The sequence below is a fragment of the Equus asinus genome, chromosome 26 (assembly GCF_041296235.1).
Source record: "Equus asinus isolate D_3611 breed Donkey chromosome 26, EquAss-T2T_v2, whole genome shotgun sequence".
Taxonomy (NCBI): Eukaryota; Metazoa; Chordata; class Mammalia; order Perissodactyla; family Equidae; genus Equus; species Equus asinus.
Genome location: NC_091815.1, coordinates 32,297,349 through 32,358,779, shown reverse-complemented (window position 1 = coordinate 32,358,779; position 61,431 = coordinate 32,297,349). Strand labels below are relative to the sequence as shown.

General features: G+C 41.6%; 3 protein-coding genes across 7 annotated transcripts in view; 2 read left to right on the top strand and 1 right to left on the bottom strand.

Moving 5' to 3' along the window:
* Window positions 1-1,875: 1,875 nt before the first annotated feature.
* LOC106829389 (sulfotransferase 2A1-like) lies at window positions 1,876-20,423 on the bottom strand. 5 transcript variants are annotated; one of them, XR_011498546.1, is made up of 5 exons: window positions 20,247-20,423; window positions 18,763-18,971; window positions 16,830-16,956; window positions 9,156-15,249; window positions 1,876-7,720 (listed from the first exon to the last, which is right to left on the bottom strand). XR_011498546.1 is itself a non-coding variant. In XM_044760102.2 (5 exons), the coding sequence occupies exons 1-5, from the start codon at window positions 20,380-20,382 to the stop codon at window positions 7,635-7,637; spliced, it is 648 nt and encodes a 215-aa protein (XP_044616037.1). In that variant the 5' UTR covers window positions 20,383-20,423; the 3' UTR covers window positions 1,876-7,634. The 5 variants fall into 5 exon arrangements, 3 of the variants coding, with proteins under 3 accessions (XP_044616037.1, XP_044616038.1, XP_070355028.1); XM_044760102.2 differs by having other exon boundaries at window positions 15,160-15,249; XR_011498548.1 differs by having other exon boundaries at window positions 7,695-7,720; window positions 15,160-15,359.
* A 5,900-nt stretch (window positions 20,424-26,323) lies between these two features.
* LOC123281273 (sulfotransferase 2A1-like) lies at window positions 26,324-44,887 on the top strand. The gene is made up of 6 exons (XM_044760101.2): window positions 26,324-26,489; window positions 27,734-27,942; window positions 30,076-30,202; window positions 37,361-37,455; window positions 38,889-39,066; window positions 44,268-44,887. The coding sequence occupies exons 1-6, from the start codon at window positions 26,354-26,356 to the stop codon at window positions 44,378-44,380; spliced, it is 858 nt and encodes a 285-aa protein (XP_044616036.2). The 5' UTR covers window positions 26,324-26,353; the 3' UTR covers window positions 44,381-44,887.
* Window positions 44,888-57,822: 12,935 nt separating this feature from the next.
* The window catches only part of LOC106828268 (sulfotransferase 2A1-like), a 16,457-nt gene continuing 12,848 nt past the window's right edge, over window positions 57,823-61,431 (top strand). Inside the window, exons 1-3 of the mRNA XM_044760042.2 lie at window positions 57,823-58,069; window positions 59,263-59,471; window positions 61,399-61,431. The exon at window positions 61,399-61,431 is cut by the window's right edge and continues 94 nt beyond it. Coding sequence (XP_044615977.1) covers window positions 57,934-58,069; window positions 59,263-59,471; window positions 61,399-61,431 — 378 coding nt within the window. The 5' untranslated portion in view covers window positions 57,823-57,933. The remainder of the gene's footprint in view (window positions 58,070-59,262; window positions 59,472-61,398) is intronic.

Below are 61,431 nucleotides of genomic sequence, written 5' to 3'. Positions count from 1 at the left end.
CTATCCCAGGAGAGGGAGCTGAGGTGGAGGAGTCTCTGTGGGGTTCCAGGGGACATTCTGGAGGTATGATTCAGACTCAGACCCTGAGCAGGGCTCAAGAGGATGGTACCCCTGGGCCCCTCCAGCCACCAAATGGCCACCAGTGAGTGGAAAATGGGTTAACTTTCTAACTGAATGGAGACAGGGTTTGCGTTTGCCTGACTGTCTGAATAGAAAGTGATGGATTAAGGAGCACAGGATTCCTCCCTCCTCATCTTCTCAATTCCATCTCACCTCTTACCCAGGCAGTGCCAGAACCCCCACCTCCTATTGAATCAGAAATCTTTGCCATCGCCTAGGAAGCTCTGCCCCACCTCTCCCCACAATCCTGGGCTGTGTCCTGATCATCCCCAGTGGAGGCATCTGGACTTCTGCTCAGCTCAGGAAGGAGGGAGATGGCAACTTCCTGAGGGCAGGTCTTGGAACTTCCCCATGTCTGTGTCCCCCAGGATAGCACCAGAGCAAGACTCTCTCCTTATTTGTTTAGCTATGGCAAAGAAACGAACAAAACTGTTGCACCATCAATTGTATGACTATGGTTAACACCGGTGATCTGTTGGGACCCATGGCGATCCCTGTGATCCAGTGTGAGCCATCCTTGGTGGTTTCCATGGTGACCCTTGTGGGTCCATTGGTACCCATGGCATTGCGGTAAAGATAAGAATCTACTGTGTGTTTTACTCTGGAGATGGTGAAGCTTTTAGACTCAGTCACAGCACATGCAGGAAAAGGACTCAGGGTGTATGTGAAGGGAGTTCACTGTTTGTACCTTCAACAAACAGGTAAAGCTCAAGCTTAATTCTGTCCTGGGTGCTCTGGGACGCAGATGGAGGTGGTGAGGGTGGAAGTGTCTTTGCCTTGTGAGGATTGGAGAGAGGGGAGAAGGAAGACCAACAGAAGTCTGGAGAGATCTGGACTGAGGGGCCATTTGCCAGAACAAACAGATGGGGTCCCTGAATCAATAGGTCAAGAAGAAACTCTTTTTGAGATTTCCAGAAAATAGCTTGGGATATATTCGGGCCCACAGATACAGCATCTTCCATTGTCCAGGATGAACAAGGCGTGGAAGAAAAGATACAAAGAATAGAACCATTGTCCAGGGGTCTGGAGAGAAGGGCAGAGAGTGGTCACAGTTTTTGGTTTTAGTTTCTATGGAGTTCTGTTTCTAGGATGAAAACATGGCATTGGAGAAAATAGAAGAGGTGACCCATGTTTCCAGCAGTGACAAACTGAGTCTCTGAGCAGGGAAATGGAGGGAGCACTATTTGAATCAGGCAGAATCATCACCTGAGACCCAGGTGTGCTGGCTCCTCAGCCTGGCTAGAGGGAAGGTGGGGCGTGTGACACCTCACCTGTCTTAACGGGGAGTCTGCTCACAGGACACCTCCATCCAACCAGATGAGTTCCCTGGCTCCCCAAACTCCCAGGCCACTAGGGCCTAATCAGTTCCCTGCAGGATGCTCACCTCAGGGAGGCCTCTGGGTGTCCACACCCTGCGTCATCCCAGGTTCCTGGGTTCTGATTCAGCACATCTGATTGGGGCCTGAGACTTCACATTTCTCAGTTCCAAAAGCATGCTGATGCTGCTGGTCTGCGAACCACACTTTGAAAACCATGGCTCTAGATCACGGTTCTCAAACTTTGCCACCCATTACAGCCCCTGGGAGTTTTCACATTCCTAATCACCAGTCCATTTAAGCCGTGTCTGTGGGGGTGACACCCTGGCACCCGTATGTCTTAAAGCTCCCAGGAGATTCCAAAGGGCAAAGCTGGAGAACCGCTCTCAGTTGCATCTCCGCTGAGGAGTAGAAGCATTCAGAGAGGTAATAGATGCTGTCATTATTAAGACCACAGCAGGCTTTTATTTCACTAAAAGAAAATTCAAAATTACTGTATCTGACTGTCCTTTTCACAGAAATCCATCTAAACAAGTTAAGTACCATAAAAACAAAGATTTTTAATGGTGATTGTTTTTAGACTAAATGAATACAGTATCTGCCCATAATTTTGCTAGTGAAAAAATGATTTTTGTGTGACTTTTTACCTGAAAGTCCTCTAAATAAAATGCATACAAGGAAATAACCTTAAACTAGTGCAGTTTTCAATTGTTGTTACAGCAAACAGCGTGCCTAGAGAGACAGTTGGGTCTGATGGAAGATGTGGTTCATTCAAGGGCACCCGTGAGACTGGGAGAGATGGGGTGTCCACATACCGGTTGTGATGCATCCCAGCCACCAGGGGGCACCAACACAGCTCTGCTCCAGAGCTGGGGGCTCTGGGTGGGTGGGAGAGATGCTCCACCTTCAGAGGCAGAAAAGCAGGGACAAGACATGGAGGTAACAATGCAATTACTCGAGTCATACACGTGTACAAGGACAGGAAACAAAGATCAAATTCATATAAGATTTAGAAGTTTCTGAACATTATTGCCATGGGAACAACTCTCGAGGAAGATCTGCCATTTTGTCCTGAAATATTTTATCAAAAGCTTCAGCTTGGGCCACCGTGAAGTGATTTTTCCAGTCCCCGGAAGTGCCTACAAACATGAAATAGAGACTCAGATCAGATCTGGGACTAGGTCTCAGGTCCCCAACACATCTCCTCCTGGATCTATTCCCTCTGTCCATTTGACATGGAAATTGTAGCTAGTCGAGCATTATGACCAATGGCTCATCAGCAGCTTTTATCCTCCCTGCCAATCATACCCATTTACACTTCCACCTGCCTCGGAAAGGTTTTCTCTGTCCTCCTCTCTCCCAACACACCCTGTATACAATCACCAGCAATCCTGTGCCTCTGATACATTCAGAATCTGGCCAGTCCTCACCACCTCTCTTTCTACCACCTTGGCCCAAGCCAAAACCTCATCTCATCTGGGTTATTGTATTAGCTTTATGACTAGTCTCTCTGTTTTTGATCTTTCTCCTCTATAAATTAATCTCAGCATGGCAGCCATCTTTGTTCCTTGAGAACCTAATCCAGGTCATGTCCCTTCCAGCTGAGATTCTCTGAGGACTTCTGGATTCACTCAGTGAAAGGGCTCATGGCTTCAGGTGGTTTGGTCCCGTCATTTCTCTGACTCCATCTCCTATGACCACCCACTTGCTCACTCTACCCCCTCACATTGAGTTTTCGGATTCTGTCTCAGACATTCCTCTTCCTGAGACTATTTGCATTTCCTGCTCCTTCTTCCTGGAAGGCTGTTCTCTCAGACACATCCACGGTCGTCTTGTTTCCTTCTTTGACATCTTTACTCCAATGCATCTTGTCAGTGAGGTTCTCTCCCACCACCCAGTTTAAATCTGTAAGCCCCATCCTTGCTGTATTTTACTTATAACACTTATCGTGTATGATTTCCTCTATGTATTTCCCTTGTGTGTGTGGCATGTATTTCCAATATATGCAAGCTTTAGAAAGTCACAGGCTTTTCTTTTTAAATTGCCAAAGACTTAGTGTTTCAAAGAGTCATAGACACATAGTATGTACTCAAATATTTGTTGAAAGGATGACTAAAAGAATGAGGCATGTGCTATTATTATCTCCATTTTACAGATGAGGAAAAAAAGACTCAGAGAGTTACCCAGTCAGAAAGTGCAGGATGTGGATTTGAAGCCAAAGATTTTATCAGTAGAAGCCATCCTGTTAATGGTACAATCATATTATTATTTCTATGTCATAGAAATTAACACTTTTGTTATATTACGATATTAAACAAATAATACATTCATTAAATTATGATCTAAGAGAATAATATATAATTATGTATAAATTAATCCCTAAAAATGAATTATATACTGGTAACATATATGCATAGAAATGATATAGTAGAATGTCTAATGAATAGTTAGTACCCTACAGACATCCACTGTTACTGTCATGCTCATCATTATCTTCATATTTAGACCAATTTTTATGGTTATTGATTTCTTAGGCTCCTGAATCATCCGTAACACATCTGACTTTGAGAAGCCAGAAAGAGCTCTGGAGGCAGCAGAGTCCCTATAAATTCAATATGGCGGCCCCCTATTCAACATCAGTCCAGATGAGAGAACTGAATGATTCTATGAAGGGTCCTCAAGTTCTACATTCCACTCATTTTCAAAATACTAGAAAACTTTTTGATGTCAATTTCTGTTTATGTCTTTCCTTAGTCCTCGTCTCTTAAGAATCCACCCAAACTCTTGTGTGTCAGTTTTGGGGGGCTACTGTAACCAGGTAACATAGACTGGGAGGCTGTGACACCAGAAATGTATTTTCTCACCATTCTGGGGACCAGAAGTAAGAGCAAGGTTATGACAGAGTTGGTTTCTTCTGAGGCTGTGAGGAAAGAACTGTTCCACGCCTCTCTCCTCGGCTTATAAATGGGCATCTTCTTTTACGTGTTCACATCGTCATTCCTCTGCATGTGTCCATGTCCAAATTTCCTCTTCTTTTAAAGATCCCGGTCCTGTTGGGTTCTGGTCCACTCTAATGACGTCATTTTAACTTAACTATTTCGGTAAAGACCCTCGGTCCAAATATACTCGCCTTCTGAGTTACTAGAGGTTAGTGCTTCACATATGGATTTTGGGGGGACACAATTTGGCCCATAACATCTTGGGTATGAAGACATCTTTAAATAAATTCTGTGAGGCTCCAAGGTATTAATAATGGCTGAACGAGGTCAAGTTTTGAGTAAAGTCCATTAGAGCTCCAGGTTATCCTTAGGATGCTCACTGTTCTAGTGTTAACAGCTCTACTTCAATGATTCTCGTATTCTGACATGTAATATGTTTAGATACGTCATAACAGGGAGGCCAAAGTGTCAGCAGCTTGTTGCTTATTACACTTTATACCACACTTCTTTAATTAATTATTATATTGTTTTTAAAATTAATTCTTCATTCTGTTTATTCATCAAAAGTTATAGAACGTCTAATCCACGCCAGTCATCATCCTTTAGAAAAAAAATCATCAAGGATAATAATAACCACAGTCGATTAGGGAAAACTATTGCTTTTACCTGAAAATCAGATCGATCTCCAGTAATGGCGACTTCAACATCCAGGACTCTCCTAAGTGTAGCCCTTGAGGGACAATAAAAGTCTTTCTTGTTTCCTGAGCACGAAAGTACCCCAAACATCGTGAAAGTAGGTGGAACAGAATAGCCCTTGACCAAAGACAGCCAATATTTTATATGGTTTTTCATTATGTCATAATTTATATAACAAATTATTGAATTACAATTGATATAAGTAATTTAAAAATTAATCTTTGGCCTGTATGTGCCTTTCAGATGAAAGAAAGGACACAGATCAGATGTGGGACACAGAAGCAGGATATTATTCCTTTCCATCCCTTTCTTTCTTGCTTTCTTTTTCTTTCTTTCACCCACTCAACCATTCTTAGTCTCCTTGGTCCTAGAATATTGAAGTCCTACCCATGGCAGTTATGTTTAGTCTCCAGCATCAGAGATCGTCTATCAAAGGGATTTGTCTTACTAGCTACATCAGTTATTATACTTTTCTGAGGAAAATAGTAGCCCATGAGATTGTCATGATGACTCAATTACAAGCCACGTGTGGAGTCAGACCACCAGCTTAGCAATAATAATCACACTGTAGCTTTAACTGTTCTTATCATTACTGTATCTATTCCTCCCAACTCTCTATGGTATATAATAAATCCATGAGTAATTTGGAAAGGTTAAAATCCAGTATGGTTGCCTTCAGAGGAGTCATCCTAGACAAAAAGAAATGGAAGGTGTAGTCATTGAATTATGCACCAAATTTGATTGCATCCGCTCTATTTTATCCCTACCAAAAATCTATGTTGTTAATTCCCATTGCCTTTCTCTCTTAAACAACCATCTTTTGTCCTTTTAGCAATTTCTCACAAGCATTGTACATAAATATAAAATTTAAAATCTGCCAAACCCTGATGCATAAAAGGAAATCTAAGAATAGACAATCTCTCTATGCTAGGTATTCAGTTTACTTCAAGTTTAGTAAAGCGTCAAAGGCCAGGATTGCTAGAGATATTATTTTATAAATGACACAAATTTATCTTCTCACAATCTGGAGCTTAGAAGTCCAGGATCCAGGTGTCAGCAGCGTTGGTTTCTTCTGCAGGCTTCTCTCCTTGGCATGTAGATGGCTGTCTTCACAGGATCTTCTCTTTGTGTGAGCATGTTCCTGTATCCCAATTTTCTCTTCTTATAAAGACACCATTTTATGGAATAGGGGGAACCTATAGACCTCACCTTGACTTAATCACATTGTTAAAGACCTTATTGCCAAATACAGTTACATTCTGAGGAACAAGGCATTAGGAAATCAACATGTGAATTTTGAGGAAACATAATTCAGGCTATAATACTTCTTCTTTTGGCCCCCACACACCAATTCATGTCCTTTTCACACGTAAAATACGTCCACGGATCCCAACTGCCTGGAAGTCCAAACCCATTCTAATGTCGACTTTAAGCCCAAAAGTCAGCTAAATATCATGTAAATCAGGCATGGGTCAGAATCGAGGTAGGATTCATCCTGAGGCAAGATTCTTCTCCAGCTGTGAACCTGGGAAACAAACAAATTACCTACTTCCAAAATACAATGGTAGGAGGAGCATAGGATATATATTCCAGTTCCAATAGGGAGAACTCAGAAAGCAGAAAGAGATCACAGGTGCCAAGCAATTCCAAACCCTAGCAAGACAACTTCCATGAGATTTTAAGTGTCAAAAATGAGCCTCTTGGTGTTGATGGTCTGATCTCCTGGCCGACTGGGGTGGAGGGGCCAACCAACCCCCCTGCCCTCGGTGGCAACTGCCTCCTGATTGAGGTCTTTTGAGTAATTTAATTTCTTCCTTCCATGAATCACCATCCTGGATGTATTTGAACTATGGCGTTCTGGGAAATTAAGCTCCTATTCCATTCAGTAGACACTCTTCATTCATCTTGTGCCCAAGGATACGGACACCATTAATCTTTCCTCACAGAGGGTCTGATATCGTCTGATAGCAAGACAGGCTCTCAGCTAAGTGAAAAGTCTATCCTCTCTTTTCCTCAGTTGACTCATTCTTTATATAGTTCTTTGTTCAGGATAGTTCTCTGTGCTAAATCACCAGTGCGGTAGCACCAACATGACCATCTCCAATCCTGCCCTCACTTCCCAGGTCAATCCCAGCTGGCAAGTTGCAGGAGTAGTGAATTAGCCTGGTCAGTGTTTGTGGAATGAATATGCCCCATGTCAAATTCTGAGGAGAGAGAATCTGAATGACCTCTCAAAAGTCAGATGACCACTGCAGCCTAGTCAACGTCCTCCAAGTGCCTGAAGCCCACATCAATGCTGTGAAAAGAGACTTTGTGATAAGGGCACATGAGGAGCTCTCTGAATGGTGAACAACTAGACTTGATGAATTCAAACACTGCCTAGTCCCACCTGTTAGTGCCCTGCTGTTATCACCAGTATGTCTGCCACATATTCTGATATATTGGGAAGGCACAGCATTTTCTTACTACCTTTTCTCATAATTGATCCTTTCTTCTCATCTAAAGTCTGACCACGCAGGAGGGAATAATTGGACATCTGTTTTCTTTCATGACCTGAAAGGAGCTATTCTTGAGGACGGAGTTCAGTTCTTCTGGTTCTAATTTCTTGCCCAGGAATTGGCAGATCTTCTCTACGATGCTTCTGGTGTCCTAGAAAAAAAAAAAAAACAAGAAAGAGGACATGAAAGGGAGAGAACATAGAAAAGGAGGTGAGAAGGAAGAAACAACAATGTGAGGAGAAGGGGCAGGGGTGAAAGACAGGAACAATCTAAGAAGCAAGAAGCTATTGGTTGGTTGTGACTAGGAGGAAGTAAGGGAAAACTTAAAGAGGAAGGAACACCAAGGGTAGAACGATGCAGGATCCACATGGTTTCCCAGGATAGTTGGCTTCAGGACGCCTTAACACTAAATACAGGGCCTGAGTTTTCTGAAGAGACTTGCAGAAAGGCTTCTAGACAATTATGATCAGGATTAACTGAGGAGAGGTTCGGGGAGAATTTGACAAAGATCAATGGGATTGACTTCAAATCCTGGCCGTGCCATCAATTCTTACCGTTTTACATAACTAACATTTGAATAACACAGAGTTTCACAATATCATCTCAGTAATTAGTACTTGACTCATGAGCCTTGGAGATTATTAAAAGCAATGATTTATAACCAGAAAAGCTTTGCTTTGAGTCATAGACCTTCTTCTTAGAGATATAATGCTTGAAAATGTTTCTTTATCCCATTAGCCCTCATAATGATCTAAGCAGAAGACACATAACTGTAGAAATTACTCCAATACAGGTTTATTTTGTGGCTTGAAAGCATAATTACTGAAGTGTAATGTACCTGAGGGAGTTAAACTTGTTACAGAACGCTTCTTGATGAAAATGAAATTCACGTGGAGGTCACAGAGGATTGGACAAAAGTAGCCAGAGGAAGAGGATGGGAAATAATTTTTTCTCAGAAGCAAAACCCTGTGTTTACATTATTTTTCATTTTCTCTGGGACACCATTAATGGGTAAAGTTCTTCTTCCAATGGTTTAATATGCCTTCCTGGTTTCGAGCATCATCTGACTGCTTCTCCTGCCCATCACTGTTCAATCTAGTACTTGACCTGTCAGAATAATTACACAGACTGATCTCATGACTTAGTTCCTTCTATCAGTAAATCTTGGGTGTCAGGCAGTTGGACATATCTCTGGAATGACACTTTTCTCACCTGAACCTATCTTCTTCTTCAATCCCCTCCCAGCACTAGGTTATCAGCAGCATCTTGCGTCCTACACCTCGAAACTTTAGAACCATTGCCAGTGTGAGCACAAACCATTGTGCATCTGGAAAAACACCTTTAAATGCTGTAAGATGAAACAAAGCAGAACATATGGAGAAAGAGAGTATGGAGGTTCTGCAGTGTCAACCAGACGCAGGGCAATGAAGACAGGGAGCTGTTCTAACTCCTAATGACCTTTTGCAAGGCTAAACTTTGACTGAGAAGGTATAATAGAGACGCAGAGTAATGGAGGGAAGTTAGAGGAGTGAAGATGATGGTGAGAGGTTGTGAGGTTGCATGCTAGCCATAAGGACCACAGTTACCTGTTTCAGCTCTTCATAACTCAGTATCAGGAAGTTCTCCTTCCCTTTCATGGACATCCAGCCATGAATGTGATCAAACCAGGATCCATATACCACTACATATTGGGGAGGTAGGAAGAAGAGGTATTTTACAAGCTCTATGAAAGCAAAAATCCATCTATTATGTTCACTCTTTGGGCACAGTTAATAGCACAATGTCTGGCACATTTAGGCCTGTCCTAACTGTTTGCTGAATGAATGAGTGTAAAGATGTAAAACTATTATCCAACATCATGCATTTACCCTGAAATAAGCCTTGTTCCTTTGGAGCAGGCTCTGTACCAGTTTTCAAGGGTCTCTAAGAAAATCCTGTCTAGAGAGCCATGTGGCCTTAAGAATGGTATTCTTGCTGCCTCTAATCTTTTTAGTGTTTATAAATTTGCTTGATGTGTCTTTTCCACAGCCCTTGAAGATATTTTTCCGTCTTCTTCCCTTCATGTTGCTGTTGTAATTATTGTTCCATTGGATATCATCTATCTTTCCTCTGATTCTTCTCCTTTTTTCTACTACAGTTTTCCTGGAGACTAGGCAAAGATTAATTTGTAATAATTCTTTGTGAGGTTAGGTGTGGTTTTTTAAACTGAGATTGTATCCATTCAGGAAGTGTCAGGCATGTTTTCTTGAAAATTGTTTTTCTCTATATTTTACATTATATTCTTCTGAGACAAGTCTTCTCAATCTATCTCCAATATACTAACTCTTTTATAATTTTTAATGTCTGTCTCCCATCCCTGAGGCTTTTTCAACTCCAAAGTCTAGCAGGAAGTTTATTATCAACTGAGAATTCTACCTAGTGATGCTATCTTTCAAGAATGAGCATAAAAGAAAGACATTTTCAGACAAAATGCTGAGAGGATTTACCACTTTTGTCATGAGAGAACTAGTCTAAGTTAGACTTTATGAGTAAATAAAGTGAGTCCTGGAGGAAAGAACAGCCATTGAGTCAGAGGAAATTAAAACAGAAATAAAAAAACACCATGAAACAAAGAAAAATGGAAGCACAACATATCAAAACTTATGGGTTGCAGCAAAAGTAGTTTTAAGAGGGAATATTATAGATATACATGTGTACATTAAGGAAAAAAGATCTCAGATACAAAATTCAAATTCACATCTCAAGGAACAAGAATGAGAAGAACATACTAAGCTCAAATTTAGCAGAAGGAAGGAAATAGCAAAGATCACAAAGAGAAAAAAATGAAATGGACACAAGAAGCAACAGGAGAGATTAACAAAATTAAGAGGTAGTTTTTTAAAAAGATAAAATCGACCAAACTTTAGCTAGACTAAGAAAAAACAGAACAGTCTCCAATAAATAAAAGATTACAGGATAGTCAATGCAGCTGTTGCCACAGAAATACAAAGGATCATAAAAGACTACTATGAAAAATTATACAGTAACAATTTGGATAACCTACAAGAAATGGATAAATTCCTAGAAACATACAACCAGAAAGACTGAATCATGAAGGAATAGGAAATCTGAATAGTCCAATAACAGGTAATGAGATTGAATCAGAAATCAAAAATCTCCCAACAAAGAAAAGCCTAGGACCAGATGATTTCCTGGTAAATTCTAGCAAATATTTTTAAAAGAATTAAAACCAATTCCTTTAAACTTTGATAACATTGAAGAGGGGAGAACACTCCAAAACTCATTTTATGAAGCCAGCATTACCCTACTACCAAAGCCAGAGAAGGACAGTATAAGAAAAGAAAACCACAGACCAATATTCCTGATGAATATAGATGCAAAAATCTTCAACAAAATGTTAGCAAGCTGCATTTAATTACATTAATATGATCAGACACCATGGGATGCAAGGATGTTTCAATATATGCTAATCATTAATGTGATACACCACATTAACAGAACGAAGGATTAAAATCATATAAGAATTCCAGTAAATACAGAAAAAGCATTTGACAATAATCAACATTCTCATGATAAAAACTCTCAATAAATCAGGTATAAGAGGAACGTTGCTCATCATGATAAAGGTCATATAGGAGAAGTCCGTCGCTAATGCTATACTCAATGGTGAAAAGTTAAAAGAATTTTCTCTAAGATCAGGAAAAAGACAAGGATGTCCCCTCTCACCATTTCTATTCAATATGTTCTACAAATCCTAGCCACATCAATTAGGAGAGAAAAAGTCCAAATCAGAAAGGAAGAAGCAAAATTATCTTTATTTTCAGATGACATGATCTTATCTACAAAAAAATCCTAAAGACTCTCCTCAAAACCTGGTAGAACTAATAACTGAATTTAGTAAAGTTCTAAGAAACAAAATCAACTTACAGAAAACAGTTGTGTATCTATTCACTAACAAGGAAGCACTTGAAAGAGAAATTAAGAAAGCAATCCCATTTACAATCACATCAAAAGGAATAAAATACTTTGGAACAACTTAACCAAGGAGGTGAAAGACTTACATACTGAAAGCTATAAGACATTGATGAAAGAAATTGAGAAGACACAAGTTAATGGAAAGATATCTTGTGTTTTTGGGTTGGAAGTGTTAATACTGTGAAAATGTTCATTGTATCCAAAGTAATCTACAGATTCAATTCAATTCTTATAAAAATTGTAATGGTATCTTTTTGGAAGTAGAAAATTTCCTAAATTTACATGAAATCACCAAAGACCCTGAATAGACCAAGCAACCTTGAGAAAGAAGAACGAAGCTGGCGGCATCACGCTCCCTGATTTCAAGCATTATTACAAAGCTATAGTAATCAAAACAGCATGGTACTGGCATCAAAAAGAGGCACATAGACCAGCAGAACAGAATAGAGTCCAGATGTAAACCCACACATATATAATCAACCAATTTTTGACGAGGGCACCAAGAACACACAATGGGGAAAGAATAGTTTCTTCAATTAATGTTGTTCAGAAAACTGGATATCCACATGAAAAAGAATGAACCTGGGCCCCTATTTTGCACCACTCACAAAAATCGACTTCAAATGGATCAAAGACTGAAATGTAAGACCTGAAATCATACAACTCCTAGCAGAAAACACAGGGAAAAGACCCTCGACATTGGATTGGCAATGATTTCTTGGATGAAACACCAAAAGCACAGGCAACAAAAGCTGAAATAAACAAGTGTGACTACATTAAACTAAAAAGCTTTTGCACAGCAATGGAAACAATCAGTAATTTGAAAAGACAACCTACAGAATGGGGAAAAATAGTTGCAAACCATACATCTGATAAGAAGTTAATCGCCAAAATATAAAGAACACATACAACTCAATAGCAAAGTCAAATAGTCCAGTTAAAAAAAGGGCAAGGACCTGAATAGATGTTCTTCCAAAGAAGACACACAAATGTCTTGTAGGTATAGAAAAACGTGCTCAATGTCACTAATTATCAAGGAAAGGTAAATCAAAGCCACAGTGAGATTTCACAGCACATTTGTTACAATGGCTGTTATCAAAAGGACAATAAATAAATATTGGTGAAGATTTGGAGAAATGGGAATCCTTTATACCCTGGTGGTGGGAATGTAACGTGGTACAGCCATTAGGAAAACAGTGTGAGGGTCCTCAAAAGTTTGAAAATAGAACTACCATTGATCCTGCCATCCCACTCCTGGGTATAAATCTGAAGGATTGAAATCAGTATCTTGAAGATACATCTGCACATCTATGTTCATTTCAGCATTATTTCCAATAATTAACAAATGGAAACAAATTAAAGGTACTTCAGTGGATGAATGGATAATGATTATGACATACATATGTATAGGAATATTATTCAGATATAAAAATGATTTGTGACAACATGGATGAACCTGGGAGGCATGATGCTACTTGAAATAAGTCAGACAGAGAAAGACAAATACTATATAGTACCACTTATATGCATAATACACAAAAAGCAGATTTCCTAGAAACAGAGAATAGAATGGTGGTTGCCAGGAGATGTGGGGAGACGGAAATGGAGAGAGAAAGGTGCAAGGCTACCAATTTTCAGTTATAAGAAGAAAAATTTCTGATGGTCCTCAGTATAGTGTGGTAACTATAGTTAACTTGGTATTATGTCCTTGTAAGTTGCTGAGAGTAGATTTAAGCAGTCTCATCACACAAAAACACAAAGATTTAACTATGTGAGGTGATGGATGTGTTAATTATCTCATTCTTGGTAATCATCACACAATACATAGGCATATCAAATAATCACTTTTAAATATATACAGTTATATTTCTCAATGGCGTTAAAACATAACATTTTATTTATTTATTTGGTGAGGAATATTTGCCCTGAGCTAACATCTATTGCCAATATTCCTCTTTCTGATTAAGGAAGATTGTCGCTGGGCTAACATCTGTGCCAATCTTCCTCTGTTTCTATGTGGGATGCTGCCACAGCATGGCTGGATGAGCGGTGTGTAGGTCCGTGCCTGAGATCTGAACCTATGAATAGCCGGCTGCCAAAGTGGAGTGTGTGAAGTTAACCACTATGCCACCAGGCCGGTCCCAAAATATAACATTTTAAAATAATTGTCTTTAAAATTAAGAACAAGGTAGATATTACCACTATCATCACTTCTATTCAGCATTGTCCCAGAGCCCTGGCCAATGAGATAAGAGAGGAAAAAATAAAGACAACATATGTGTATTAGAAAGGAAGATAATAGTCATTACTTAAAGGTTACATTTGTACTTTATGGAAACTCAAAGATAACCTACATTCAGATTGGCAAATACTGAATCAATACTCAAAATCAGTGACATCCCCAAATCAGGCACAAACAACCGGAAAATGTAATTTTAAGATGTCCTTAATGTAGAAGAAATGAAATACATCTCAAAAAGAGTTCCAAGCTCATTACAGAAAAATATTATAAGAAACCAGTAAGTCGTTAAAAGACCTTTAGATAAAAGGAGGGATAAACAATGTCTATAAATGAAGAGATAAACAAAGTAAAATATGCCAGTTCTCCACTAATTATTCTGTAAAATTCCTATAATGACAATCACAAAAATAACGACAATAACAAGAGTCACTGAGGATACAAAGTCACAGGAACACTCATAGGCTCTTTCTGGGAGTATAAGTTGACACAACCACTCTGGAAAATAGTTTGATATTATTTTTTTAAATTGAAAATTCATATTTGCTATGCCTTAGCAGTTCTGCACTCAGGTGTATAAACCAGAAAGAAAGTCACGCACATGTGTGCCAGAGAAGCATTATTCTGAACAGACTTAAAGCTGAAACACCTCATTTAATTTCTAACTTTGGACGTACAAAGTGTTAGGGGAAGAATTCACCAATAACTAATGGCATTGGTGATGCTTGCAAACAGCAATTGTGGTTCGTTCATTTTGATTGTCCCCTTGGCTAAGCCTAATCTAGTAGCACTCATGATGCTTTGACAGATAGGACCCAGAGGAGAGGACCACACAGGCAATGAGAACACGCGTGGGGGCTTTTGCATAGCAAATTCTAGGGTTCAAGGTTCCCAGAGCATGGGTGATGAAAGGGTTGCAAGCTCTAGGAATCCTATAGACTTTACCTTGCTGGGAAGGCAATGTGTCCAGAGCAGGGGACCCCCTAACGCTTGGTTAACGTGTATGATCCAGAGCTCGGCTCTAAGATTCCGGGTCCTGAGCAGGGTCTCCTGTTGCTTGGGTCTGAGGACAATATTTCCTGGGACTTAAATTCCCAGGCTTTCTTCATTGGTATGGGGAAAGAGTTTGGACTGACCTTCTACAGGGCTGCAGAAAAGTCAGGATATAGATATTAGTTGATAACAAAAAAGATTTCAGTGTTGGTGGTTCTTGACTGGATAAGATGAGGCCTCTGTGTGAGTGTTAAGGGACAGAAAGCAAGATATTGAGGCAGTGGTGAGGTTTACAGGATATGTCATCATCACCCACCAATATTGCTTGGACTTTCCTGGATTCCTGGTGACAGTGGAAGCACAATTCAGACTACTCTACGCACCAAATTGCAAGATCCAATGTAACATCGATGAGGGAGTTGTTTTCTTCATGTCCGGGCTTCCACCACAGGATTTCACTGTTGCCTTTTTTTCTGAAAGAGTAAACCGAAGGAAAGCAGGACGGAGGACTGAAGAGTTCAGCCAGGATCAGCTCAATGAGAGCTACAACTGCCGGTCTTTGGACTGCCAGTTGGACTTCATGCTGAGGGCAAACAATTCGGGAAAGGTGAATCGTTCAATGTCTAACAGGTGATTGCAACATAGCCCAAAGGGTCAAAGAGCATGAGGTGTGGACACCAACAACGAGTCTGTTACATGAATCCAGGTGAAAAGTAACAGTGGCTCTGATTAATAAAGCACCAATGGAAGGGGTGGCAAATAAACATTCCTTATTTAGCAAAGGTGTATTAGCTGCTATTATGTGGCGAGCACCACTCTAGAACCTGATGGCAAGAATGAACAACTCCAAAAGCTTATGTTTTAGTTGGGAGACACATGCAACAAAAAAACTAAATAGAATACATACTCATTGATGATGAGTGCTAAGAACAAAAAGAGAGAAGATAATAGAGACAGGGAGGATGCTCTTATATGTAGTGTTGAAAAGGAAGACTGCCACAAATACAGAGACATTTCAGCAGAGACCAGAAGAAAGATAATAACCAAGGTCATGGGATTTGGATAATAAATACATAAAGGAAAGTGGTGAGGAGTATGGGAGAGTGGGATGGAAAACAGATGACACTTGCAAGATGTCAGAATCATACTGGTGTTGAGTGAGGGGTGGTTTTATTTCTTTCCTAAGATCAACCTGCAGTGGGAACAGTTTGAGATATGGGGGAAATGCGTTCAGTTTTGAAGACACTGAACTAGAGGTCTCCATGGCTCTCTCCAGTGACGATGTCTATGGGCTGTTAGAGAAACACAGCTCAAGCTAAGGAGCTATATCACAGCTATGATAAGAGACTCATCACATAGTTTAGAGAAAAACTGCAAAATTTCAAATATCTGAGAATGTCTAGAAACTCTGCATGATTAAATGTATAGAGATCCTAGAGTAATGCACACGTATCTTTTTTGTTGTTGTTGTTGTTTTGCCCTGAGCTATCATCTGTGCCAACCTTCCTCTGTTTTGTATGTGGTCAGCGCTGCAGCATGGCTGCCAACGAGTGGTATAATTCTGCGCCTGGAACTGGACCTGGGCTGCTGAAACAGAGCTCACCGGACTTAACCACTAGGACACAGGGCCATCCCAATGCCAACATTTTTGAGACAGATTGGACAAGAGGATTAAGGCAGTTTTAGAAAGATGCATCTAAAAAATGGTGGAAAGCGAGGATTGTGCTGTCCAGGAAGCCAAGGAAAAGCTGTGTTTCAGAAAGTCACAAGTTGGGAGAGAAGAGAAGAATATGACTGCTCTCTGTTAGTATTAGACAGGCCCTGGAGACTCAGAACATACCTAGGATGGTTTATGACGGGGCAAGCTGCAAGGCTGGCTGGGGTTCTGCTGCTGTTTGGGAGAGAATGTGCACTTTAAAAATTTGGGATCCAGTGGTGATGGAGCTTTACAGCCTCAGGATGGTAAGATGTAGAGATCTCAGGTTGGGTGTAAAGTGAGGTCTGTTAAAGGCCTCTGACAATCCCCCAGCTTCCATATTTTGCATTCACACACCATTTCCTTTGATGAACCATTCAAAATATTGTTCCAGTGACTCTGGTTTCTTAACAAAGGTTGAAATACTCCAGAAAAAATAACCAGAAACAAGAACAACTCTGGGATTTCTGATGAGATAAATCACCTGAAAGAGAAAAATAGAATAACAAAAAATTAACACAGCCATTTCCCATCCTTCTTGATCTTCATAAAAATGGAGAAAAACCAATTCTTAGAAAATGCCTAAGTATCAATGCATTCGTTAACAAGTTGGTTATTGTATTCACTAACCAAATGTAGATTTTTAATTTCCTATGAACCAGTCACTGGAGTAATAGTAAGAATACAACAGTGGAAGAGGATAGCGTTGTCTTGGATATCATAGTCTACTCAGAATAGGAGGCAACTGAAGGTTTGAAAAGGTGAGTGCTATTATATTTCTGGAGTATAGTTTAAAGATTACTACTAGGAGATGATTAATAAACTGTGCTATATTCATAGATACACAGCAGACCTTATGGTATAAGTCTTTTCATATGAAGTGCAAGAACTAGCAAAAATAATCTAAAGAGTTCAAAGTCAGGGGAGTGGTCACTTCTGTGGGTGGGCATTGATTGGGGAGGCGCATGAGGTAATTTCCTGTGGGAATGGAAATGTTCTAAATCTATATCTGGAAGGTAGTTACCAGATTAGCACATATTCAGTCCCATGCAAGTGTCCATAAGACATGGGGTCCACAACAAAGTCCTTGATATGTGGTCATATCTGATCCTGTTCATAGTGTCCATGGAGAAACTGGGTCAACACACCCAAAGGTCCTTGAAATTTGGTCCTGCCCCGAAGCACTGAGCATAGACCAAATATGCTCATGGATGTTTTGGACAGGAATAAATAGCAAGAACCTTTGGTCATGGACTAAATGTCTTATGGACAAAATATTTTATGGACTTTCTTGACAGGAATAAATGTCCTGCAAGGAGTTAACCTAGTTGTGTACATATGTAAAGATCGACAAGCTAATACTTACAATTAGTGCACAGACATGGACACACACATGCAAGAGCACATGGCATTTGAACATCTGACTTACAATCTGGGTTCCTCAACAACTTTCTTAGTGACAGTATTCTGGGCCCCAGCTCTCTCTAGGCCTCAGTTTCCCCACGCAGGGATTTAACAAACACCCATAAGACAAGATAAATGAGTGTATTATAAGCAAGCTTGGGAAGTGAAACAAACTTCACTGTGCTGCAACACATTGTGAAATTTGCAAGAAAAGAGAGTATTATTCTAAGCTTCGCAATATAATTTAAGCATAAATTTTCTTTAAAAAATCACAAAGCAATGAGCACCTTCTAGGAAGTATGTTTCTTAAAACAATATGACATATGCTAGATCCTGGATGTCCGTGGTCCCTCCTGTCAGCACCATGAAAGATTCCTGTGGCTGCTGGGGTAAACAGACAGCTCTATATAGGACAAAATAGTGGTTAGAAAAACCAGACACGATGCCAGAACAATCTCCCTGGACTTAGGCATTGATTTATAAATGGGCTGCTTCCCCTTCGGGCAGCTCTATCCTGGTGCTTCTACCCAAGTGGTGGAAGGCAGTTACTTAATTAATATTGGCCAATTACTTTTTAGAGCCACAGAGTGGGATTATCCTGTATATAACACAGTTATTAATTCTGATTGGGTTGTAAATGTCATTTTCTATGATTCTGGCAGTATCATTTCACTTTTCCTTTAGCTTAGATCTGGGCGGTATAACCTGTGGAGGGGTCCACACCCTTGTACTCAAGTATGGACCCTGGAACACCCAATGCAGAATCTCAGGCCCACCACAGATCTACTGAAGGAGGCTGCCTTTCAACCAGATCTCCAGGGGATTCCCAGGCACTTTAGAGTTTGGAAAGCATTGATCAAACGTATCTTGACCTTTGAGCACTGACCTTGGCCTTGGAATTGAAGAGAGACTTGGGGATGAGCTGGATGGGGAGGTGGGTGCTGATGAGGAAGGGGCCTTCTTTATCCTTTAGTGCATTATACCCATCCTCAGTCTCTACCCACGGTGAGCGGTCCCAAATGGGCACAGATTGGATCCACTTGGGATCCCCCTTGGAGAAAATCAGGCAGACAATTTCAATCAACCAGTTTGTTCCTGGATAAAGAGGGAAAAATGATGGTAACTCATTTTAATCTGACTTTTTAAAAACTTGAGATAAAACATACACAACATAAAGTGTACCATCTTAACCATTTTCAAGTGCGCAGTTCAGCAGTGTGAAGTAAATTCCCATTGTTGTGCAACCATCTGAAGAACTGAAACTCTGTCCCCACTCAACAACAAATCTCCAGTTTCCCCTCCCTCCACTCCCTGGCAACCAACATTCCATTTTCTGATTTAATAAGTTGATTACTCTGGATACCTCATCAAAGTGAAATCATGCCATATTTGTCCTTCTGTGATGGGCTTATTTCACTCAGCGCAATGTCCTTACAGTTCACCCACGTTGTTTTGTGTATTAGAACTTCAGTCTTTTCTAAGGTTGGAAAATATTCTATTATGTGTTTACACTACATTTTGTCTATCCATTCATCTGTCAATGGGCATTTGGGTTGCTTCTCCCTTTTGGCTATTTGTTTAAATCCTTTTAACCTTTTCCCACTGCCCTTGGCTTTTCACCACCAGGAGGCTTCCAATGTCTTCAGCCTCAGTGCTTGCCCACTTTGCACCCCGTCTATGCCCCTCCTCTCATAGAAATATGATCCACATCCTTCCAATCCCTTGAATTTTCTAGATTCTCTTCCAGTTCCTGACCATTGTCCATGCTGATACCTTTACCTGAAACTATTCCTTTACACTAAATAGTTTCACATTCATTGTTTCATCTCAATTGAAACACTATTTCTTCTGCTTTTTGGGTTTTTTGTTTTTTTTTTTTTTTTTTTTTGGCTCGGATAGCTGTGTTTGTTCATCCCTCCCCAGTTTTATTGAGGTATAACTGTCAAAAAAAATTTTATAGATTTAAAGTGCATCATGCGATAATTTGATGTATGTAGACATTGTGAAATGACAACAACAATAAAGCTAATTAACATATCCATCACCTCACAGAATTACCTTTTTTTCTATTTCTTCTATGAGGACTTCAGTGGTCATACTCCTCCACTCCTGCATACAAAAACCCGACTTTGCCTTAGGACTCACTCCATTGGGTTTCCCTAATACCTTAGGTTAACCCTCTGGACACTCATCTTACTGTGTAACTGCCTGGCTGAAGCATTTTCTCTGAATGTAAATGGCATCAGGGCCCAGCTCTATTCCCTCATGGCATTCCATGTTATCTGGCATATAGAAGGCGTTCCATTCATCTACTGAGTGAATGAGGGACATGGCCACAGCTTGTCTCAGTATCTGATCCAGCTTCCTTACCTGATTTGGGGTAAGTCAGTATCAAGACATTTTCATCCTTAAATGCAAAACTCTCCTGCGCTTCTCTCAGGACTTCAGGTGTGAAATCCATGGTAGGGAAAGGTACCCCTTCAAACCACATATACCCGTCTGACATTGTGGTGAGCTCTTTGTTCCAGGTGTTAGAGTTTCAGGTGTAGCCGCTGTTGGAGGTTGTGGCAGCTGCTGGGAGACCAGCTTTTATACTAAAGATAAAACAATTATTAACCTCTCCCAGTTGATTGAGGAAGTGCCTGCTGACAAAGAAAATTAGATCTCGATAGACGGTCCCAAGGTTGATGATATTGAGGAACCGTGAAGTCATTCTGAGAACATTCTAGGGTAATCATAGTTTGAATTCATAAAAGGGAACCAGGAATTCAATAACAAGCCCAAGAATGTAGAAATGGGGGCAAGTTTTAAAAAACATTTTTCATAAGCATTATTTTTTAGAACAGTTTTAGATGTATGGAGAGATTGCAAAGACAGCAGAGAGAGTTCCCATAGTCCGGAATTTATTCTGATTTTCTTAGTTTTTCCCTAATGTCCTTTCTAAGTTCAGGATCCCATCCAGACACCACATCACACTGAGTCATCATGCCACCTTAGACTCCCCTTGGTTGTGACGTTTTCTCAGAATTTCCCGTTTTTAATGACCTTGACAGTATTGAGGAGCGCTGGTATTTGGGTATTTGGGTGAAATCTCTCTTTTGGGGTTTGCTGAATGCTTTTGTCATCACTACACTAGGCTTATGGGTTTAGGGGAGAAAGATAACAGAGGTAAAACCTCATTAGCATCACAACACTTCGGGGGAACTTACTATCCATGTGGCAACGACTGTTGATGTTGACCTCGACCATCTGGCTAAGGTCACATTTGTCAGGTTTCCCTCCTACGTTTACTCTCCCCTGTTTCCATGTGGGGCATATTTAAAACATTAGCCCGGGGCCTGAATGCATTCGTGCGTGCACATTATATAAACTCCAATTGAAGGACATTCTACAAAATAGTGGGCTGGTGCTATTCCAATTGTGAAATCGTTAGGAAAGGAAAGAAAAGCTGAGGCTGTGTTCCAGAGTAAAGGAGCGTGTACACTAAACCTGGAGTGGATCCTGAACCACAAAAATGCTACCATTATATCATTGGGACAACTGGCCACATTTGAATATACTATGTGGATTACATAATAATATGCATCAATTCTGAATTCCCCAACTTCTATAATTTTACTGTGGTTATATAGGAGATATTTTTGTTCTTAGGAAATATACACTGAATAATCTCTCTTAGACCTTAAACTCACACAGATGTGGGACTGAATTCATACTAAACTAAACTGGAATACGGGATCCAGCTCTCCTTTGCCAATTAATCATTAACACACTGAGAATTTATTAAGTACTTTCAGGTTCAGGGACTGGGCTGGGGGAATTCTTACATCCATCACATGGAAGATGCAGAACAGTAATTGTTCTTTCATTGGCCCCGCCCTTCTCTTTCCCAGTGAAGGACCCTAAGGGCCACGGCTTCACATGTTCATGCAACAAGCAAAAGGGAGGGTGCCCCCCAATGTATGGAATATCGACTTGAGGAGAACTTAGAGAAACATCTAGGTTTCTGTGTGTCCCTGTGGGCTTCAGTCAGCTCACATTAAAAACATCTAATGAAGTATCTAAAACTTATCTGGATATTGTTTCAAGCTTGGCGGTTTGAACATTAATAAACTTCATGGTCATCTTGTAAGCACTGTTTCCTGCAGAGGCAGCGAGTATATCCTTCTTTTGGTATCCAAAGGACAAGGGAACTTCCTGTGTCTCTGGGTCTGACTATATCCCATGCTGTTCCCTGGATATTTCAGAATGAGTTCCTTCTTCATCTGCTGATTCAGGGACCCCATCTGTCCCTTCTTGTAAATGGCCCCTCAGTCTCAGTCTCTCCAGATTTCAGTTTGTCTTCTTTTTCCCCCTCTCTCCAGTTCTCACAAGGCAAAGACACTTCCACCTATACCACCTCCATCTTCACCCCAGAGCACAGAGAACAGAATTAAGCTTGAAATTCACCCATTTGTTGAAGGTAAAACAGTGAACTCTCTTCATATACACCCTGAGTCCTTTTCCTACATGAGTCTAAGAGATTCGCCTTCTACAGAGTAAAACAGTAGATTCTTATCTTTACCGTGATGCCATGGATACCAACGGACCCACAAGGATCACCATGGAAACCACCAAAGATGGATCCTGATGGATCACAGCATCTCCACGGGCCCTAACAGATAGCCAGTGCTGACAACAACTACACAATTGATGGTGCAACAGTTTTGTTAGTTTGTTATGCTACAGGTAAGAAAATAAAGAGGAATTCTTGCTCGGTTGCTACCCTAGGGAACACAGACACGGGGAAGTTCCAAGACGGGCCCTCAGGAAGTCGCCACCTCCCTCCTTCCTGAGCTGAGCAGAAGTCCAGATGCTGCCACTGGGGATACTTAGGGCACAGTCTGGGATTGTGGGCACAGATGGGGCAGAGCTTCCTGGGCGACGGTAAAGATTCTCAATCCAGAAGGAGGTGGGGGTGTTGGGACTGCCTAGGTAAAGAGGTGAAATAGAATTGAGAAGATGATGAGGGGAGAAATCTTGTGCTACTTAACCCATCCCTTTCTATTCAGACAGTCACAGCAAACACAAACCCTGTCTCCATTACTTATAAAATTAATCCATTTTTCACTCACTGGCTGCCCATTGGTGCCTGGAGGTCCTCAGGGGCAAGATCCTTGATGTCCACTGCCCAGGGTGTGAGTCTGAATCTTGTCTCCCTCCCTGACCCCAGGGCACTCTCAGGAACTCCCCTCACCTCAGCTCCCTCTTTTGGGATAGATGGAAAATTAGACTTCTCTCTGCCCTCCCCACAATGTCAGGGTCAGACTGGGGTGGGGTTCCAGTGTGTTTGTGTGTGTCCATCCCTATGAGGGTCTGTCACATAAGCAGGAGAGGTTTTCCCTATATCCTGGCTGTCCGTCTCCCCCCTCCCCTCCAGCACTCTCCTCCAGAGTCTGTCACATGCGTGATCCCCTCCAAATCTGATCTAATTCTCTCTCTGCCCTGCTGAGGCTGGCCTGGCCTAAGAGGATTGGAGAATTTGCTAAATGGGACCAGGACATGGTCAGAGAACCCGCTGTGGGGACACCCAGGGGACAGGACGGCCACAAGAGGGGAGCAGAGTAAGCGGGAGATGGAGACAGAGGAGCAGAGAGAAGGTGGGAGGGGTCCCCTACGGTGTTGGGGGGTGTGGATACCAAAGGAGGGAACACACTCGCTGGCTCTGCAGGAAACAGTGCTTACAAGATGACCATGAACTTCATTAATGTTCAAATTGTCAAGCCCAAAATAACGTCCAGATAAATTAGAATTAAAAACAATTGAGTCAGGTTCCTGGATACAAACTAACATATCAACTGAACACTATGTAAGGACAAATAGATTTTAAAATAAAATTCAAAATATCATCTAAAATATTAGGCCATAATAAAAGCGAAGCACTAGAAATAAACCTACAGAAAGACGTCCAGAAGACTTCCGTGGTTCAGTCGTAACCCTTCCTAGAGAATCTTTGTGAACAATCAAATGATCGAGTAAATAAGTAGCAGGCTTAGACTGGAAAGTTCAGTGCTTTCTGATAATAATTCTAATGACATTGGGAGCAGCGCGACCCCTGCTGGTCGCACGGTGAACAGCAAACGCCCCCTCCGCCGGTCGGATAAACGAGGTGCGTCCGCCGGTCGGATAAACGAGGAGCGTCCGCGGGTCGGATAAACGAGGTGCGTCCGCGGGTCGGATAAACGAGGAGCGTCCGCGCGCCACAGGAGTCACCAGCTGCGAGGACCAACCCGCCGCCGCTCCCCGCGCCCGCGTGGACGCACGTGCAGGCCGACGACACCCTGGTCCCCTCTGGCCCCGCGGGGTCTGCGCGGCTTTTCAGGGACAGAATCCTCTACAAATCCTGCAACCTCGCGGGGCCCGAGCCGTTCGCATCCGCAGAGTCCTCCCTCTTTTGGGACCCAGACGCGCAGGAGGGGGCGGGTCCCTCGCAGGGGTCACGGGGTGAGAAGAGCGCGGTGAAGTCAGGGGTTGCAACAGGGTCCGGCGAGAAGTCCGAGGCGTAGGGGTCGTGAGGCCAGGCCGGGGCTGGGGCCGGAGCAGCAGGGACCACGTCCTGGGCGCCGTGCGCGGGGCCCCACCAGGCCTGGCCGGGGCTGCAGATGCTGGGCTCTGCTGGCGGGAAGATGCTCGCGGCCCTGGGCGGAGGGGGGCTGTAGAAACCTGGGCCCTCGGGGCGGGGGGCTCGCAGGGGCCGGGCCGGGGCTCCAGAGCCCGTGGGCACAGCATCGGCTCCCATGCCTCTCGGTTGGGTAGTCGCTGCAGCCTAGAGCCTTTCCCGAGGTTCTTCAACCACACGTCCCCAGGGGGACAGAGGGAGGAGGACACAGAGGGGACCAGGAGGAGGGTACAGTCTCAACGTGTTGCTTTGCAATCTGGGTTTTAGATACTTCACTAGACGGTCTTAATGTGATTTGACTGAAGCCCAAGGGGCACAGCAGAAACCTAGATGTTTCTCTAAGTTCTCCTCGAGTTAGGATTCCATACATTTGGGGGGCTCCCTCCCTTTTGCTTGTTGCATGAACATGTGAAGCCGTGGCCCTTAGGGTCCTTCACTGGGAAAGAGAAGGGCGGGGCCAATGAAAGAACAATTGCTGTTCTGCATCTTCCATGTGATGGATGTGAGAATTCCCCCAGCCCAGTCTCTGAAACCTGAAATTATTTAATAAATTCTCAGTGTGTTAAATGATTAAATGGCAAAGGAGAGCTGGATCCCGTATTCCAGTTTAGTTTAGTATGAATTCAATCCCACATCTCTGTGAGTTTAAAGCACCAGAGAGACTATTCAGTGCACATTTCCTAAACACAAAAATATCTCCTATATAACCACAGTAAAATTATAGAAATCGGAGAATTTAGAATGATGCAGATTATTATCTAAGCCACATTGCATATTCAAAAGTGGCCAGTTGTCCCAATAATATACTGGGAGCATTTTTGTGGTTCAGGATCCACTCCAGGATTTAGTGCACACGCTCCTTTACTCTGGAACACAGCCTCAGCTTTTCTTTCTTTTCCTAACGATTTCACAATTGGAATAGCACCAGCCCACTATTTTGTAGAATATCCTTCAATTGGAGTTTATATAATGTGCACGCACGAATGCATTCAGGCCCAGGGTTCATGTTTTAAATATGCCCCACATGGAAACCGGGGAGAGTATAACGTAGGAGGGAAATCTGACAAATGTGACCTTAGCCAGGTGGTCGAGGTCAACATCAACAGTCGTGGCCACATGGATAGTGAGTTCCCCTGAAGTGTTGTGATGCTAATGAGGTTTTACCTCTGTTATCTTTCTCCCCTAAACCCATAAGCCTAGGGTAGTCATGGCAAAAGCATCCAGCAAACCCCAAAAGAGAGACTTCACCAAAATACCTGACCAGCGCTCCTCAAAACTGTCAAGGTCATTAAAAATAAGGAAAGTCAGAGAAAACGTCACAACCAAGGGGAGTCTAAGGTGGCATGATGACTCAGTGTGATGTGGTGTCTGGATGGGATCCTGAACAGAGGAAGGACATTAGGGAAAAACTAAGAATTAGAATACAGTAGGGACTGTGGGAACTCTCTGTACTGTCTTTGCAATTTCTCTATACACCTAAAACTGTTCTAAAAAATAAAGCTTATGAAAAATATGTTTAAAATTTGCCACAATCTACATTCTTGGGCTTGTTATTGAATTCCTGGTTCCCTATCATGAATTCAAACTATGATTACCCCAGAATGTTCTTGGAATGACTTCACGATTGCTCAACATCATCAGCTTTGGAACCGTCTATCGATCTGCTCTTCTCTTTATCAGCGGGAAGTTCCTCAACAAACTGGGAGACATTAATAATTGTTCTATCTTTAGTATAAAAGCTGGTCTCCCAGCAGCTGCCACAACCTCCAACAGCAGCTACACCTGAAACTCTAACACCTGGAACAAAGAGCTCATCACAATGTCAGACAGGTATATGTGGTTTGAAGGGGTACCTTTCCCTACCATGGGTTTCACACCTGAACTCATGAGAGAAGCATGGGAGAGTTTTGTGTTTAAGGATGAAGATGTCCTGATACTGACTTACCCCAAATCAGGTAAGGAAGCTGGATCAGATGCTGGGGCAAACAGTGGCCATGTCCCTCATTCACTCAGCAAAAGAATGGAATGCTTTCTATATGCCAGACAATGTGCGATGCTGTGTGGGAGTAGAGCTGGGCCCTGATGCCATTTACATTCAGAGAAAAGGCTTCAGCCAGGCAGTTACACAGTAAGATAAGTGTCCGGGGGTTAATCTAAGGTCTGGGGGCACCCACAGGAGTGAAGCTTAAGACAGAGCCAGGTTTTTGCTTGGAGGAACGGAGAAGGATAACCACTGAAGTCCTCATAGAAGAAATAGAAATAAAGATAATTCTGTGAGGTGATGGATATGTTAATTAGCTTTATTGTTGTCATCATTTCACAATGTATACATACATCAAATCATCACATTGTGCACCTTAACTCTATAAATTTTTCTTTGCTAGTCATACCTCAATAAAACTGGGGAGGAATGAATAAAAAAGCAACTATCTTAGCCAAAAAAAAAAGTAGAGGAAATTGCATCTAAGTTGAGATGAAACAATGAACGCTAATCTATTTAGTGAAAAAAAATAGTTTCAGGTAAAGGGATCAGCATGGACAACGGTCAAGAACTGGAAAAGACCTGGCAAATTCAAGGGAAGGAAAGGATGTGGGTTGTACTTCTATGAGGGGAGAGGGCTAGAGGGACTGCAAACTGGGCCAAGACTGAGGCTGAAGACATTGGAAGTGTCCAGTGAAAAGCCAAGGGCAAGGGGAACAGGTTAAAAGGGCTAAGCAAAGAGCCAAAAGGTAGAAGCAACCCAAATGCCCATTGACAGATGAATGGATAGACAAAATGTAGTGTATACACATAATAGAATAGTTTTCAACCTTAGAAAAGACTGAAGTTCTAACACACAAAACAACGTGGGTGAACTGTGAGGACATTGCGTTGAGTGAAATAAGCCCATCACAGAAGGACAAATATGGCATGATTTCACTTTGATGAAGTATCCAGAGTATTGAACTTATTAAATCAGAAAATGGAATGTTGGTTGCCAGGGAGTGGAGGGAGGGGAAACTGGAGATTTGTTGTTGAGTGGGGACAGAGGTTCAGTTTTGCAAAATGGTTGCACAACAACGTGAATTTACTTCACACTGCTGAACTGCGCACTTGAAAATGGTTAAGATGGTGCACTTTATGTTGTGTATGTTTTATCACAATTTTTTGAAAAGTCAGGTTAAAATGAGTGACCATCATTTTTCCTTCTTTATCCAGGAACAAACTGGTTGGTTGAAATTGTCTGCCTGATTTGCTCCAAGGGGGATCCCAAGTGGATCCAATCTGTGCCCATTTGGGAACGCTCACCCTGGGTAGAGACTGAGGATGGGTATAATTCACTAAAGGATAAGGAAGGCCCCCGCCTCATCAGCTCCCACCTCCCCATCCAGCTCATCCCCAAGTCTCTCTTCAATTCCAAGGCCAAGGTCAGTGCTCAATGGTCAAGATAAGTTGATGAATGCTTTCCAAACTCTAATGTGCCTGGGAAACCCCTGGAGATCTGGTTGAAATGCTGCCTCATTCAGTAGATCTGGGATGGGCCTGAGATTCTGCACTGGGTGTTCCAGGGTCCATACTCGAGTACAAGGGTGTAGACCCCTCCACAGATTATACCACCCAGATTTAAACCAGAGGCAAAGTGAAATGATAATGCCAGAATCTTAGAAAACCACGTTTTACACCCAACCAGAATTTATAACTGTGTTGTATACAAGATAACCCCACTCTGTGGCTCTAAAAATAATTAGCCAATCTTCATTAAGTAAATGCCTTCCACCACTTGGGTAGAAGCACCAGACATCGAGTTGCCCAGGTGGGAAGCAGCCCATTCATAAATCAATGCCTAAATCCAGGGAGATTGTTCTGGCACCGTGTCTGGTTTTTCTAACCACTATGTCTCCCTATATACACCCAGCTATTGAGCTCAGCAGCTACACGAACCTCTCATGGTGCCAACAGATGGTACCCAGGAGGGACCATGGACACCCAGGATCTAGCATATCTCAGACTGTTTTTAGAAACATACTTTCCTGGAAGCTGCTCATTGGTTTGAGATTTTTTAGAAAAAAAATATGCTTAAATTATATTGTGAAGCTTAGGGGCTGGACCGGTGGCGCAGTGGTTAAGTGCCCACGTTTGCTTTGGCGGCCCGGGGTTCACCAGTTCAGATCCCAGGTGCAGACATGGCACCGCTGGGCAAGCCACGCTGTGGTAGGTGTCCCACATATAAAGTAGAGGAAGATGGGCACGGATGTTAGCTTAGGGCCAGTCTTCCTCAGCAAAAAGAGGAGGATTGGCAGCAGATGTTAGATCAGGGCTAATCCTCCTCCCCCCCCCCCGCCAAAAAAATGAAAAGAAAAACAAAAAAATAAAAATAGATTGTGAAGCTTAGAATACTATTCTCCTTGGAAATATCAGAATGTATTGCACCACATGAAGTTTTTTTTTTAACCCATCACTTCCCAAGCTTGCTTATAATACACTCATTTATCTGTGTCTTATTGGTGTTTGTCAAATCCCTGCATGGGGAAACTGAGGCCTAGAGAGAGCTGGGGCCCAGAATAATGTCACTAAGAAAGTTGGTGAAGAATCCAGAGTGTAAGTCAGATGTTCAAATGCCATGTGCTCTTGCGTGTGTGTGTCCGTGTCCATGCACTAATTGTAAGTGTTAGCTTGTTCATCTTTACATATGTACACAACTGGGTTAACTCCTTGCAGGACATTTGTTCCTGCCAAAAATGTCCATAAAATATTTGGTCCATAAGACATTTAGTCCATGCCCAAAGGTCTGCACCATTTATTCCTGTCCAAGACATCCATGAGCATATTTGGCCCATGCCCAATGCTTTTGGGCATAGACCAAATATCAAGGACCTTTGGGTGTGGGGACCCAATGTCTCCATGGACATTTTCAACAGGATCAGATATGACCAAATATCAAGCACTTTGTTGTGGACCCCATGTCTTATGGACACTTTGCATGGGACCAAATGCCTTCTAATTGGGTAACTACCTTCCAGATCCAGATTTAGAACATTTCCACTCCCCCAGGAAATTCCCTCCTGCGTCTCTCGAATCAATGCCCGCCCACAGAAGTGACCACTCCCCTGACTTCTGACTCTATCGTTGAGCTTAGCTAGTTCCTGTACTTCATGAAAATAGACTTATACCCTAAGAAGGCCTGCTGTGTATCTAGGAATATAGTAGTTTATTAATCATCTCCTAGTAGTGATCTTTAAGCTGTGCTCCAGAAATATAAGAGCACTCACTCTTCAAAACCTTCACTGGCTTCCCGTTCTGAGTGGACTACGATATTCAAGACAGAAACGACAATGCTTTCCTCTTCCACTGTGAATTTCTTAATATTACTCTAGTGACTGGTTCGTAGGAACTTAAAAACACACATTTGGTTAATGAATGCAGTAACCAATTTCTTAAAAGATTGCATTGATACTTAGGCATTTTCTAAGAATTCTTTTTTCCCCATTTTTATGAAGTTCAAGAAGGATGGGAAATGGCTGTATTATTTTTTTGTTATTTATTCCATTTTTCTCTTTCAGGTGATTTATCTCATCAGAAATCCCAGAGATGTTCTCATTTCTGGTTATTTTTTCTGGCGTACTTCATATTTTGTGAAGAAAGCAGAGTCACTGAAAGAGTATTTTGAATGGTTCATCAAAGGAAATGGTGAGTGAATGTAAAATATGGAATATGGGAGGTTGTCAGAGGCCTTTATCAGACCCCATCTTACACCCGACCTGAGATCTCTACAGCTGGGCATCCTGGGGCTACAAGGCTATGTCACCATTGGAACTTCAAATTTTCAAAGTCCACCTTCTCTCCCATAGAGCAGCAGAACCCCAGCCATCCTTGCAGCTTGCCCCGTCATAAACCATCCTAGGTATGTTGTGAGTCTCCACGCCTGTCTAATACCAACAGAGAGCAGCTGTATTCTTCTCCTCTCTCCTAATTTGTGACTTTCTGAAATACAGCTTTTCACTGCCTTTCTGGGCAACACAATCTTCACTTTCTACCATTTTTTAGATGCATCTTTCTACAACTGCCTTAATCCTCTTGTCCAATCTATCTCAAAAATGTATGCATTTAGGCCGGCCCTGTGGCCTAGTGGTTAGGTTTGGCATGCTCTGCTTCAGGTTCCAGAAACAGACCTACACCCATCACTGGCAGCCGTGCTGTGGCGGTGACCACATACAAAATAGAGGAAGATTGGCACAGATGTTACTTCAGGGCAAAAAAAACAAAAACAAAAACAAAACCCAACAGTATACTTTATCCTAAAATCTCTATAGTGTTATTTATGCAGAATTTCTAGACTTTCTCAGATGCCTGAAATTTTGCAATTTTCTGCAAAACTATTTGATGAGTCCCTTATCTCAGCTATGATATGTCTCCTTAGTTTCAGCCGTGTTTCTCTGACAGCCCACAGACATCTTCACTGGAGAGAGGCATAGATACCTCTAGTTCAGTATGTTCAAAACTGAACACATTTCCCCATATCCCAAACTGTTCCCACTGCAGGTTGATCTTAGGAAATAAATAAAACCACCCCTCCCTCAGCATCAATAGGATTCTGTCCTCTTGCAAGTGTCTCCTGTTTTCCATCCCACTCCCCCATGCCCCTCACCACTCCTTTATCTATTTCTTATCCCAGTCCCACGACCTTGATTATTACCTTCCTTCTCGTCTCTGCTGAAATGTCTCTGCATTTCTGGAAGTCTTCCTCTTCAATACTATATATAAGAGCATCCTACCCAGTATCTATTATCTTCTCTCTTTTTGTTCTTAGTACTCATCACCAATGAGTATCTAGTCTATTAATTTTTTTATTGCGTCCTTCTCGCAACTAAAATGTGAGCTCTTTGATTTGCTCCTTCTTGACCCAGGTTCTAGAGTGGTGCTTGCCATACAGTAAGCAGCTGATACGCCTGCATTAAATAGTGAATATTTATTTGCCACCCTTCCCTTGGTGCTTGATTGAGCAAACCCACTGTTACTTCTCACCTAGATTCACATAACAGACTCCATACGGGTGTCCACACCTCGTGTTCTTTGGCCCTTCTGGGCTATGTTGCAATCATCTGTTAGATATTGAACAGTTCACATTTCCTGAATTGTTTGCCCTTGGTATAAAGGCCAATCTTCAAGCACAAAGCGGTCATCTTTCTTGTGGAGCTGATCCTGGCTGAACTCTTCCCTCCTGTCTCCTCATGTCCTTCAGGTTACTCTTTCAGAAAAAAAGGCAAAAATGAAATCCTAGGGTGGAAGCCCAGACACAAAGAGAACAATTCCCTCACTGATATTGTATTTGATTTTGCCATTTGGTGCATAAAGTAGTCCGAATGGTGTTTTGACTGTCACCAGGAATCCAGGAAGGTCCAACCAATAGTGGTGGGTGATGAAGCCGTATCCTGTAAACCTCGCCACTGTCTCAATATCTTACTTTCTGTCATTTAAAACTCACACACGGGCCTCTTTCTTATCCAGTCAAGAAGCACTAACACCAGAATCTCTATTGATAGCAACTAATCTCAATAGCCTGAGTTGCCTGCAGCCCTGTAGAAGGTTGATCCAAAACCATTCCCCTAAACCAATGAAGAAGCCCTGGGAATTTAAGTCGCAGGAAATATTGTCCTTAGACCCAGGCAAGAGGAGTCCCTGCTCTGGGCGCTGGGATAGAGCAGAGCTCTGGATCATATATGAAACAAAGGCTTAGGGGATCTCTGCTCTGGACACACTTCCTCCCCAGCAAGGTAAAGAGTCTATAGGATTCCTGGAGTTTGTGACCCTGTCATCACCCATGCTCTGGGAACCTTGAACCCTAGAATGTCCTCTGCAAAATGCCTAAAGCATGCTTTCATGGCCTATGTGGTCCACTTCCCTACGTCCTACCTCCCAAGGCAGACTATACCAGCACCATGAGTACTACTAGATTAGGCTCAGCCAAGGGGAGAAGCAAAATGAATGACCATAATTGCTCCTTGCAAGCATCGCTGAAGCCATTAGGTTTATGGTCATTACTTTCCCAACACTTTGAATGCCCAAAGTTGGAAATTAAATTAGGTGTTTCAGCTCCTATTCAAAATAATGCTTCTCTGGTGCTCATGTGCGTGACTTTCTTTCTGGTTTATATATCTGAGCATAGAACTGCTTAGGCATAGCAAATATGAATTTTCAATTTAAAAAAATAATATCAAACTATTTTCCAAGTAGTTGTACCAATTTATATTCCCAGAAATAGCATATGAGAGTTCCTGTTACTCCGTATGCTCAGTGACATTCATTATTGTCAGTATTTTTTGTGATGGTCATTATAGGAATTTTACAGTGTAATTAGTGGAGATTGGCATATTTTACTTTATCTCCTCACTTATAGACATTGTTTATCCCTCCTTTTATCTGAAGCTCTTTTAATGTCTATGTGATCTTTTATAATATTTTTCTGCAAAGAGCTTGCAACTCTTTTTTAGATGTATGTCATTTCTTCTAGATTAATGACATCTTAAAATTACATCTTCCAGTAGTTTGTGCCTGATTTGGGGATGGAACTGATTTTGAGTATTGATTGGGTATTCACCAATGTGAATGAACTCTCTTCTTAATCCTCATTGTTTCCCTGTAGGTTCTTCTTGATTTTCCATGAGGTATAGACATAACCTTTAAGTAATGACTGTAATCTCCATTCTAATACACATATGTTGTCCTTATTTTTTCCTGTGTTATCTCATTGGCCAGGGCTCTGGGACAGTGTTGGATAGAAGTGATGATAGTGTTAATACATGCCTTGTTCTTAATTTTAAAGATAATTACTAAAAAAGGTTATATTTTAACTTTATTGGTAAATATAATTTATATATTTAAAAGTGGTTATTTGATATACCTATATATTGTTTAGTGATTACAAAGATCAAGATCATTGACACATCCATCACATCACGTAGTTAAATCTTTGCATTTTTGTGTAGTGAGACAGCTTAAATCTATTCTCAGCAACTTACAAGTACAAAATACTAAATATTACCTATAGTTACCATACTACACATGGGATTATCAGAAGTTCTTCTCCTTATAACTGAAAATATAACTGACTAGAATAGTATATATACATATACCATTAACCATTCATCCATCAAAGGACATTTAGGTTGTTTCCGTATGTTAATTACTGGAAATGCAGAACAATGCTGACATGAACATGGATCTGCAGATATCGCTTCAAGATACTGATTTCAATCCTCCAGATGTATACCCAGGAGTGGGATTGCAGGATCAATGGTAGTTGTATTTCCAAATTTTGGAGGACCCTCATCCTGTTTTCCTAATGGCTGTACCAAGTTACATTCTCACCAGCAGTATATAAAGGAGTCCCATTTCTCCACATCCTCACCAATGTTTATTTATTATCTTTTTGATAATAGCCATCCTACAAGTGTGACGTGAAATCTCACTGTGGTTTAGATCTGCCTTTCCTTGATAGTTAGTGACATTGAGCACATTTTTATACACATACGGGCCAATGTGTGTCTTCTTTGGAACAATATCTAATCAGATCCTTGCCCATTTTTTAATTGGTCTATTTGATTTTTGCTATTGCGTTGTATGAGTTCTCCATATTTGGAAGATTAACTTCTTATCAGACATATGATTTGCAACTATTTTTTCACATCCCATAGGTTGCCTTTTCAAGTGGCTGATTGTTTCCAGTGCTGTCAGAAGCTTTTTAATTTTATGTCGTCGCTCTTGTTTATTTTAGCTTTTGTTGCCTGTGCTTTTGGTGTCTTAGCCAAGAAATCATTGCCAATCCAATGTCGAGGGTCTTTGCCCTGTGTTTTCTGCTAGGAGTTTTATGGTTTTAGGTCTTTTGTTTCAGTCTTTGATCCATTTCAAATTAATTATTGTGAGTGGGATAAAATAAAGGTCTGTTTTCCTTCTTTTTCATGTGGATATTCAGTTTTCCCAACACCATTTATTGAAGAAACTATTCTTTCCTCATTGTGTGTTCTTAGTGCCCTCGTCAAAAATTAGTTGACAATATATGTGTGGGTTTACATCTGGACTCTCTATTCTATTCTGCTGGTCTATGTGCCTGTTTTGATGCCAGTACCATGCTGTTTTGATTACTATAGCTTTGTAATAATCCTTCAAATCAGGGAGTGTGATGCCGCCAGCTTCGTTCTTCTTTCTCGAGGTTGCTTGTCTATTTGGGGTCTTGTTGGTTTCATATAAATTTTATGAATTTGTTTCTACTTCTGAAAAGATACTGTTAGAATTAACATAAGAATTGCATTGAATCTGTAGATTACTTTGGATACAATAGACATTTCACAATATTACACTTCCAACCCAAGAACACAGGATACCTTTCCATTAATTCGTGTCTTCTCGATTTCCTTCTTCAATGTCTTATAGTTTTCAGTATGTAAGTTTTTCACCTCCTTGGTTAAGTTTATTCCAAAGTATTTTATTCCTTTTGATGCGATTGTAAATGGGATTGCTTTCTTAATTTCTCTTTCAAATGCTTCATTTCTAGTGAATAGAAACACAACTGTTTTCTGTAAGCTGATTTTCTTTCTTGGAACTCTACTAAGTTCTATTATTAGTTCTACCAGGTTTTGGGGAGAGTTTTTAGGATTTTTTTTATATATACCAGATCATGTCATCTGAAAGTAAAGTTAATTTTCCTTCTTCCTTTCTGATTCAGATATTTTTGTTGCCTAACTATTGTGGTTAGGACTTCTAAAGTCATATTGGATGGAAATGGTGAGGGGACATCCTTGTCTTTCTCCTGGTCTTAGAGGAAATTCTTTTAACTTTTCACATTGAGTATAGTATTCGCTGTGGACTTCTCCTGTTTGACCTTTATGATGATGAGGAACGTTCCTTTTGTACCTGATTTGTTGAGATCTTTTATTATGAAAATGTTGAATTTTGTCAAATGCTCTTTATGTATCTACGGAAGTTCTCATACAATTTTTATCCTTTGTTCTGTTAATGTGGTGTATCACATTAATGATTTGCATATATTGAAACATCCTTGCATCCCATGGTGTATGATCATTCTAATGTGCTGTTAAATTCGGCTTGCTAATATTTTAATGAGGATTTTTGCATCTATATTCATCAGGAATAATGATCTGCTCTTTTCTTTTCTTATAGTGTCCTTCTCTGGCTTTGGCAGCACGGTAATGCTGGCCTCATAAAATGAGTTTGGGAGTGTTCTCCCTCTTCAGTTTTATCGAAGTTAGAGGGAATGGGTTTTAATTCTTTTTAAAATATTTGCTGGAATTTACCAGGAAACCATGTGATCTTGGGCTTTTCTTTGTTGGAAGATTTTTGATTTCTGGTTCAATCTCATGACTTGTTATTGGACTATTCAGATTTTCTGTTTCTTCATGATTCAGTCTTGGTAGGTTGTATGTTTCTAGGAATTTATCCATTTCTTCTAGGTTACCCAAATTGTTAGCATACAATCCTTCATAGTAGTCTTTTATGATCCTTTGTGTTTCTGTGATAACAGTGGTAACGGTTCTCCTTTCATCTTTTATTTATTTGAGTCTGTTCTGTTTTTTTCCTATTCTACCTAAAGGTTTGTCAATTTTGTTTATCTTTTTAAAAAGCGAGGTCTTACTTTTGCTAATCTATTCTATTGTTTTCTTGTCTCTGTTTCATTTTTTTCCTGCTCTGATCTTTGTTATTTTCTCCCTTCTGCTAAATTTGAGCTTAGTTTCTTCTTCTCTTTCTAGTTCTTTGAGCTGTGAAGTTAAATTTTTTTGTTTGAAATCTCTTGTTTTTTCCTTAACAATGGTGTTTATAGCTATAAAAGTCCCTCTTAGAACTGCTTTTGCTGCATCCCATAAGTTTTGATGTGTTGTGCTTCCATTTTTCTTTGTTTCATGGCATTTTCTAACTTCCTTTTAATTTCTTCTTTGATTCATTGGTTTTTCCTTTCTCCTGGATTTACATTTTTATTCATAAAGTATAACTTAGACTAGATCTATCATTACAAAAGTAGTAAGTTACCCCATTATTTTGCCTGAAAATGTCTTTCCTTGAAATTCATTCTTGAAAGATGCTGTAACTAAGTAGAATTCTCAGTTGATAATTAATTTTCCACCAGACTTTGGAGTTAAGAATGGCTCAGGCATGGTAGACAGACATTGAAAATTATAAAATAGTTAGTATGTGGAGGATAGAGTGAGAAGACTGGTCTCACTAGAATATAATGTAACATATAGAAAAAAGGCAGTTTTCAAGGAAACATGCCTGAGAATTTCCTGAATTGATGAAATCTCAGTTTAAAGAGTCACAATTAGCCTCAAAAAGAATTATTACAAATAAATCTTTGCCTAGTCTCTGGGAGAGTTGTACTAGAAAAAGGGAAAGAAAATCTGAAATCAGAGGAAAGACAGATGATATCCAATGCAACAATAATTACAATAGCAAGAGGAAGGGAAGAAGACAGAAAAATAACTTCAAGGGCTGTGGGAAAGACATATCAAGCAAAAATTCTAAACACGGAACAGATTAGAGGCAGCAAGAATACCATTCTTAAGGCCACATGGCTCTCTAGATAGGATCTTCTTAGAGACCCTTGAAAACTGGTACAGAGCCTGCTCCAAAGGAACAAGGCTCATTACAGGGTAAATGCATGAAGTTGGAGAATAGTTTTCCATCTTTACACTCATTCATTCAGCAAACAGTTAGGACAGGCCTAAATGTGCCAGACATTGTGTTATTAACTGTGCACAAAAGAGTGAACATCATAGGTGGATTTTTCCTTTCATAGAGTTTGTAAACACCTGTTCTTTCTACCTCCCCAATATGCAGTGATATATGGATCCTGGTTTGACCACATTCATGGCTGGATGTCCATGAGAGGGAAGGAGAACTTCCTGATACTGAGTTATGAAGAGCTGAAACGGGTAACTATGGTCCTTGTGGTTAGCACACAACCTCTCACCATCATCTTCACTCCTATGACTTCCCTCCATTCCTCTGCATCTCTATTCCACCTTCTCAGTCAAAGTTTAGACTTGTGTAGGGTCATCAGGAGTGAGAACAGCTCCCTGTCTTCATTGCCCTACATCTGGTTGACACTGCCCAAGCTCCATGCCCTTTTTCCATGTGTTCATCTTTGTTTCATCTTACAACATCTAAAGGTGTTTCTTCATAAGTACAATTGCATTTGCTCACACTGGGAATGGTTCTAAAATTTCTAGGAGTAGGACACATGATGCTGCTGATAACCTAGGGTGGGAGGGGAGTGAGGAAGAAGATGGGACTAAAAGAAAAAAGTCAGGTTCCAGAGGTGTGTCCAACTGCCTGAAATCCCAGATTGACTGATAGAAGAAAGATAAAGCCAGGAAATGAGTCTGTGTAATTACTCTCACAGGCCAAGTCTAGACTGAACAGTGATGGGCAGGAGAAGTGGTCAGTTGATGCTCTAAGCCAGGAAGGAGAATTAAACCATTGGAAGAAGAACTTGGCCTATTAATGGTATCCCAGAGAAAAGAAGAAATAATGTAAATGCAAGCTTTTCCCTTTGAGAAACAAATCATTTCCCATCCTCTTTCTCTGTCCAATTCTCTGTGACCCCCACATGAATTTCAGCTTTTACAAAGAAGCCTTTTGTAATAAGTTTTACTCCCTCAGGTACATTACCTTCCTGTGATTATGCTTTCAAGCCACAAAATCAACTTGTATTGGAGCAATTTCTACAGTTGTGTGTCTTCTGCTTAGATCCTTATGGGGGCTCATGGGATAAAGAAACATTTTAAAGCATTACAGCTCTATGAGGAAAGTCTACGATACAAAGCAAAGTTTTTCTGGTTTAAGTCATTGTTTTTGGTAATCTCCCAGGATCATGAGTCAAGTACTAATTACTGAGATGATGTAGAAGAAGATATTGTGAAAATCTGTGTGTTATTCAAATCTTAATTATGTAAAACAACGTGAATCAATGGCACGGCCAGGATTTGAAGTCAATCTCTTGGATCTTTGTCAAGTTCTCCCTCAATCTCTCCTCAATCAATCCTCATCATAATTGTCTAGAAGCCTTCCTACAAGTCTCTTTAGAAAACCCAGGCCCTGTATTTTGTGTTAAGGGATCCTGAACTCAATTCTACTGGGAAATCCATATGGATCTGGCACCTTTGTATCCTTGGTGCTCCTTCCTCTTTACGTTTGCCCTTCCTTCCTCCTAGTCACAACCAATCAAGCGCTTCTTGCTTCTCACGTTGTTCTTCTCTTCCTCCCTCCTCTCCTCCTTCTCCTCACATTGTTGTTTCCTCATTCTCACCTCCTTACCTATGTTCTTTCTGTTTCATATCCTCTCTCTTGTTTTTTCTTCTTCTAGGACACAAGAAGCACTGTAGACAAGATCTGCCAATTCCTAGGCAGGAAATTAGAACCAGAAGAAATGAACTCACTCCTCAAGAATAGCTCCTTTCAGGTCATGAAAGAAAACAAGATGTCCAATTATTCCCTCCTGCGTGGTCAGTTTTTAGATGAGAATGGAATACTACTGAGAAAAGGTAAAAGAAACTGCTCTGCCTTCAAAATATATCGGGATACGTGGAGGACATACTGGTGATAACAGCAGAGCACTAACAGGTGGGACTAGGCAGTGTTTGAATTCATCAAGTCTAGTTGTTCACCATTCAGAGAACTCCTCATGTGCCCTTATCACAAAGTCTCTTTTCACAGCATTGATGTGGGCTTCAGGCGCTTGGAGGACGTTGACTAGGCTGCAGTGGTCATCTGACTTTTGAGAGGTCATTCAGATTCTCTCTCCTCAGAATTTGACATGGGGAATATTCGTTCCACAAACACTGACCAGGCTAATTCACTACTCCTGCAACTTGCCAGCTGGGATTGACCTGGGAAGTGAGGGCAGGATTGGAGATGGTCATGTTGGTGCTACCGCACTGGTGATTTAGCACAGAGAACTATCCTGAATAAAGAAATATGGAAAGAATGAGTTAACCGAGAAAAGGAGAGGAGAGACTTTTCACTTAGCTGAGAGCCTGTCTTGCTATCAGACAATATCAGACCCTCTGTGAGGAAAGATTAATGGTGTCCGTATCCTTGGGCACAAGATGAATGAAGAGTGTCTACTGAATGGAATAGGAACTTAATTTCCCAGAACTCCACAGTTCAGATACATCCAGGATGGTGATTCATGGAAGGAAGAAATTAAATTACTCAAAAGACCTCAATCAGGAGGCAGTTGCCACCCAGGGCAGGAGATCAGACCATCAAGACCAAGAGGCTCATTGTTGATCTTACAATCTCTTGGAAGTTGTCCTGCTAGGGTTTGGAATTGCTTGGCACCTGTGATCTCTTTCTGCTTTCTGAGTTCTCCCTATTGGAATTGGAATATTTATCCTATGCCTTTCCTACCATTGTATTTTGGAAGCAGGTAATCTGTTTGCTTCCCAGGTTCACAGCTGGAGAAGAATCTTGCCTCAGGACGAATCCTACCTCAAATCTGACCCATGCCTGATTTACATGATATTTAGCTGACTTTTGGACTTAAAGTCGACGTTGGAATGAGTTTAGACTCCGGGCAGTTCGGACAGGTGGATGCATTTTGCGTGTGAAAAGGACATGAATTGGGGTTGGGGGGGGGCAAAAGAAGAAGTATGATGGCCTGAATTATGCCTCCTCGAAATTCAAATCTTGATTTCCTAACGCCTAGTACCTCAGAATGTAACTGTATTTGGGAATAAGGTCTTTAACGAGGTAATTAAGTCAAAACGAGGTCTATAGGTTCCTCCTAATCCATAAGACTGGTGTCTTTGTAAGAAGAGAAAATTGGGACACAGGAACATGCTCACACAAAGAGAAGATCCTGTGAAGACAGCCATCTACATGCCAAGGAGAGGAGCCTGCAGAAGAAACCAACCCTGCTGACACCTGGGTCCTGGACTTCTAAGCTCCAGATTGTGAGAAGATACATTTCTGTCATTTAAAAAATACCTCTAGCAATCCCCGTCTTTGACACTTTACTAAACTTGAAGTAAATTGAATACCTAGCATAGAGAGATTGTCTATTCTTAGGTTTCCTTTTATGCATCAGGGTTTGGCAGATTTTAAATTTTATATTTATGTACAATGCTTGTGAGAAATGGCTAAAAGGACAAAAGATGGTTATTTAAGAGAGAAAGGCAGTGGAAATTAATAACCCAGGTTTTTGGCAGGGATAAAATAGAGTGGATGCAATCAAATTTGGTGTATAATTCAATGACTACACCTTCCATTTCTTTTTGTCTAGGATGACTCCTCTGAAGGCAACCATATTGGATTTCAACATTTTCCAGTTACTCATGGATTTGTTATATGGCATAGAGATTTGGGAGGGATCGATACAGTAATGATAAGAACAGTTAAAGCTACAGTGTGATTATTATTGCTAAGCTGGTGGTCTGACTCTACACGTCACTTATAACTGAATCATCATGACAATCTCATGAGGGATTATTTTCCTCAGAAAAGTATAATAAATGATGCAGCTAGGAAGACACAAATCCCTTTGATAGCTGATCTCTGATGCTGGAGACTAAGCATAACCGCCATGGTTTAGGACTTCAATATTCTAGGACCGAGTAGACTAAGAATGGTTGAGTGGGTGAAAGAAAGAAAAAGAAAGCAAGAAAGAAAGGGATGAAAAGGGATAATATCCTGCTTCTGTGTCCCACATCTGATCTGTGCCCTTTCTTTCATCAGAAAGGCATATACAGGTCAAGAGTAATCTTAAAATTAATAATATCAATTATAATTCAATAATTTTTATATAAATTACGACATAATGAAAAAACATATAAAATATTGGCTGTTTTTGGTCGAGGGTTATTCTGTTCCACCTCCTTTCATGATGTTTGAGACACTTTCCTGCTCAGGACACAAGAAAAAGACTTTTATTGTCCCTCAACGAGAACACTTAGGAGAGTCCTGGATGTTGAAGTCGCTGTTAGTAGAGACCCACTAGATTTTCAGGTAAAAGCAATAGTTTTCCCTAATCGACTGTGGTTATTATTATCCTTGATGATTTTTTTTCTAAAGGATGATGACTGGCGTGGATTAGACGTTCTATAACTTTTGATGAATAAACAGAATGAAGAATTAATTTTTAAAACAATATAATAATTAATTAAAGAAGTGTGGTATAAAGTGTAATAAGCAACAAGCTGCTGACACTTTGGCCTCCCTGTTATGACGTATCTAAACATATTACATGTCAGAATACGAGAATCATTGAAGTAGAGCTGTCAACACTAGAACAGTGAGCATCCTAAGGATGACCTGGAGCTCTAATGGACTTTACTCAAAACTTGACCTCGTTCAGCCATTATTAATACCTTGGAGCCTCACAGAATTTATTTAAAGATGTCTTCATACCCAAGATGTTATGGGCCAAATTGTGTCCCCCCAAAATCCATATGTGAAGCACTAACCTCTAGTAACTCAGAAGGCGAGTATATTTGGACCGAGGTTCTTTACCGAAATAGTTAAGTTAAAATGACGTCATTAGAGTGGACCAGAATCCAACAGGACCGGGATCTTTAAAAGAAGAGGAAATTTGGACATGGACACATGCAGAGGAATGACGATGTGAACACGTAAAAGAAGATGCCCATTTATAAGCCGAGGAGAGAGGCGTGGAACAGTTCTTTCCTCACAGCCTCAGAAGAAACCAACTCTGTCATAACCTTGCTCTTACTTCTGGTCCCCAGAATGGTGAGAAAATACATTTCTGGTGTCACAGCCTCCCAGTCTATGTTACCTGGTTACAGTAGCCCCCCAAAACTGACACACAAGAGTTTGGGTGGATTCTTAAGAGACGAGGACTAAGGAAAGACATACACAGAAATTGACATCAAAAAGTTTTCTAGTATTTTGAAAATGAGTGGAATGTAGAACTTGAGGACCCTTCATAGAATCATTCAGTTCTCTCATCTGGACTGATGTTGAATAGGGGGCCGCCATATTGAATTTATAGGGACTCTGCTGCCTCCAGAGCTCTTTCTGGCTTCTCAAAGTCAGATGTGTTACGGATGATTCAGGAGCCTAAGAAATCAATAACCATAAAAATTGGTCTAAATATGAAGATAATGATGAGCATGACAGTAACAGTGGATGTCTGTAGGGTACTAACTATTCATTAGACATTCTACTATATCATTTCTATGCATATAAGTTACCAGTATACAGTTTATTTTTTAGGAATTAATTTATACATAATTATATATTATTCTCATAGATCATAATTTAATGAATATATTATTTGTTTAATATAGTAATATAACAAAAGTGTTAATTTCTGTGACATAGAAATAATAATATGATTGTACCATTAACAGGATGGCTTCTACTGATAAAATCTTTGGCTTCAAATCCACATCCTGCACTTTCTGACTGGGTAACTCTCCGAGTCTTTTTTTCCTCATCTGTAAAATGGAGATAATAATAGCACATGCCTCATTCTTCTAGTCATCCTTTCAACAAATATTTGAGTACATACTATGTGTCTATGACTCTTTGTTTTTTTTTTTTTTTTTTTTTTGGAGGAAGATTAGCCCTCAGCTAACTACTGCCAGTCCTCCTCTTTTTGCTGAGGAAGCCTGGCTCTGAGCTAACATCCGTGCCCATCTTCCTCTAGTTTATACGTGGGACGCCTACCACAGGATGGCTGCCAAGCAGTGCCATGTCCACACCCGGGATCCGAACCAGCGAACCCCGGGCCGCCGAGAAGCGGAACGTGCGAACTTAACCGCTGCGCCACCGGGCCGGCCCCGTGTCTATGACTCTTTGAAACACTAAGTCTTTGGCAATTTAAAAAGAAAAGCCTGTGGCTTTCTAAAGCTTGCATATATTGGAAATACATGCCACACACACAAGGGGAATACATAGAGGAAATCATACACGATAAGTGTTATAAGTAAAATACAGCAAGGATGGGGCTTACAGATTTAAACTGGGTGGTGGGAGAGAACCTCACTGACAAGATGCATTGGAGTAAAGATGTCAAAGAAGGAAACAAGAAGACCGTGGATGTGTCTGAGAGAACAGCCTTCCAGGAAGAAGGAGCAGGAAATGCAAATAGTCTCAGGAAGAGGAATGTCTGAGACAGAATCCGAAAACTCAATGTGAGGGGGTAGAGTGAGCAAGTGGGTGGTCATAGGAGATGGAGTCAGAGAAATGACGGGACCAAACCACCTGAAGCCATGAGCCCTTTCACTGAGTGAATCCGGAAGTCCTCAGAGAATCTCAGCTGGAGGGAACATGACCTGGATTAGGTTCCCAAGGAACAAAGATGGCTGCCATGCTGAGATTAATTTATAGAGGAGAAAGATCAAAAACAGAGAGACTAGTCATAAAGCTAATACAATAACCCAGATGAGATGAGATTTTGGCTTGGGCCAAGGTGGTAGAAAGAGAGGTGGTGAGGACTGGCCAGATTCTGAATGTATCAGAGGCACAGGATTGCTGGTGATTGTATACAGGGTGTGTTGGGAGAGAGGAGGACAGAGAAAACCTTTCCGAGGCAGGTGGAAGTGTAAATGGGTATGATTGGCAGGGAGTATAAAAGCTGCTGATGAGTCATTGGTTATAATGCTCGACTAGCTACAATTTCCATGTCAAATGGACAGAGGGAATAGATCCAGGAGGAGATGTGTTGGGGACCTGAGACCTAGTCCCAGATCTGATCTGAGTCTCTATTTCATGTTTGTAGGCACTTCCGGGGACTGGAAAAATCACTTCACGGTGGCCCAAGCTGAAGCTTTTGATAAAATATTTCAGGACAAAATGGCAGATCTTCCTCGAGAGTTGTTCCCATGGCAATAATGTTCAGAAACTTCTAAATCTTATATGAATTTGATCTTTGTTTCCTGTCCTTGTACACGTGTATGACTCGAGTAATTGCATTGTTACCTCCATGTCTTGTCCCTGCTTTTCTGCCTCTGAAGGTGGAGCATCTCTCCCACCCACCCAGAGCCCCCAGCTCTGGAGCAGAGCTGTGTTGGTGCCCCCTGGTGGCTGGGATGCATCACAACCGGTATGTGGACACCCCATCTCTCCCAGTCTCACGGGTGCCCTTGAATGAACCACATCTTCCATCAGACCCAACTGTCTCTCTAGGCACGCTGTTTGCTGTAACAACAATTGAAAACTGCACTAGTTTAAGGTTATTTCCTTGTATGCATTTTATTTAGAGGACTTTCAGGTAAAAAGTCACACAAAAATCATTTTTTCACTAGCAAAATTATGGGCAGATACTGTATTCATTTAGTCTAAAAACAATCACCATTAAAAATCTTTGTTTTTATGGTACTTAACTTGTTTAGATGGATTTCTGTGAAAAGGACAGTCAGATACAGTAATTTTGAATTTTCTCTTAGTGAAATAAAAGCCTGCTGTGGTCTTAATAATGACAGCATCTATTACCTCTCTGAATGCTTCTACTCCTCAGCGGAGATGCAACTGAGAGCGGTTCTCCAGCTTTGCCCTTTGGAATCTCCTGGGAGCTTTAAGACATACGGGTGCCAGGGTGTCACCCCCACAGACACGGCTTAAATGGACTGGTGAATAGGAATGTGAAAACTCCCAGGGGCTGTAATGGGTGGCAAAGTTTGAGAACCGTGATCTAGAGCCATGGTTTTCAAAGTGTGGTTCGCAGACCAGCAGCATCAGCATGCTTTTGGAACTGAGAAATGTGAAGTCTCAGGCCCCACTCAGATGTGCTGAATCAGAACCCAGGAACCTGGGATGACGCAGGGTGTGGACACCCAGAGGCCTCCCTGAGGTGAGCATCCTGCAGGGAACTGATTAGGCCCTAGTGGCCTGGGAGTTTGGGGAGCCAGGGAACTCATCTGGTTGGATGGAGGTGTCCTGTGAGCAGACTCCCCGTAAGACAGGTGAGGTGTCACATGCCCCACCTTCCCTCTAGCCAGGCTGAGGAGCCAGCACACCTGGGTCTCAGGTGATGATTCTGCCTGATTCAAATAGTGCTCCCTCCATTTCCCTGCTCAGAGACTCAGTTTGTCACTGCTGGAAACATGGGTCACCTCTTCTATTTTCTCCAATGCCATGTTTTCATCCTAGAAACAGAACTCCATAGAAACTAAAACCAAAAACTGTGACCACTCTCTGCCCTTCTCTCCAGACCCCTGGACAATGGTTGTATTCTTTGTATCTTTTCTTCCACGCCTTGTTCATCCTGGACAATGGAAGATGCTGTATCTGTGGGCCCGAATATATCCCAAGCTATTTTCTGGAAATCTCAAAAAGAGTTTCTTCTTGACCTATTGATTCAGGGACCCCATCTGTTTGTTCTGGCAAATGGCCCCTCAGTCCAGATCTCTCCAGACTTCTGTTGGTCTTCCTTCTCCCCTCTCTCCAATCCTCACAAGGCAAAGACACTTCCACCCTCACCACCTCCATCTGCATCCCAGAGCACCCAGGACAGAATTAAGCTTGAGCTTTACCTGTTTGTTGAAGGTACAAACAGTGAACTCCCTTCACATACACCCTGAGTCCTTTTCCTGCATGTGCTGTGACTGAGTCTAAAAGCTTCACCATCTCCAGAGTAAAACACACAGTAGATTCTTATCTTTACCGCAATGCCATGGGTACCAATGGACCCACAAGGGTCACCATGGAAACCACCAAGGATGGCTCACACTGGATCACAGGGATCGCCATGGGTCCCAACAGATCACCGGTGTTAACCATAGTCATACAATTGATGGTGCAACAGTTTTGTTCGTTTCTTTGCCATAGCTAAACAAATAAGGAGAGAGTCTTGCTCAGGCGCTACCCTAGGGGACACAGACATGGGGAAGTTCCAAGACCTGCCCTCAGGAAGTCACCACCTCCCTCCTTCCTGAGCTGAGCAGAAGTCCAGATGCCTCCACTGGGGATGATCAGGACACAGTCCAGGATTGTGGGCAGAGGTGGGGCAGAGCTTCCTAGGCGATGGCAAAGATTTCTGATTCAGAAGGAGGTGGGGGTGCTGGCACTGTCTGGGAAAGAGGTGAGATGGAATTGAGAAGATGAGGAGGGAGGAATCCTGTGCTCCTTAATCCATCACTTTCTATTCAGACAGTGAGGCAAACGCAAACCCTGTCTCCATTCAGATAGAAAGTTAACCCATTTTCCACTCACTGGTGGCCATTTGGTGGCTGGAGGGGCCCAGGGGTACCATCCTCTTGAGCCCTGCTCAGGGTCTGAGTCTGAATCATACCTCCAGAATGTCCCCTGGAACCCCACAGAGACTCCTCCACCTCAGCTCCCTCTCCTGGGATAGAGGCAGAATCAGACTCCTCCCTGCCCTCCTCGCAGTGTCAGGGTCTGAGTGGGGTGGGGTTCCAGTGCTTGGTGTGTGTCCATCCTTACCAGGGTCTGTCAGAGAAGCAGGACGGGCTTTCCTTATATCCTGGCTGTCCGTCTCCTCCTTCCCCCCAGCATTCCCCCCCGCAGCCTGTGACTTGAGTGACCCCCTCCCACATATGATCGAATTCTCTCTGGTCTGCTGAGACTGGCCTGGCTAAAAGGATCAGAGCATTTGCTAAATGGGACCAGGACACGGTCAGAAACCTGCTGTGGGGACACCAAGGTGACAGGACGGCCACCAGAGGGCAGCAGAAGAAGTGGGAGACTGGAGACAGAGGGGCAGTGAGAAGGGGGGAGGGGTCCCCTACAGTGTTGGGATCTGTGGATACCAAAGGAGGGAACACACTCGCTGTCTCTGCAGGAAACAGTGCTTACGAGATGACCGTGAACTTTGCTAATGTTCAGATCGTCAAGCCCAATGTCCACATAAATTATTAGAATTTAAAAAATGGAGCCAGGTCCCTAGATACAAAATTAATATATGAACTGAACTCTTTATATAGCATAGACAAATTTTAAAACAAAATCAGAATACCATCTAAAATATCAAGCAATAATAAAGGTGAGGTACTAGACAGAAGCCTACAGAAAGATGTACAGAAGACTTCCGTGGTTCAATAGTAACACTTCCTAGAGAGCCTTGTAAACAGACAAATGAATGAATAAGTAAGTAGTAGACTTACATTGGAAAGCTCAGTGTTGTAAAGATATCAATTAATCCCAAACCACTTATGGATTTAATGAGATCCCAATTAAATTGCTAATGAGGCAGCCCCTTTAGAAAGCTCTCAGGCAGCTTCCACCAAAGCAAAACACACACCACGAGCAGCAATTCCACTGCTAGACCTCGCATCGCACAGAAATGCCCACATGTCCTAATAATGGGGTGGGGACACTCACAGCACCCTGACACGTGATGGCTGCACAGTGAACAGCGAACGCCCCTCTGCAAGTTGGATAAATGGAGGTGTATCCATGCTGCAGAGGAGTAGACAGCTGTGAAGACCAACCCGCCCTCGCTTCCCATGCCCCCGTGGGGGCCTGTGCAGGATGGTGACAACCTAGTCCCTTTCGAGCCCTGGGGCTTCTGCAGGACTTTTCAGGGACAGAATCCTCCATAAATTATGGAACCGCTCAGTGTCCAAGTTGTTCTCACCGTCAAAGTCATCTCTCTCTTGGGACCCGGTCATGGAGCATGGGAACGGTCCTTGAAGGGGTCTTGGAGTGAGAGGAGCATTATGAAATCAAGGATTACAACACGGTCTGAAGACAAGTCTGAGGGATAGCGCTCAGGAGGCTGAGCAGGGCCGAGGGCTAGAGCAGCTGAGACCATGACCTGGGCACCCTGCACAAGGTCACCAAGCCTGGCCAGGGCTGCACGCCACTGGGTCCTGCTGCTGGGAACATTTCTACAGCACTAGTGTAACCATGGGACCAGTTTCAACTGACCCCATCTTATCAACAGAATGCTGTTTTCCAGGAGCAGTGAGCCAAAAAGCTGCAAGTCATGTGGCCAGAGCATGCCCAGAGAGAAAATCGTGACCTGAAATAGCACCTGGAACCAAAGCGTCTCCCCCTACAGAACCAAAGGGCAGGAACACGACTAGCACTGGAAAGCCAGACTCTCATCAGAAATGAGGGTCCATCGCGTGGGAAGATCCAGGTAAAGCCCTTTCCACACATGACCATAAATGTTCAAAGACCCCCAATCAGAACCTGCCCCACCAGCATTTCTGCACACCAGCCTCTTCTCCCTAACATCTCAAATTTGACCCCAAGCCTGAATCAGGCAGACGGATTTGACGGCCTTGCCTCTTGTCTCCTTGCCTGTTGACCTCACAATCAAGCCTTTTCTTTTCTTAAATCCCAGTGCCATAATTGCTGGCGTTTGGGGTGCATCAGGTAGCATGCCCTTGCTTGGCAACACGGGGCTGAGTAGGGGTGCTCAGAGAGTGCAGGGCCCACAGGGGCAGGGGCAGGGGCTAGGGCTCCAGAGCTCATGAGCACAGCATGTGCTCCCCAGCATGGCCACCGGAGCAGTCATTGCAGACTAGAGCCTTTCCCAAGGTTCTTCAACCACACCTCCCCAGGAGGAAACAGGGAGGAAGACACACAGGGGACAGGGAGGAGGGGTGCAGTCTCAACACTGTTGCTTTGTAATCTGGGTTTTAGGTACTTCATTAGATGGTCTTAATGTGAGCTGACTGAAGCCCACAGGGACATGACACAATCCTAGATGTTTCTCTAAGTTCTCCTCCAGTAAAGAGTCTATATATTTGGTAGGCACCTCCCTTTTGTTTGTTGCATGAACATGTGAAGCCACGACCCTTAGTCCTTCACTGGGAAATAGAAGGGTGGGGCCAATGAAATGACGAAGAGTGTTCTGGATTTTCTGAGTGGGGGATACGAGAATTCTCTTAGCCAAGTCCCTAAAACTTGAAAGGACTTAATAAATTCTCAGAATGTTAATGATTAAATGGCAAATGAGAACTGGATCCTGTAGTCCACTTATCGTTTAGTATGAATTCAACCCAACCTCTGTGGGAATTTAAAGTTTAAGAGAGGGAGCCGGCTCCATGGCCGAGTGGTTAAGTTCGCACGCTCCGCTGTGGCGGCCCAGGGTTCGGATTCTGGGCGCAGACATGGCACCACTCGTCAGGTCACGTTGAGGCGGTGTCCCACATCCCACAACTAGAAGGACCTGCAACTAAGATATACAACTGTGTCCGGGGGGGTGGGGGGCGGGGGTTGGGGAGAAAAAGCAGAAAAAAAAAAGATTGGCAACAGTTGTTAGCCCAGGTGCCAATCTTTAAATATAAAATAAAATAAAATAAAAAAGTTTAAGAGAGATTATTCTGTGTATATTTCCCAAGAACAAAGATATTTCCTATATAACCACAGGAAAATTATAGAAATCAGGAAATTTAGCATGAATTTAATATTATTATCTAAGCCAAATTGTATATTCAACTGTGGCCAATAGTCCTAACAATATAACGACAGCATTTTTGTGGTTCAGGATCCACTCCAGGATTTAGTACACATGCTCCTTTAATCGGGAACTTAGCCTCAACTTTTCTTTCTGTTCAGAAGAATTTCACAATTTGAAGAGTATCAGCCCATTATTTTGTAGAATATCCTTCCATTGGAGCTTATACAATGTGCACTCAGGAATACAAAGGACCAAGAGTGAAGAGTTGGTGTCAGGATGGTGGTGTAGGCGGACTCTGAACTCACCTCCTCCCACGAACACAACCAAGCTACAACTAGTCTTGGAACAATTACCCCTGAGAGAGAACTGAAAACTGGATGAAAAGAACACCTGCAATAAGGGACATTCCTGACTGAGGTGGAAGAGGCAGAAATTTATACTGGAGAGAGAAAAGCCACCTTCATGAGCTGCTTCCCTTCATGGCCTGGAAGAAGCAACACTAAGGTATGCAGACATTCCTGGAGGAGCGGGGGAGCTGAGCAGGACAACGTTACCACTATAGGCATCCTTTAGACTCAGCACAATTGAGAGGAGTGTCATAATATCCGGCTTTGCTGGCTATTAAATACAATAGGGAATAAACCCAGAAAAGCTATTGCACATTAGCAGAAAAAGCCCAGCTCCTAAAGGGGTCACACACAAAATCACCCATTTCAGAAAGCAACCTAAAATGACCAGAAAGAAAGGTGAACAGTCCTTTGGTGAAAAGAGACTCACTTGATAGGCTATGGGTGCATCTTGGTGAGAGGTGAGACCTCACCAGGGACTGAGACATTGGCGGCAGCCGTTATTGTGGCCTAATACAGGTGTACTGACGCAGATGTTGGCAGACACCGTTGGAGTTCTTCCCTGGCCTGTTAGCCCAGGGACAACCCTGCCCAGTAGAGCACTGATTTAATCCAGCTCAGCCAGTGTAGGCAGCCTGCCCTAGGTACTAGCCCCACCCAACAGCAAGCCCTCGGGCAGCTTGTCAGCCTGCACAGACTGGGTACCTGGATCCTCTGCAGGGAGGCAGTGGGTCTGCCTTTGTGGGGCAGGGCATGCATGAGAGGTGGGTGAAGTGGGTGTGGCACTGGTGGAGTGGGTGGGGGCCTCTGCAGCAGGGTGAGTGGGTGTGCTCCAGGGGATTGGGACATGTGCATGGGCCACGACTGTGTTAGTGGTGTATATGGATCTGTGGGCTGTGGGGCTTATCAGAGACAGAAGACTAGCTACATCCCACCCCACCTTCCAAAGCCTGAGACAACTGGGTGTTCCCATGCATGGGGCCAGCCCCACTCAGCTGCAATCCTGAGAGACATGAAAACAGCTTTGCAGGCTGTGGGTTTACAGCAGTTATAAGCTGCTGAACCCAGCAACCAGTCATGCTGGGGGCCTACTCGCTTAACAGAGAAACTGCAACAGGAATGTGCTACTAGACCTTGCAGAAACTGTGCTGGGGCGTCCCATGCCCAATAAGTGACTGACGGGTCCACAGCAGGCACACACAGCTGAGCTCCACAACCAGCCCCTCAGGGGGACAGCCCACACTCCCAGGGCACCTGCAGCAAGATCAAACTTGACACAACAGAAGAACACATGTAGCCCACACAGGGGTCTCTCCTGGAACATTTGGAACTAGTGACAAGAGGAAGTACACTGCAGGGCCTCAAAAGACATCTCTTACATAAGGCCAATTCTCCAAGACCAGAAGACGTAGCTGACCCACCTAATACATAGATAGAAGAACAGAGAAAGAGGCAAAACAAGGAGATAAAGGAAGACATTCCAAGCAAGGGAACAGGACAAAACTGCAGAACAAGAACTAAATGAAACAAAAATTTAAAATCTACCTAATAAAGAATTCAAACAAAAAGTCATAATGATGCTCTCTGATCTTGGGATAAGACTGGATGAACACACTGAGAACATCAATGAAAGATTGGAAAATATACAAAAGAATCAATCACAAATGAAGAATACAACACTGAAAAGGAAAAATTCACTCAAGGGACTCAACAGCAGAGTAGCGGATACAGAAGAATGGATCGGTGAGCTGGACAAAAGACTAGAGAAAATCACCCAAGCTGAACAGATAAAGGAAAAAAGAACTAAAAAGAATGAGAATCGTCTAAGGAAACTCTGGGACAACATCAAGTCCACTAACATTTGTAATATAGGTGTCCCAGAAGGAGAAGAGAGAGACAAAGGGGAAGAGAACCTATTTGAAGAAATAATAACTGAAAACTTTCCTAACCTAAAGAAGGAAACAGACATCCAAGTACAGGAAGCACAGAGAAGACCAAATAAGACAAACCCAAAGAGGCCCACACCATGACACCTTATAATTAAAACGTCTAAAATTAAAGATAAAAAGAGAATCCTAAAAGCTACAAGTGAAAGGCAACATGTGACATACAAAGGAAACACCATAAGGCTATCAGCTGACTTCTGAGCAAAACTTTACAGGCTGGAGAGAACGGCATGAAATATTTAAAGTGCCAAAAGGAAAAAACTTGCAGCTAAGAATGCTCTACCTGGAAAGGTTATCACTTAGAATGGAAGGAGAGATAAAGCCCAGACAAGCAAAAATGAAAGGAATTGATCACCAAGAAACCAGTTTTAGAAGAAATGCTAAAGGGAATTATTAAGTGGGAAAGAGAAGACCACAAATAGGAATAAGAAAATTATCAAAAAAAGAGGCAAGAAAATCACTTGCAAAGGCAAAAATACAGTAAAGATAGCATATCAACCACTTATGAAGATAAGATGGAGGTCAAAAGAAAAAGTGTTAACATTACCTATTTCAATGATAAGACAATAAGGGATACATACATGCAAAATAAGAGGTTTGATATGATCTCAAAAACATAAAGTGTGGGAGGAGGGGAGCAAAGAGTAGAGCATTTAGACAGAGGTCAAACTAAAGGGACCATCGACTCAATACAGATTGCTATATGCCTAGATTATTATATATGAACCTCACGGTAATAACAAACCAGAAACCTACAATAAATACACAAGTAATTAAGAGAAAGGAACCCAAACATCATACTAAAAGAAGCCATCAAACCACAAGGGAAGACAGCAAGAGAAGAAGAAAGGAACAGAGAAGAACTACTAAAACTCCCAGAAAAAAATAACAAAGTGGCAATAAGTACATCCTTATCAATAGCTACTTTAAATGTCATTGGACTAAAGGCTCCAATCAAAAGACATACGGTGGCCGATTGGATAAACAAACAAGACTCATATATATGCTGCATATACTTCACACTTCAGAACTAAGGACACTCAGAAACTGACAGTAAAGGGATGGGAAAAGGTACTCCAAGCAATTGGCAAAGAATAGAAAGCTGGGCTAGCAATATTTACATCAGGCAAAATAGACTTTAAAACAAAAATTGTAACAAGACACAAAGAAGGACACTACATAATGAGAAAGGGAACAATCCAACAACAGGATATAACACTTGTAAATATCTATGCACCCAACATAGGAGCCTCTAAATATAGAAGCAATTGTTAACAGACATAAAAGGAGAAATAGAAAGTAACACAATAATAGTAGGGGATTTAACACTCCACTCACACCAATGGATAGATCATCCAAACAGAAGATCAATAAGGAAACACTGGCCTTAAATGATGCAATAGACCAGATGGATTTGGTAGATGTACATACAACATTCCATCCAAAACCACAGAATACACATTCTTTTCAAATGCACATGGAAAATTCTCCAAGGCCGATCACATATTAGGCCACAAAACAACTCTCAATAAAGTTTAGGAAGATTGAAATAATAACAAGAATCTTTTCAGACCACGAAGGTGTGAAACTAGAAGTCAACTACAGGAAGAAAATCAGAAAACCACAAATATGTGAAGATTAAACAGAATGCTACTGAACAACAATTGGATCAATGAACAAATCAAGGAGAAAGCAAAAGATACCTGGAGACAAAAGAAAATGAAAGTACGACATGCCAAAATCTATGGGATTCAGCAAAAGTGGTCTGAGGCAAGTGTATACTAACTCAGGCCTAACTCAACAAACAAGAAAAATCCCAAACAAATGGTCTAACAGTGCAGCTAAAGGAACTGAAGAGAAGAACAAACAAAGCCCAAAATCAGTAGAAGGATGGAAAATCAGAGCAGAAACCAATGAAATAGAGACTAAAACAACAATAGAAAAAATACAAGAAAGCAAGAGCTGGTTCTTTGCAAAGATAAACAAAATTGACAAACCTTTAGCTACACTCACCAAGAAAAAAAGAGAAAAGGCTCAAGTAAATAAAATCAGAAATGAAAGAGGAGAAATTCCAGTGGACATCTCAGAAATACAAAACATTATAAGAGAATGCTATGAGAAGCTGTACGCCAACAAATTGGATAATCTAGAAGAAATGGATAAAGTCTTAGACTCATACAACCTTCTAAAACTAAGTCAAGAAGAAATAGAGAATTTGAATGGGCCAATCGTCAGTAAGGAAATCGAAACAGTGATCAAAAACCTCCCAAAAAATAAAAGTCCAGGACCTGACGCCTTCCCTGGTGAATTCTAACAAAGATTCAAAGAGTTAATACCTATCCTTCTCAAACTTTTCCAAAAAATTGAAGAGGGGAGGCAGCTTCCTCACTCAGCCTATTAGGCCAAAAGTACCCTGATACCAAAACCAGACACGGACATCACAAAAAAAGAAAAGAAAATTACAGGCCAATATCACTGAGGAACATCAACGCAAAAATCCTCAACAAAATACTAGCAAATCAAACAACAATACATTAAGATCATACAGCATGCACAAGTGGGATTTATTCCAGGGATGCAGGGATGGTTCAACATCTGCAAATCTATCAACGGGATACACCACATTAACAAAATGAAGAATAAAAATCACATGATCATTTCAACAGATGCACAGAAAGCATCTGACAAAATACAGCATCCGTTTATGATAAAAACTCTAAATAAAATGGGTATAGAACGAAAATACCTCAAAATAAAAAAGGTCGTATATGACAAACCCACAGCTAATATCATTCTCAATGGAGAAAAATTGAAAGCTATCCCTCTAAGAACAGGAACCAGACAAGGATGCCCACTTTCACCACTCTTATTTAACATAGTATTCAAAGTCTTAGCCAGAGTAATCAGGCAAGAAAAAGAAAGAAAAGGGATCCAAATTGGAAAGGAAGAAGTGAAACTGTCACTATTTGCCGATGACATCATTTTATATATAGAAAACCCTAAAGAAGCCACCAAAAGACTTTTACAAATAATAAATGAATACAGGCAAGTTGCAGGATACAAAATCAACATACAAAATTCAGTTGTGTTTCTATACACTAACAACGAAGTACCATAGAGAGAAATTAAGAATATAATCCCGTTTACAATTGGAACTAAAAGATAAAATACCTAGGAATAAACTTAACCAAAGAGGTGAAAGATCTGCATGCTGAAAACTATAAAACATTACTGAAAGAAACTGAGGAATACACAAAGAAATGGAAAGATATTCCATGCTTTTGGATTAGAAGAATTAACATAGTCAAAATATCCATACTTCCTAAAGCAATCTACAGATTCAATGCAATCTTTATCAAAGTTCCAACAACATTTTTCAAAGAAATAGAACAACGAATCCTAAAATTTATATGGAGCAGCCAAAGACCTGGAATAGCCAAAGGAATCCTGAGAAAAAACAACAAAGCTGGAGGTATCACACTCCCTGATTTCAAAATATACTACACAGTTGCAGTAACCAAAACAGCATGACACTGACACAAAAACAGACACACAGATCGATGGAACAGAATCGAGAGCCCAGAAATAAACCACATATCTACAGACAGCTAGTCTTTGAAAAGAGAGCCAAGAACATACAACGGAGAAAGGAAAGTCTCTTCAATAAGTGGTGTTGGGAAAACTGGACAGCCACATGCAAAAGAATGAAAGTAGACCATTGTCTTACACCATACACAAAAATTAACCCAAAGTGGATTAAAGATTTGCATGTAAGAACTAAAACCATAAAAATCCTAGAAGAAAATATAGGCGGTACATTCTTTGACATCGGTCTTAGCAGCATATTTTCAAGTACCATGTCTGACAGGGCAAGGGAAACAATAGAAAAAATAAAGAAATGGGACTACATCAAATTAAAACGCTTATGCACAGCAAAGGAAACCATCAACAAGACGAAAAGTCAACCTAACAATTGAGAGAAGATGTTTACAAACCATATATCTGACAAGAGGTTAATATCCAAAATATACAAAGAACTCATACATCTAAACAACAAGAAAATGAACAACCCAATTAAAAAATTGGCAAAAGATCTGAACAGACATTTCTCCAAAGAAGATATGTAGATGGCCAACAGGCACATGAAAAGATATGTAACATCATTAACAATCAGGGAAACGCAAATCAAAACTACAATGATCTTGGCCAATGGGAGTGAGATATCAGCTCACTCCTGTCCGAATGCCTACAACTAACAAGACAGGAAACAATAAGTGTTGGAGAGGATGTGGAGAGAAGGGAACCGTCATACACTGCTGGTGGGAGTGCAAACTGGTGCAGCCACTATGGAAAACAGTGTGGAGATACCGTAAAATGTAATAGAACTACCATATGATCCAGCTATTCCACTGCTGGGTATTTTTCCAAAGAACATGAAAACATAAATGGGTAGAGATACCTGCACCCCTATGTTCATCACAGCATTATTCACAATAGCCAACACTTGGAAGCAACCTAGGTGCCCAGCCAGGGACGAATGGATAAAGAAGATGTGATATAGATACACAATAGAATATTACTCAGCCATGAGAAACAATGAAATCTGGTCATTTGTGACAACAGAGATAGACCTCGAGGGTATTATGCTAGTGAACTAAGTCAGAGGGAGAAAGTCAAATACTGTATGATCTTACTCACAAGTAGAAGATAACAACAACAACAAACACATGGAAACAAACATTGGTTTGGTGGTTACCAGAGAAGTGGGGAGGGAGGAAGGCAAAAGGGGTGACAGGGTACATGTGTGTGGTGATGGATTGTAATGAGTCTTTGGGTGGTGAACATGATTTAATCTACACTAAATCGAATTATATCATGGTATACACCTGAAATTTATATGATGTTATAAACCAATGTTACTGCAATAAAAGTAAAAAGAATGTAATAAAATAAAAAGAACAAGAATTCACGTTTTAAATATGCCACGTAGAAAGGGGGGACAGTAAACGTACAGGAGAGGAATATGACAAAAGTTCCCTCAGCCACGTGATCAAGGTCAACATCAACAGTGATAGTCACGTGGACTGCAAGTACCCCTGAAATGTTGTGCTGAAAATGGTGTTTTATCTCCATGATCTTCCTCCTCAAAACCCATAAGCCCAGTCTAATCATGAAAAAAACCCCATCAAACCCCAAAAGAGAGACTTCACCGAAATACCTGACCAGTGCTCCTCGAAACTGTTGTCATCAAAAACAAAGAAAGTCTGAGAAACTGTCACAGCCAAGAGGAGCCTGAGGAGACATGATGACGCAGTGTGACGTGGCCTCTGGATGGGATCTTGGAACAAAGAAAGGACAGTAGGGAAAAATGAAGGAAATCCTGATAAATATGGACTATGGGAACTCTCTCTACTGTCTTTGCAATTTCTCTAAAATTCTAAAACTGTTCTAAAAACTAAAGCTTATGAAAAATATACTTTAAATTTGCCCACATTTCTACATGCTTGGGCTTGTTATTGAATTCCTGGTGCCCTTTCACGAATTCAAACTCAGGTTACGCCAGAATGTTCTTGGAATAACTTCATGGTTGCTCAATACGATCGACCTTGGGACTCTCTATCAAGATCCACTTTTCTTTATCAGCAGGCACCTCCTCAATAAACTGGGAGAGATTAAGAATTGTTTCAGCTTTAGTATAAAAGCTGATCTCCCAAAGCTGCCACAACCTCCAACAGTGGCTACAGCTGAAACTCAAGCCCCTGGAACAAAGAGCTCATCACAATGTCAGACGGGTATATGTGGTTTGAAGGGGTACCTTTCCCTACGGCAGGTTTCACACCTGAAGTCCTGAGAGAAGCACGGGAGAGTTTTGCGTTTAAGGATGAAGATGTCTTACTACTGACTTACCCCAAATCAGGTAAGGAAGCTGGGTCGGATGCTGCGACAGGGTTTGGCCATGTGCCTCATTCACTCAGTAGACCAGTGGAGTGATTTTCGTATGTCAGACAATGAGTGATGCTCTGGGGGAATAGAGCTGGGCCCTGACGCCATTTACATTCAGACAAAAGGCTTCCTCCAGGCAGTTACACAGTAAGATGAGTGTCCAGAAGGGTAATCTCAGGTATCAGGGGAACCAACAGGAGAGACTCCTAAGGCAAAGTCTGGTGTTTGTACGGAGGAGTGGAGGAGGATGACAAGTGAAGAAATAGGAAAAAAAAATGTAATTATGAGATAATAGATACGTTAATTAGCTTGCTTGTAGTCATCATTTCACAATGTATACACAGTTTTTCTTTGCGAGTTATACCTCAATAAAACTGGGAACGGACGAATAAAGCAACTGTCACCGCCAAAAAAAAGTAGAAGAAAAAGCGTCTAAATTGAGATGAAACAATGAATGTGAAACTATTTAGTGAAAAGAGGTATTTTCAGGTAAAGATATCAGCATGGACAATGGTCAGGAAGTGGAAAAGAGCTTGGAAAATTCAAGGGGCTGAAAGGATGTGGATCATATTTATATGAGGGGAGATGGGGTGAGGGACTGAAAATGGGGCAAGCACTGAGGCTGAAGTCTTTGAAAGTGTCCTGGTGGTGAAAAGTCAAGGGCAGTGGGAGTAGGTTAAAAGGATTTAAGCAAATAGCCAAAATTTAGAAGCAACCCAAACACCATTGACAGATGAATGGATAAACAACATGAAGTATATACACATAACGGAATATTTTTCAGCCTTAAAAATGAAGTCCTGACACACGCTACAATGTGGTGAACTGTGAGGACATTGTGATGAGTGAAATAGGCAAGGCACAGAAGGACAAATATGGCATGATTTCACTTCAGTGAGGTGTCCAGAGAAATCAGCTTATCAAATTAGAAAGTAGAATGGTGGTAGCCAAGGACTAGAGGGAGGGGAAACTGGAGAGCTGTTGCTGAGTGGGGACAGAGGTTCAGTTTTGCAAGATGGTTGCACAACCACGTGAATTTACTTCACACTGCTGAACTGCGTACTTGAAAACGGTTAAGATGGTGCACTTTATGTTGTGTATGTTTTATCTCAAGTTTTAAAAAGTCAGATTAAAATGAGTGACCATCATTTTTCCTTCTTTATCCAGGAACAAACTGGTTGATTGAAATTGTCTGCCTGATTTACTCCAAGGGGGATCCCAAGTGGATCCAATCTGTGCCCATTTGGGAACGCTCACCCTGGGTAGAAACTGAGTATGGGTATAATTCACTAAAGGATAAGGAAGGCCCCCGCCTCATCAGCTCCCACCTCCCCATCCAGCTCATGCCCAAGTCTCTCTTCAATTCCAAGGCCAAGGTCAGTGTTCAATGGTCAAGATAAGTTTGATGAATGCTTTCCAAACTCTAATGTGCCTGGGAATCCCCTGGAGATCCGGTTGAAAGGCAGCCTCATCCAGTAGATCTGGGATGGGCCTGAGATCTTGCAGTGGGTGTTCCAGGGTCCATACTTGAGTACAAGGGTATAGACCCCTCCGCAGGTTATACCACCCAGATTTAAACCAGAGGCAAAGTGAAATGATAATGCCAGAATCTTAGAAAACCACGTTTTACACCCAACCAGAATTTATAACTGTGTTGTATCCATGATAACCCCACTCTGTGGCTCTAAAAATGATTAGCCAATCTTCATTAAGTAAATGCCTTCCACCACTTGGGTAGAAGCACCAGACATCGAGTTGCCCAGGTGGGAAGCAGCCCATTCATAAATCAATGCCTAAATCCAGGGAGATTGTTCTGGCACCGTGTCTGGTTTTTCTAACCACTATGTCTCCCCATATACAACTAACTATTGAGCTCGGCAGCCACACGAACCTCTCATGGTGCTGACAGATGGTGCCCAGGAGGGACTATGGACATCCAGGAGCTAGCACATCTCAGACTGTTTTTAGAAACAGACATTCCTGGAAGCTGCTCATTGGTTTGTGATTTTTTTTTTAAGTTTTATGCCTAAATTAGATTGTGAAGCTTAGAATAATAGTCTCCTTTCTTGCAAATTTCCCAATGCGTTGCAGCACAGTGAAGTTTGTTTTTTAATCCATCACTTCCCAAGCTTGTTTATAATACACTCATTTATCTGTGTCGTATTGGTGTTTGTTAAATCCCTGCGTGGGGAAACTGAGGCCTAGAGAGAGCTGGGGCCAAGAATAATGTCACTAAGAAAGTTGGTGAAGAATCCAGAGTGTAAGTCAGATGTTCAAATGTCATGTGCTCTTGCATGTGTGTGTCCATGTCCGTGCACTAATTGTAAGTGTTAGCTTGTTGATCTTTACATGTGTACACAACTGGGTTAACTCCTTGCAGGACATTTGTTCCTGTCAAAAATGTGCATAAAATATTTGGTCCATAAGACATTTAGTCCATGCCCAAAGGTGCTTGCCATTTATTCCTGTCCGAGACATCCATGAGCATATTTGGTCTATGCCCAATTCTTTTGGGCATAGACCAAATATCAAGGACCTTTGGGTGTGGGTACCCAAAGTCTCCATGGACATTTTGAACAGGAACAGATATGACCAAATATCAAGCACTTTGTTGTGGACCCCATGTCTTATGTACACTTTGCATGGGACCAAATATCTGCTAAGCAGGTAACTACCTTCCAGATCCAGATTTAGAACATTTCCACTCCCCCAGAAAATTCCCTCATGCGCCTCTCCAGTCAATGCCCACCCGCAGAAGTGACCGCTCACCTGACTTCTAACTCTATAGGTGAGTTTTGCTAGTTCTTGTATTTCATAAAAATAGACTTATACCATAAGAAGGCCTGCTGTGTATCTATGAATGTAGCTCAGTTTATTCATCCGTCTCCTGTGTATCTATGAATGTAGCTCAGTTTATTCATCCATCTCCTGTGTATCTATGAATGTAGCTCAGTTTATTAATCCGTGCCCTAGGAGTGATCTCACAATCATACTCCAGAAATATAATAGCACTCACCTTTTAAAACCTTCAGTTGCTTCCCATTCTGAGTAGACTATGATATCCAACACAGAAACGACAATGCTTTCCTCTTCCGCTGCTATATTCTTAGCATTACTCCAGTGACTGGTTCACAGGAAATTAAAAATCTACAGTTGGTTAATGAATGCAATAACCAACTTGTTAAAGGAATGCATTGATACTTAGGGATTTTCTAAGAATTGATTTTTCTCCATTTTTGTGAAGATCAAGAAGGATGGGAAATGGCTGTATTAATTTTTTGTTATTCCGTTTTTCTCTTTCAGGTGATTTATCTCACCAGAAATCCCAGAGATGTT

Excerpts from the sequence above, each read along its gene's own strand:
- LOC123281273 (XM_044760101.2), top strand. The coding sequence starts at position 26,354 with ATGTCAGACAGGTATATGTGGTTTGAAGGGGTACCTTTCCCTACCATG. Across the intron at positions 26,490-27,733 it reads ACTGACTTACCCCAAATCAG|GAACAAACTGGTTGGTTGAA; the intron begins GTAAGGAAGCTG and ends TTCTTTATCCAG. Across the intron at positions 39,067-44,267 it reads TGGAATACTACTGAGAAAAG|GCACTTCCGGGGACTGGAAA; the intron begins GTAAAAGAAACT and ends TCATGTTTGTAG.
- LOC106829389 (XM_044760102.2), bottom strand. The coding sequence starts at position 20,382 with ATGTCAGACGGGTATATGTGGTTTGAAGGGGTACCTTTCCCTACCATG. Across the intron at positions 16,957-18,762 it reads TCTTCAATTCCAAGGCCAAG|GTGATTTATCTCATCAGAAA; the intron begins GTCAGTGCTCAA and ends TTTCTCTTTCAG. Across the intron at positions 15,250-16,829 it reads ATGGTTCATCAAAGGAAATG|AAAAAAAGGCAACAGTGAAA; the intron begins GTGTGTGAATGC and ends TTACTCTTTCAG.